This window comes from Oncorhynchus mykiss, chromosome 5 (assembly GCF_057628025.1).
Source record: "Oncorhynchus mykiss isolate SJ-2025 chromosome 5, ASM5762802v1, whole genome shotgun sequence".
Classification (NCBI taxonomy): domain Eukaryota; kingdom Metazoa; phylum Chordata; class Actinopteri; order Salmoniformes; family Salmonidae; genus Oncorhynchus; species Oncorhynchus mykiss.
The window spans coordinates 78669076-78741164 of record NC_143026.1 but is presented as its reverse complement, the minus strand read 5'-3'; the positions used below and the strand labels follow the sequence as shown (position 1 = coordinate 78741164).

Genomic DNA, 72089 nt, shown 5'->3' with positions numbered 1-72089 from the left:
ACCCAGATTCGTCCGTTGGATTGCCAGATGGTGAAGCGTGATTCATCACTCCAGAGAACGCGTTTCCACTGCTTCGGAGTCCAATTGCGGCAAGCTTTACACCACTCCAGCCGACGCTTGGCATCGAGCATGGTGATCTTAGGCTTGTGTGCGGCTGCTCGGCCATGGAAACTAATTTCATAAAGCTCCCGACAAACAGTTTCAGAGCTGACGTTGCTTCCAGAGGCAGTTTGGAACTCGGTAGGGAGTGTTGCAACTGAGGACAGACGATTTTGACGCACTACTCGCTTCAGCACTCGGCTGCCCTGTTTTGTGAGATTGTGTGGCCTACCACGTTGCGGCTGAGCCGTTGTTGCTCCTAGACATTTCCACTTCACAATACCAGCACTTACAGTTGACCGGGGAAGCTCTAGCAAGGCAGACATTTACGAACTGACTTGTTGGAAATGTGGAATTCTATGATGGTGCCACGTTGAATGTCAGTAAGGCCATTCTACTGTCAATGTTTGTCTATGGAGATTGCATGGGTGTGTGCTTGATGTTATACACCTGTCAGCAATGGTTGGGAATCCAGTAATTTGAAGGGATGTCCAGATACTTGTGTATATACCATATGTTGTATATTGTGTACACTTTGTTATTTAACGGGGTCACATCAGTATTGTGAGGAGGCATACCGTTGGAGACAGTTGTCTGACTTCTCATCGCCATTGCATCAGGCTTCACCCATGGTGATGTTCTACTGATTCCCCAATCCTTTTAAATTAAAACAATTCTCTTAACAGGCACAATAGCACAATCTGACTGCACTAAAGCTGACCAAACCTGTTCTATGATTATCAATCAATCATCCTTTTAGACAAATATTTTCAAGGATAATTTTTAAGATGCCCCAAAAACATACTGTATATCAAAACAAAAATACCAACGGTATAATTACTTCAACCCCCTCAGCTCCACCATCTACCAGAGGACTCAATTTATTTGGACTTAACCACACCATTTCATCAGGAATTGGGGCAATAGTCTTGTTTGCAATTCAGACTGACTTGGGACTGTGGGTCCCTGGTCCCACCGTAGCCTCAGTCCTATCTATCCACAGCCATCTAGTATTCTTTTGTAATGCTGCATTAACTGGAGAATATGGTGGGTCATCCACAATTCTCTTTATAGAAAGCAATGCATGAGACTGAGAGGCCCAAATGGGCTTATTGAAATAATGAGTGCATACATCCAACATCTGACACCCACTCTAAAAAACACAAAACAGAATCACAAGATGTTTCTCGCTTTTGAAGAGAACAAACACATCGGTGATATTTAAATTATTCTGTTTATTTCTCTTCCTCAGATATCCACTGAAGAAGAAAACAATATTATTGCAGACTTCCAAAGCGGCCCTTGTCTGAAGTGAGTGAAACTAATCAGGCTGCTGTGTTGCCGGCCCAAGGTCTTCCCAATGTGATTAACATTGTTCAGCCCCACCAAGTCAGGCAACATGAAAGGGAGAGAGCACAGCAGCTCTAAAGAGAGCTCCTTCGTCTTTGCAATTTACTTCAATCCTGCTTGCTTAAACTTGTTTACAGAAAGATAAATTCCCAAACTCCATGGGCCAACATCACTATCTTGTCCATGATGAATAATTTAATTGGGTGATAACCTTAAACTTTATGTTTTGCCTCTTTAATATATCTCCCCAAACAATGCAGGGAAGCTCCAAACTGAATCTGTGTGCTCTTGCTTGGGCAGGGCCAAAAGAAGTAGCAAAATATAATTAATTGCCAATTCTATATCTCTCAATGTTTGTAGAACTTTCTACATTTCAAATTGACTGTTAAATTCAAGACACATACCATAACCATGGAGACAAAAAAAGACAACAGCACTTTGTGTGTTGCTTTCGCAATTGAGAAAAACTGTAACATTTGAGAAATACTGTAACTGATATGACCTTTTCATTGTGAAACCAAAATGTACCCACATTTGAACTGGTTAATTGGCATTATACTGTGATACTGCAAACTATTTGTTAGTGGGTGTCATTAAATGTGAGAATGACTTGCCAAATGCGTTGTATATCAACTTTCAGTACGGCTCAGTCTGTACAGTATCTGCTCACCTCAACAAAGGCCTAGAACACGCTCAAGTTGTACAACTGATATACAACCCATTTGACACAGCTGTGATACAACAGATATTGTTTACGAGTTTATCTGCACACAAACGTTTACACAAACTGGAACGATCCCAGACATCCATACCTTAGAACTCTGAGACAGGAAGAAATAGGAGCAGAGATAGTGAGCAAAATAACAAATTGTTTTCTGATTTCTATAACTGAATTGTATTAATGACAGTTTTAAAGCATATAAAATACAGATGTGAGTCTATGGTTCTACACTACTCATCAATGAATCATGCCCCTTGGTCTACTTTCCAATGGATACCAGCACCAGACGCAGAGTTTTGCCTAGGCTGTGCGAAATTAAGCAACATCAAAGAAATCTTCTTAAAAGAGCAAGTTTAGAAGAATTAATATTTGATAAAGCTGAATCCCTGCATAAGCACACAGGCAACGAGTGGCTGGTGGTTAATCTCTGAAGAGTAGTAAAGACTCTAATATACCATATTTACTGATATTAGGAATTAAAACAGAATATAATATGTATTTAAAAAATCGTTTTACATATTAAAATATGATTTTCATATTGCTGATGTAATAGTGTTTAATAGGTCTAAATTGAGACGGCACAATTCAAAGTGCTACAGGAAGAGATTATATACCACCTTGTGCCGATATTCCTCCGCTGCACAGAGAGGAAAAGTTTCTATAAAATATCTGGAAATATTATCTGACTATTTCATGTATTGTAATTTCACACATGATGCCCTCACGATACAAACAATTGGCAATGAATCAAAAGGAGAGGAAGAGAATAGAGCTAGATATTCAAGTATATAATGAACAAAGGAGGGTCAGCTCAGCTGATTTGAGAATGAACTCTCTCCTAATAGTTTTTAGTGAGTGGCTGTGGATCCGAATTCTCTGGAACCCTCCTCCTAACAGCTAGAAGTCTGAAGCTTCTGCGCATGTGCCGGATTCTCTACTGTACGCGCAGTCTCTGCACAGTCTCTGTTCTACTTGTTCGGCTGTCCAGAGAACAGGCTACTCTGGCGAATTTCAGTGATGAATGGAGAATGGTGCAGTGCTCGTTTAATAAAATCAGATCAAAGCTGAATGAATGCAAGATCACATGATGATACAATTCTACATAACAAAACTGAATATAATATCATAGTATTACTTTACTGCAAGAGCGAAAACAGCACCTAATTTCTTATGAGATTTAAGGATGATTGCACAAATGGTCACATTTTTCTCTCATGCCAAAACACAACAGCACGCGCCACTTGGCAAAATATGTGCTTTGATTGAAACAGGTATGCTACTCTTAGAAAAAAGGTTCCTTATAAAAACAAAAAGGGTTCTATTGCTTGCTTCATATATGGTATCCCTAAACGTTCTATGTACTGTAGAACACTTTTCTAGGGTTCTTTGATCAGAACCCTAGAAGGTTCCTCACTGAACCTAAATGGTTCCATATAGAACCCTGCATGGTGCCATTTATTAATTATGGCTACTACTATTAAATAGTAATATTTCTTAGCTAAGAATATAATTTAATAAACAATTAAATAATCGGCTGACTTCTTTACAATACAATACAATACAACTTTGTCCGAACAACAAAAATATGTCTTCTCAACACCCACAAACATAGAGTTGAGATTAGCACAGGTTCAAGCTGCAGTGCGGCACCCCTAGATGAAGAACATGCTGTGGGGTTAAGGGTCTTACTCAAGGGCCCAACAGTAGGGGAATGTTTTGAGGATGTGAACCCAGCGGCCCTCTAGTTGTCAGAACAATTCCACCTGTTTTTTTTCCAGCGCCTGGCCCAGGATTCAAACCATCAACCTTTTGGCCACAGGTCCAACTCCCTAGCCACTGGGCTACCTAGCGCCAGAACAGTATGGGTTGTTGCCTGACTGGTTCCAGAGAAGAAGAAAAAAGGAGCAAAAACATGAGTTGATCTTCAGAAATAAACATGAGCTAATCTTCCAAAATGAGGACAAAATGTTATGCAGACATATAATTATTATGACGTAGAAGAACAACTATGAAACTTCATGAAACATAGTCCCCTCAATTGACACCACTGAAATAAAAGTAACAATTAGCTAATTGCCAATATCAGGCTGGGTCTGTAGCTCTATTTGGCACATACCATAGTAAATTATGTTTATTTGAAATAGTTAGCTGGCTAGTTTCTGAAGTGGTGAATTAAAGTAGCCTAGATGTTTCCTAGTAGCCTAGCTAGCTTACAAATGTGCTCAAATTCGAATAACATTTCAACTTTGTGGTTAGAGCGAAAGGTTGCTAGATCAAATCCCTGAGCTGAAAATCTATCGTTCTGCCCCTGAACAGGGCAGTTAACCCACTGTTCCTAGGCTGTCATTCTAAATAAAAATTTGTTCTTAACATATTTCAACCCTGCAGGCGCTACACAAAACGCTGAAATAAAATATAAAACATGCATTACCTTTGACGAGCTTCTTTTGTTGGCACTCCAATATGTCCCATAAACATCACAATTGGTCCTTTTGTTCAATTAATTCTGTCCGTATATATCCAAAATGTCCATTTATAAAGCGCATTTGATCAAGAAAAAAAACAGCTTACAAAAAACGCAACGTCACTACAAAATATTTCAAAAGTTGCCTATAAACTTTGCCAAAATATTTCAAACTACTTTTGTAATACAACTTTAGGTATTTTTAAACGTTAATAATCGATCAAATTGTAGACGGGGCAATCTGTGTTCAATAGGAATGAAAACAAACCAGCGCTACATTTCACGTCTTGCGCAACTCACAAAAATGTTACCCAGTTCGTGGTTGGCCTACTTCTTCATTGCACAAAAGAATAACCTCAACCAAATTCCAAAGACTGGTCCAGTGGAAGCGGTAGGAACTGAAAACAGGTTCCTAAGAAATATCCCTTGGCAATGAGAACTCAGGGAACAGAGAGAGGCAAAAAATAATAATTCTGAACATTAAGTCCTCGGGGTTTTGCCTGCTACATAAGTTCTGTTATACTCACAGACATGATTCAAACAGTTTTAGAAACTTCAGAGTGTTTTCTATCCAAATCTATGAATATATTATATTCTTGGCATGAGTAGCAGGAAGTTGAAACTGGGCATGCTAATTATCCAAAAGTGAAAATTCTGCCCCCTAGCCCCAAGAGGTTTTAAGTGACCTGCCTAGTTAAATAAAAACATCTAAAATCCTAGCTTATAGTTTATCATATGACTTTGGCTTCATACATTCAAATGAAATAATAAACTTTGCTAACCTTTATACATGGAAAAATAACGTGCATATTGGTAGGATACTTGCAAGTTGGTTCAACCACCATCCTCTGTCTGTCTTGCGTGGTCATGCTGGAATGTCAGTTGGGGTTTTAAATGGAATGGCAGTTACATTATGAATAGACCAAAAGGTTCTACATAGAACCCTTTTTTTGAGTGCATGCTTTTATTAAACAGATTATTTGCTCTTGCTTCGAGCTAGCATTTAGTTTCCAACAGCACAGGTTTATATGAACCTTGCCATTTGCCAGTCAGACCTTGGCAAAAATGTTGCAAAATATGAATTCGGTCTTCCCCCTGCCATAGAGAGCTAATGTGTTGGATGTCAGCTAGCCATTTTTCTGCCCTGGCGAAATCATGCAGTAGCATGATTGCAAAACAGTTTAAAGAAATTAAAAGGGAATGTTGTCATTTCAGAGTTTAATGTGACTGAGTAAGCTTTTGTTAGCTGTTGTTTTCTGAAATCCCCATTACACTGGGGTAGGGATAGAACCATCAAGGTTCTTTGCCTTCACTGGGTATACAGTGAGGGAAAAAAGTATTTGAACCCCTGCTAATTTTGTACGTTTGCACACTGACAAAGAAATGATCAGTCTATAATTTTAATGGTATGTTTATTTGAACAGTGAGAGACAGAATAACAATAAAAAAATCCAGAAAAACGCATGTCAAAAGTTTTATAAATTGATTTGCATTTTAATGAGGGAAATAAGTATTTGACCCCCTCTCAATCAGAAAGATTTATGGATCCCAGGTGGCTTTTATACAGGTAACGAGCTGAGATTAGGAGCACACTCTTAAAGGGAGTGCTCCTAATCTCAGTTTGTTACCTGTTTAAAAGACAGAAGCAATCAATCAATCAATCAGATTCCAAACTCTCCACCATGGCCAAGACCAAAGAGCTCTCCAAGGATGTCAGGGACAAGATTGTAGACCTATACAAGGCTGGAATGGGCTACAAGACCATCGCCAAGCAGCTTGGTGAGAAGGTGACAACAGTTGGTGCGATTATTCGCAAATGGAAGAAACACAAAAGAACTGTCAATCTCCCCCGGCCTGGGGCTCCATGCAAGATCTCACTTCGTGGAGTTGCAATGATCATGAGAATGGTGAGGAATCAGCCCAGAACTACACGGGAGGATCTTGTCAATGATCTCAAGACAGCTGGGACCATAGTCACCAAGAAAACAATTGGTAACACACTACGCCTTGAAGGACTGAAATCCTGCAGCGCCCGCAAGGTTCCCCTGCTCAGGAAAGAGCGTCTGAAGTTTGCCAATGAACATCTGAATGACTCAAAGGACAACTGGGTGAAAGTGTTGTGGTCAGATGAGACCAAAGTGGAGCTTTTTGGCATCAACTCAACTCGCTGTGTTTGGAGGAGGAGGAATGCTGCCTATGACCCCAAGAACACCATCCCCACCGTCAAACATGGAGGTGGAAACATTATGCTTTGGGGGTGTTTTTCTGCTAAGGGAACAGGCCAACTTCACCGCATCAAAGGGACGATGGACGGGGCCATGTACCGTCAAATCTTGGGTGAGAACCTCCTTCCCTCAACCAGGGCATTGAAAATGGGTCGTGGATGGGTATTCCAGCATGACAATGACCAAAAACCAAAAACGGCCAAGACAACAAAGGAGTGGATCAAGAATAAGCACATTAAGGTCCTGGAGTGCCCTAGCCAGTCTCCAGACCTTAATCCCAAAGGGATTAGGTTTGAGTTGAAGGTTTGAGTTGCCAAGGGAGCTGAAGGTTCGAGTTGCCAAACGTTAGCCTCGAAACCTTAATGACTTGGAGAAGATCTGCAAAGAGGAGTGGGACAAAATCCCTCCTGAGATGTGTGCAAACCTGGTGGCCAACAACAAGAAACGTCTGACCTCTGTGATTGCCAACAAGGGTTTTGCAACCAAGTACTAAGTCATGTTTTGCAGAGGGGTCAAATACTTATTTCCCTCATTAGAATGCAAATCAATTTATAACATTTTTGACATGCGTTTTTCTGGATTTTGTTGTTGTTATTCTGTCTCTCACTGTTCAAATAAACATACCATTACAATTATAGACTGATCATTTCTTTGTCAGTGGGCACACATACAAAATCAGCAGGGGATCAAATACTTTTTTCCCTCACTGTATATGTATATAGAACCTTTTTTAGTAGGGCTCTTTAATCTCGTCCAAAGAACCAAAAGGTTCTTTATAAACTGGGTGGTTTGAGCCCTCAATGCTGATTGGCTGAAAGCTGTGGTATATCAGACCGTATACCACGGTTATGATCCCAAAAATATTTTTACTGTTCTAATTACATTGGTAACCAGTTCATAATAGCAATAAGGCACCTCAGGGGTTTGTGGTGTACGGCCAATATACCACAGTTAACAGCTGTATCCAGGCACTCCTTGTTGTATCGTGTGGAAGAACAGCCCTTGGTCCTGATATATTGGCCATATACCACACCCCCTCATACCTTATTGCTTAAATATAGAACACCAAAGAACCCTTTTTTCTAAGAGCGTACAGCTTGTTAACACCATCTGCTCGAAAATTCTCTCACGGTATGTCAATTAAAACAACACTTCATAACTCAAGATATTCTCATGAAACTGATTGAGATAAAATTGTTGTCAAAAAGTTTCACCGGTAAACCTTGAGGAATTATCATTCACGATTGACAGTAAGAAATGTGAAGGGAGGGTGACCACAATATTTTTTTGTGTAAAGTAGAGGTAAAGAAACGCCTGTGCAGAAGGTGACCTGGATCTACAGCTCCGGAGAAGAGACTTCCAGGGGGGTGTGACGGGGGCAGAACGGGGTGGTTACCTTCGCATCCACAACCTTCTTTTTAATGTTAAAATGTCTATCATGACAATAAAAATCTACTGTTTCCCCCTTTGGCAGTGTCAGAGGGAAGTATAGAAATGCTAAAACGGGACAGTAAAGGTGATTTCATTAGGCCAGAGAGATTCAGGCTAACACCTCTATAACACACCAAGGTCACTGTCCAATTAACATGCTAAAACGGCTAGAGGACTCCAGCCTGACTGAAGCTGCTATAGCCAACCTTTCTGAATAAAACATGGACAAAAACACAGGAAAACATGGTGATACCAGAGGGATTCGTCAAATAGATTCTACATTTTGAGCAACAGTCTTTAAGACAGGTGGCTGAACACACAGGTGACCTTGAGTTTATGGTTGATGCGTGTGTTGAGGCCTGAAACAGCTTTCATTAGTGACTCAGAATCCCTGTGCAGCAGGAAAGATAGGGTGTGACCCATATGCCACCCATTTCCCTATTTAGTACACTACTATAGGCCCTAGTCAAAAGTAGTGCAGTATATAGGGAATATGGTGCCATTTGGGATGCAATCCTTCAGTACAGGGGATGAAACACAGGCAAGAGCCTCCTCTCCATGCTCCACGTTAGAGGCAAATCTCCTCCCTCTCGTTCTCCCACTCGTCCTCCCTCTCGTCCTCCCTCCCTCCCTCCCTCCCTCTCGTCCATCCTCACTCACTCTTGTCCTGCCTCCCTCCCTCTCGTTCTACCTCCCTCCAGTCCTGCATCCCTCCCTCTCGTCCTCCCTCCCGTCCTGCCTCTTGTCCTGCCTTCCTCCCTCTTGTCCTGCCTCCCTCCCTCTCGTCCTCCCTCCCTCCCTCTCATCCTGCCTCCCTCCCTGCTTCCCTCCCATCCTCCAGTGAAATGGTGAACTCTGTAATCTTATGTATTCTATCGCTTGCCCCATGTTTTAGACTGGTTCTCTGCCTCTCTCTTTGTTAACTGGCTTCAGTATAATGGTGCAGTTTTCTGTGATGTTCTGACACCATGGCTGGAGGCAGGAGTCTGCAGCACCCAGGATCACAAAATAAAGTGAGCCACTGAAAAAATGAGAAAATGGCTCACAGTACCCCAAGGTAGGGAATAAATTGCAGATGATAACTAGTAGCGTGAGGCACAAACAGCATAATAAATTGTCTGAGGTTTTTGAGCTGCTCGTTTTGCAGACCAAAATCAAACTTTGGGAATGTGCGTACACTTGGCAGGCCATTAAAATAATGATTTCATGTTCTGAAAACAGAGGCCTTGTGTCAATTCTGATATCTCTCACAAAGAGACAACACTCTTTGGGAGGGATTACTACAGTACCATTGTGCTATCGCTTCCATCTGAGTACATACAATGATACATTATGGGTGGCAGGTAGCCTAGCAGTTAGAGCGTTTGGCCCGTAACCGAAAGGTCCCTAGTTTAAATCCTCAAGGTGAAAAACCTGTTGAGCAAGGTACTTAACCCTAATTGCTACAGGGTCAGCATTGATCATTTCAGACCCTGGCCATGACCCCACTCTCTGAGGGTATCACAGTGGGAGTTGGGATATGCAAAACACACATTCCTAATACACACTTGTACATGTGTAAAATTTGACATGACCCACCTAATTATTATTGTATATGGGTTATAGAGAGACTGAGTAAAAAAAAACTCTCATCTTATGTGAATGTATCTTTAAATACATACGATATGATGAATCTCTGAACTCCATCCATCCCTTAAATAAAGAACTATGCCTAAAAAATATGCAAATATTCCTAATTTTCAGCATTAATGATTAATGATCCACACATTTAATAATTTAATCAAAATATTTTGCACTTCCTATTAATATTTAATATGCCAAATACTTCAGACATTTCAGAATCTGTGTCCACACACTGTTTCTTGTAGATAATGGCTGTTGCTCCCAATTTAATTATCTCCATACTTTACATACAGTACAAAGACTTTGCTCTAAACATTTGTTTCATTGAATGAATATTTCATAATGTAAGAAATGCGAGAGTTTTAGGGAGCTTGTTGTACCCACCTAAGGGTAAAGGGTGTACAGGGCTTGAGATATTTCCATATTTTGGTTGACAATATGATAGATGACAATTACATATTTTTGTGTCAAAGGTAACCTAGGTCATGTGATATACAGTAGTGTATTCTAAGATTTACCTTGCTTTCATCAGGTGGTGAAATTAGTTTTTCAATGGGGCATGCAAGATCCAGTATTAGATTCACATTGGTAGTGCGACAGGACAGACATGAAACCTTTAGGGATAAAAACATAATTACTACTGAAGAACAAGCCCCTGATTCATCGATACAAAATGTTCACTATTGTTACCATTGCACAGTTAGCCATTCCTTGATATACATTTAAATGACTAGTATTATTAGATTAGACTAGATTAGAAAGAAGGACAGGGATCAAGTCTGACCTGAGAGAAGGTGGAAAAGAAGAACAAGCAATTTCCCAGGTATTACTGCTATAATTGCTCATGGCAGAGGCTATTATCCAGAAGGTACTGTTTAACTGTAATTGAGGCTCTGTCAGCAATATCATTTGGAAAAAAAATTCAACAAAGGTCTTTAAAATGAAACCATTTATCGCCAGCTTGTCCCTGATAGTGGAATTTATCTTGTGATGAAATATAAATGAAGTCTCATGCTGGAGTAAACAAGACCCTAAAGATAAACAATTTAACAGGAAATTAAAACGATCAGATTGCAGGATAAGAAAAATAACCATATGGAGGACTGTACAGAGGTGCCAATTGGAAGATGTGGTATCCATGCTGTACAGTATGTAGTAAAATGGTATATTATGACTCTCATGTGTAGCTTGAAATGCCCAACTTGAACCATATAGTAGCAGTCTACACATTTACTCTGCAACTTTGTCCCTAAAATAATTTGAGCAGAGATACACCATAATGTTGCAGATGATCAACAGTAATAATATTGATATCAAAGAGCGTCCACCATTGGTTCAGTGTAAATCTAACTAGCCTGTTGAAAACACACTGCCTATCTGACACAAGAGGATTGAAACATATTGAAAAGCTTTATTGTGGAAGCATTTGATATGCTGTTTACTTATACATAACAGAACAACAGCAACGGTAACGGGATGGATGGTTGGGGTCATGTGCTCGGTCAAATAAATAATGCAATCACATCAATAATATACACTCAGTCTGTTATCATCATTATACAATATAAATGAGGGTTAAAGCTGACTGGTTTACTTGTGTGAGAGCAGCGAAGCATTAAAAATATAATAGTAGCACATTTTCACAAGTAAAATATTTAATATGGAATATTCTAGAATTCACTTATATTCTAGAATGATTATCTCATTAGGCAAATGTGCTGTATACCCCATTCTATCCAACAGCCCAGTGGTTCCCGAACTTTGGGGCACGCCCCCAGAGGGGTCGGCAGGGGGTGCTCGGGTTCCCACGTTTATATATATATATATATATATATATATATATATATATAATGGTGTGTGTATACAGTAATGTAATTTTCCCCACCCTTCCAATATATATATATATATATATATATATATATATATAAACGTGGGAACCCGAGCACTCCCTGCCGATATATATATATATATATATATATTTAAGGAACTCAGTCCGGCTATAAAATTACTATAATAGTAATAGTAGAATGCACAAGGTGCAATTTTGAAATTGGGCAGTGCATTATCAGTTCCTCTTGTCATCTAAGTCCTTGCATACCTTAAAGAGCTATTTACAACTTGTCAGAAATGTCCAGATCAACTAGCCAGAGTCAGCTAACGTTTTTTATTTATGTTTTTTACCCCATAGATATTACTGTACATTTTTTGTCACTCAAATGTCATATGAATACACATTAGACATGGCAAAATGTATAGAATTGCAAGAAATAAGCTTTAAACCTGAACAATTCTCTCCACCAACAAGAAGGGTGTGAACCGTTTGTATCATGAACAGTGCTTGTGCCCATAGAAATAGACATGGCACGTGCGAGCGCATGCAGTGGGGGCGCAGGATTTTCCCCAATGCTGGAAGGAGGACCCTGAGTGAAAAAGTTTGGGAACCCCTGCAACAGCCGGCTTCGACAGCATAGTCATAATCAGGGGATATAACGACATACATATCCAAGTCATCAGCCTTGTAGTCCCATACAAGATGATTTTATACACTATAATGCTGTGCTGGCTGGCAGCTAACTTTACTGTTACAGATCCCCTTGAACTTAATAGATAAGTCAAGATAGGCTAGAATAGGCCTACCTGTGCTTTGTCGAGGATTAGCCTGATAAATTGCAGACCCTGCTGAATCTTGTATGCCACTGCAATAAGGTTGTGGCAATTCACAAATACATTGGTTTGAAAATATATCTACACTAGCCTTGTTACTAATGACTCTATAAAGAGCTTCATGTATTTTCCTGATTTATATAGTCACTCAGGAATGGATACCTAGAATAGATTAGATTTCAGAACATTTTAGCAGACACTTATCCAGAGAGGCTTACAGGAGCAACTAGGGTTAAATGCCTTGCTCAAGGGCACATCAACAGATTTTTTCACCTAGTTGGCTCTGGGATTCAAAGAAGCAACCTTTCGGTTACTGGCCTAACACTCTTAATCACTAGGCTACCTGCCGCCCCAGTCACTTGTAAACTTGTGTTCAAAGTAAAAATATGCTACTACAATAAAACAATGTAGTATGATGTCACATTTCAATTTGAGAGGAGAAGGGGTACAATCAGGAAGCTAATGGTGTGTGTATATACTAATGTCATTTTCCCCACCCTTCCAATAAAATGTTGAGTGAAATCCATGTCCAGCACAATTAATTTAACATTTGATGGTGTCTGGCTACAATGTAACATTCCACTGTCTAACAAACATTTTCCCGTGTGTGTTAGACAACATTATCACTCTACCCCTACAGTTATTGCCATCTTCCAAGCTCCATTTAACCCAACGACTTTTCTACAGTGGGTCTGGGATGGTCCATATTTTGAATAGGGGACCGCTAGTTTTTGTCGTGAAGACCATTGCCATAAATCGAACATGAATGGAATAAAATACCGATTCTATTACATTATGTTCATTGCCTTTTGCAGTGTCGGCGAAAGAGAAGAAGTCCTATGCGCTGTGCTATTCAGCTAACGTTAACATTTATTTCCTCCGCTGCAAACATCCCTCTCAGAATTATAGTTTAACCTGCAGAATTTTAAGCAAAATGGCGACACTGTAATGGATGGAGGACGAAAAACGTACAGTGTCAAGTGTAATGACAAACTTGCTAATTGTTATTGTTTCCTGCATTGGGAAGGTAGGTCTCATGCTTCGATACACGCGTCTATAGACAATATATTATTATTTGGGGTATCTGGTGTTGACATGTTTAGAGGTTCGTGGTAGCCCTGGTTTTATTGAGCACGGAATACAGCGGACACACTGGCACCATACTGGCATAGAGATGAGATAACGCAAGACGTTGGCTCGACATGCATAATGGTCAGTATGGACTGATGGACTTGACTTCCATTCACCAATTTGTGCACTGTCAAGTTACCCGATCCTCACTAAGCACTCCATTGTCCTGTATGTTGTAGTTAAGCACCGTTCCAAAAGTTCTTAGCTTTCAGCTACTCAATAGACTCTTTGTTGTTTCTTTAGCTACGCAATGGGGCTGTAGCCTACCTGTACCCAATAACTTAACACAGAGGGCTATACCTTTTAATTAAAGGGGGTGTTGTCAAACTCCAGACAGAGCTATACGTGTCACATCTGCAGCCAGTCTGATATTTTAGTCATTTGACACTTCAAGTATTCAAACAAGCATGGAGCAATGCATTCCTCAACTAATTAGGTCAGATTTGTAGCCACTACCCTAGGCTACCTCCTCAACTTTTTAGAAGACTTACATGAATCATGCACTTGACCTATTTGAAACTTAGACTGATTGTTTCAAAGTATTAAATACTATTATAATCGATTCCCACATTTTTTTGGGGGGTTCTGCTGTCATGGAATGCCTTTCCCATACTGAAGATAGACTCATAGAATCAAGTGCTATTTACATGTATAAATATCTCTTTGCTCCACTGTGTCCATTCCATTCAAACATGAAAACAATATGTGAAATGCATTATATGGGTATCATGTCTCTGCATGCCCTAATGTTAACTGGAAACCATTGTTCTAGAAACAGATTCCTGCAGTAGCCTACTTTAAAGGCAATGGGATCTTTGCACTTTGAAGGTAATCTGCCACAACAACTGCTAATTTAGTATGCCCACATTAATATAACATTAATAACACCTTTCAGTTGTGGGAGTCACTCACCTCAGTTACACTGTACCTGGAATTCATGCAAATTCCGAAGCATTTATAACATGTTATGATAATCTATGATTATGACCTACCTCAAATAATATTGACTTTATGTGAAAGTTGATCTACAGTTGAAGTCAGAAGTTTACAGACACTTAGGTGGGAGTCATTAAAACTTGTTTTTCAACCACTCTACAAATTTCTTGTTAACAATCTATAGTTTTGGCAAGTCAGTTAGTGTATGACACAAGTAATTTTTTCCAACAATTGTTTACAGACTGATTACTTCACTTATAATTCACTGTATCACAATTCCAGTGGGTCAGAAGTTGACATACGCTAAATTGACTGTGCTTTTAAACAGCTTGGAAAATTCCAGAAAATTATGTAATGGCTTTAGAAGCTTCTGATAGGCTAATTGACATAATTTGAGTCAATTGGAGGTTTACCTGTGGATATATTTCAAGGCCTACCTTCAAACTCAGTGTCTCTTTGCTTGACATCATGGGAAAATCAAAATAAATCAGACAAGACCTCATTAAAAATGGTAGACCTTCACAAGTCTTATTCATCCTTGGGAGCAATTTCCAAACGCCTGAAGGTACCACGTTCATCTGTACAAACAATAGTATGCAAGTATAAACACCATGGGACCACGCGGCCGCCATACCGCTCAGGAAGGAGACGCATTCTGTCTCCTAGAGATGAATGTACTTTGGAGTGAAAAGTGCAAATCAATCCCAGAACAACAGCATAGGACCTTGTGAAGATGCTGGAGGAAACAGGTACAAAAGTATCTATATCCACAGTAAAAACGAGTCCTATATCGACATAACCTAAAAGGCCGCTCAGCAAGGAAGAAGCCACTGCTCCAAAACCGCCATAAAAAAGCCAGACTACGGTTTGCAACTGCAAAGGGACAAAGAACGTACTTTTTGGAGAAATGTCCTCTGGTCTGATGAAACAAAAATAGAACTGTTTGGCAATAATGACAATCGTTATGTTTGGAGGAGAAAGGGGAGGCCTGCAAGCCGAAGAACACCATCCCAACCGTGAAGCACGGGGGTGGCAGCATCATGTTGTGGGGGTGCTTTGCTGCAGGAGGGACTGGTGCACTTCACAAAATAGATGGCATAATGAGGAGGGGGAAATTATGTGGATATATTGAAGCAACATCTCAGACATCAGTCAGGACGTTAAAGCTTGGTCACAAATGGGTCTTCCAAATGGACAATGACCCCAAGCATACTTCCAAAGTTGTGACAAAATGACAGCAAAGTCAAGGTATTGGAGTGGCCATCACAAAGCCTTGACCTCATCCCATAGAAAATTTGTGGGCAGAACTAAAAACGCATGTGCAAGCAAGGAGGCCTACAAATCTGACTCCATTACTCCATCTCTGTCAGGAGGAATGGGCCAAAATACACCCCACTTATTGTGGGAAGCTTGTGGAAGGATACCCAAAACGTTTGACCCAAGTTAAACAATTTAAAGGCAATGCTACCAAATACTAATGTAGTGTATGTAAACTTCTGACCCACTGGGAATGTGATGAAAGAAATAGAAGTTTAAATAAATAATTCTCTCTACTATTATTCTGACATTTCACATTCTTAAAATAAAGTGGTGATCCTAACTGACCTAAAACAGAGACCTTTTACTAGGATTAAATGTCAGGAATTGTGAAAAACAGAGTTTAAATGTATTTGGCTAAGGTGCATGTTAACTTCTGACTTCAACTGTACACTCTGGCGTCACGCACACGCAAACACACACACACACACACACACACGCAAGCACACACACACACACACACACACGCAAGCACACACACACGCAAGCGCACACACACACACACACACACACACACACACACACACACATACACACACACGCAAGCACACACACACACGCAAGCACACACACACACACACACACACACACACACACACACACACAGTAAATTCCTCCTTGTAAACCGATTTCCCAGTTTGACTTAATAAATGAGATGGACTAGGCAAGTTATCCTCATTGATTATATGTAACTTGACAAGGTCAAATGTAAGACGCCAGAATACGCAGAATGCACGGCATAGCAAAACATCATGTGTACAGAATTACATCCCAAATGGCACCCTATTCCCTACATAGTGCACTACTATTGGCCAGGCCCCATAGGCCGCTCTGGTCAAAGGTAGTGCACTATGTAGGGAATAGGGTGACATTTGGAACACAACTTGAGTCTGCTGTCTTGACGCGCTCATACTGCTATAAATGAAGACGCCAGGGACTACTGTAACGGGAGTACACTGCCCTGAATTATCAACTCAGATGAGCAGCTGCAGTGAGAGATGAGATATTTTAGTAATCCTTAGGAAGGATATAGTACCAAGGACCACATATCTTTTAGTAGCAAAAGGAAATAAGGGCAGAATGATTGGATGATGTGGCATACATTGACAATATCCTCTTAGTATAAACGATTGAATCTATAGGAAATGTCCTATTGCAGCTACTTCAGTAGCCAACACTGCCATTGTACCATTGCCATTGAAGGGAACATTTGTGTATCACTTTTAAAACTCAAGTTTTGATACTGTATGCTACATTATATTAATGTGTGGATACATAAAGACCATTTTTATTTCTTTATTACAGGTGGGTTTTCAGAAGACCGTAGAGTGGAACCAATGGTTTGGAACAGATTGGTAAGGAATGACTGCTTTGGAATCATCTATTAGTAAACCACAAGCATTAGTAACATGTCTACAATTGTATTTTGTGCTGAACCATATTAACCATAACCTTTTACTGTAGTGTGCTAAATCAGGGTTTTGGTAGTCTTAAACAAATCTAATTTGAAACCAAAGTATACACTTCACACACATGGTTATGGGCTTAAGAATACACCTGTACCATGACATGTACCATGTCAGATATGTCAGCTATAGAGTTGAAATGTATTACATTTTTTGTTTTCTTCCCAATATTACACTTTATGATTAAAATATAACAAAACCATTTGACAAAGAAACACAATATTTTAAGCTGTTTAAAAATATATATGTTTATTAATTATGAAATTATAAAAATATTAACAACATTCCACCCATGAGGCTGCTAGTCATTTGACTGCAGGAAAGGGCTACTTATCTTTGTATACTTCAATGAATGTATATTAAATTCAAAATTTAAGAAGATGTCATGCATGACTGATCATTTTTTTCAGGTTATATTGAAGGAAAGGGATCTTAACGCACAATAATGTGACTGTATGTTGTTGAGGTGTGATGATTGTGAGACGCAGTTGTGTTTCTCCATACATACTGCCATAACACCTGAAACTGTAGCTCAGAGCTGTGAATTGCTCTGATACTATAGCTAGGTGTGATTAGATTAAGCAGAGTCAAATTAAATCTCAGATGTCACTTCCGTCTCTGCATCCCAAATTGCACCCTATTCCCTACAGTATATAGTGCACTAATTTTGACCAAGAGCCACAGGAAATAGGGTACCATTTGGAACACACACCATTTGTCACTGCCATCTCCAACACTACACTACACTACACCACACTTGGCAGGTCATAGGCAGTGTTAAGTCTATTTCCTGTTACTCTGATTATACCTCCAGTCATACACATAGACCAAGAAGAGATTGACACAAAACAATATGACTGTGATTTTAAGTGTTGTTATGTGATCTAGTAATATTGTAATATTGAAATTAATATTCTATTTTCTTGAATGACATACATTCATGGTACGTTTGCTCTATATCCCAGGTAACAGGGGACGTCCTCAGGACAATCACAACATTCACTGTTGGTCCCTTACTGGGACTATATAGTGCATCATGTGTAGAGAGAGGGTTCTAGCCCCTTGCAGGTCTCCTGGGGTTTTGACCCCTAAACTCACTGGGCACTCCAGTAACACAGGCTTGTTGAAGTATCTCTACAGTGTCAGCCAATCTGTCTGTTCTCCTCAAACATGTCTGTCTGGTTACAGAGCGTTCCCACCACTAAGGGGCACAATATGATCACTAATGCCTTAATTAACCCCCCCATTCAGACGAGTTGAGTTACAGGTCTAGATGAACAATGGCACATAACAATAGGCAAGCATTACAGTGATTAATTACTATTTTTGATTTGTCATTGCAGTCTATAATTTTTAGAGAAGTATTTGTAGAGTCTGACAACAGTGAAGGTCGACAATCACAAAAAAAAGCAATATTTCAGAGGAAAGAAGGATTGAAACATTTTCATTGTGTTCCATACTAAATTAAACTACATTTCTAAGATGCTAACTGTATACAAGATTTACTTATGACTGAATAGATACGTCTACACCAAGTCTACAGTATATTGAATGCACATATAAATACAGGTACGTTTAGTGATATTTAAAAGAAATAGAAAGTATTTGTATTTCCATTCTGTAGCTTTGTAGTAATAATATAATCTTCATATTGTGACCACATAATGTCATCCAGATTAACCACATGCTAGACCACAGACAAGAAGGCCCAATCAGAAAAGACGTTTGAAAATTCTTGTGCAGATTCCAGGATCAATACAACCAAGGCCGGAAGAATGTTCTATTGATGTGGAAGCTATTCACTCATTGAGCGCCAATTAACCAAAAATGTAAGCCCTGTGTTTGTATTGATTGAGAGGGTAACAGCAGAAGTTTGCCACTAAATTAGTAAAAAGACAGCTGGACCTTTCTGTGATATCTATCAAGGTTGTGGCCGTCCTAATTAAATTTCCCATTTATTCTCAGAGTTGGATGTGACATTTTTGAGATTTGAGCATAGGGCTACACAGGCTAGGCTTGGCGCTCCGGTACCGCTTGCCGTGTGGTAGCAGAGAGAACAGTCTATGACTAGGGTGGTTGGAGTCTTTGACAAATTTTAGGGCCTTCCTCTGACACTGCCTGGTGTAGAGGTCCTGGATGGCAGGAAGCTTGGCCCCAGTGATGTACTGGGCCGTTCACACTACCCTCTGTAGTGCCTTGCGGTCGGAGGCTGAGCAGTTGCCATACCAGGCAGTGATGGTGCAGCTGTAGAACCTTTTGAGAATCTGAGGACCCATGCCAAATCTTTTCAGTCTCCTGACGGGGAATAGGTTTTGTCGTGCCCTCTTCACGACTGTCTTGGTGTGGTTGGACATGTTCATTTGTTGGTGATGTGGACACCAAGGAACTTGAAACTCTCAACCTGCTTCACTGTAGCCCCGTCGATGAGAATGGGGGCGTGCTCGGTCCTCTTTTTCCTGTAGTCCACAATCATCTCCTTTGTCTGGATCGCGTTGATGGAGAGGTTGTTGTCCTGGCATCACATGGCCAGGTCTCTAACCTCCTCCCTAAAGACTGTCTCGTCGTTGTCGGTGATCAGGCCTACTACTGTTGTATCATTGGCAAACTTAATGATGGTGTTGGAGTCGTGCCTGGCCGTGCAGTCATGAGTGAACAGGGAGTACATGAGGGGACTGTGCACGCACCCCAGAGGGGCCCCTGTGTTGAGGATAACCATGGCGGATGTGTTGTTACCTTCCCTTACCACCTGGGGGCGGCCCGTCAGGAAGTCCAGGATCCAGTTGCAGAGGCAGGTGTTTAGTCCCAGCTTATTGATGAGCTTTTTGGGCACTATGGTGTTGAACGCTGAGCTGTAGTCAATGAATAGCATTCTCACATAGGTGTTCCTTTTGTCCAGGTGGGAAAGGGCAGTGTGGAGTGCAATAGAGATTGTACCATCTGTGGAGCTGTTGGGGTGGTATGCAAATTGGAGTGGGTCTAGGGTTTCTGTGATAATGGTGTTGTTGTGAGCCATGTCCAGCCTTTCAAAGCACTTCATGGCTACAGACGTGAGTGCTACGGGTTTGTAGTCATTTAGGCAGGTTGCCTTAGTGTTTTTGGGCACAGGGCACAGGCTATGGTGGCTCCTTGAAAACGGCAGCTCTAGCCTTTAGCTCAGTGAGGATGTTGCCTGTAATCCATGACTTCTGGTTGGGGCATGTACTGTTGGGTTGGGTCACTGTGGGGACGATGTCATCAATGCACTTATTGATGAAGCCAATGACTGATGTGGTGTACTCCTCAATGCCATTGGAGGAATCCCAGAACATATTCCAGTCTGTGCTAACAAAGCAGTCCTGTAGCTTAGCGTCTGTTTCATCTGACCACTTTTTAATTGATCAAGTCACTGGTGCTCCCTGCTTTCTGAGCCTACCGTTATACTTATGGTTAGTTGTTACATAGTGATGAACCTTCCTTTCTCTCCTCTCAACCATCTCAGGGAGACAAATCCTCATCTAATCAGCTCCTTCTAGACACATTCCTGCCAGCTTGATTTATAAATGACCTTCAAAAGGATAGATCAGGGACATTTTTTTATATTATATTTTTGAAGGATTTGTATGCCATTTTTAGGGCAGTGCAAATGCTCCCTTAAACTAAGTCCTGTTCTGATTTGAGTATTATTCACTTCTTAAGAGGGGTAAGATCGCTGCATGGTCAGCTGTTCATACTAAACTGCTGGGAATCTCATTATTCTGACTGCAGAGGTTATATTACAAATCTTTAAAACATTGCATTGAAGGACTGCTACCTGGTAAATTACAGTATCCTACTCAGACATTTGGAATACGTGTTTGATATTATGAAGATAGGAGTAAAAAAATATATGTTTATCATTGGTACAGTTATTCTTCTAATCACATCAATGTTTATTGTTCACGTACACAGATTAGCAGATGTTATCGCAGATGCAACAAAATGCTTGTTTCTAGCTCCAACAGTGCAGTAATAACTAGCAAAAAAACCAATACTCACATAATCTAAAAATAACGAAATTGAGAAATATCAGAACGAGCGATGTCAGAGTCCGGTATATAAATAAATATATATAGTGGTGTGTATAGACAGTATGAACAGTATGAATAGATAAGGTGTGTACAGCAGTAGTTATATAGGATGAGCCATGACTAGAATACAGTAAATCCATATAAAGTGGCTCATATATAACATCATGAAGTACACAGAATCTTGCCTTTCATAGTTCAGTCTTCTAGTGTTGTGTTGTGTGTTGAGTTTCTGCCTGTGAAGTGTTGTGTCCAGTCCACCTGTGTGTACAGGACAGGAAGGCTGCAGCAGGGCCATCTGTTGGTTACTGTTGGTATTGGAAGAGGTCCAGTTATACACATGATCAGGTTACAGTAATATACCTCTCATGATACAAATCTGACAAGTACTCCCATGTGACTATGACAATCATAGATTAATGTTAGCTCAAACCAGGACTCAGTTATCTGATAGATAACTTGTAGGGGTAATTGAGGATTTGGTCAATCTCTACTTTATTACTCATATCTTGCTCTATTTATGTAAAGATATAATATAATATATATAATATATAATATAATCGTTAGAGATTCAAATATTTTGAACGAGCTATAGTTTCAGACTCTCACTCTGCATGTTTGACTGATTGATAGTGACTAATAGTATTTAACTGTAATAAACTGAATCGTTAGAGATTAAAATATTTTTAAGGGCTTCCAAATCAGATTTTCAATGTGAGTAAATCTGATGAAAGCACTGCCTGGCGAACATTTGACTGAGAGTCTTTGAAGAGTCAACTTGAAATGAATCCCACAGCATCGGAAAGTTAGTGAGAAGAAAAGAACAAACTAACAAATTCAATAAAAGGAATGAAAGATTAAATCATCCTTCACGAAAACAGTATTCTGTGGATATTTTTTCTGAACGCTCACAAACTGATGCAATCACGCTCGCAGCAGCATAATAGATGAAGTTATATCATGTTATAGTCATATCATGCATTAGCAATAGATGCCATAAGCTCTGTCTATAATTCATGAATCTATATTTAAAATCACAGATAGCAGGTGGAAGAAGACTACTTCCAATGGTATTTATTACAGTTGTAATGTTGCTACATCCTTACAATAAAATAATATATCTCAGAACAATGGGGGGGTCAGTCAGTCGTCAAAAAAGGGACATTTGTGAACCTCTTTGATTTTTTAGATTTCTTTTGATCTGGAAATGAGAGGGAGGGAGGTTTTTAAAATCTCCTTAAACTCCCCCAGGCCTGACCAGCCTCCCATAGGGTTAATGACCGGGGCCTAGTGTCTGTTGATTAATACACATACTCATAGGATGGACGTGGGGTGTGTGTGTGTGTAGAGAGTGTGTGTGTGTGTAGAGAGTGTGTGTGTGTGTGTGTGTGTGTGTGTGTGTGTCAAACCCTCGCCTGTGATCAGTGGCTAAGGGTTAGACGGTAGACGCCAGCCCACCCCACCTCTCCACGGTGTACCTACATTGATAAGATTATATTAATTGGTATGAATAGAGAGCACTTTCTCCTCCTACTCCACCTCTCCTTGTATACGTTTACCATTATACTCATTAGATTCCCCAGTGCGGTGCCTCCCAGCCAGCTTCCCTTGTCCTCCACATCCCCCTGGGGTCTCCTGGGAGGCAATTTGCATCTCTCCATGGAGCCTCTCTGGGGTTATTGAGGAAATATTAGCCTCTTTTCTTCCCCGGCCGACCCTTTGATTTATTTGGAGGCTGGGCTGGTAGAGTGGCAGGCCCATGTTAATGACTGGTCCTGGTGCAGAACCCCTGGTGCAAGCCACTCTTTGATCCACGCTGGAAAGGTGCAATTGACAAGCACCACTGAATAATCATGTTATGTGTGTGTGTGTGTGTGTAGGGGGGGGGGGGGGGGGGGGGGGGAGGTCTGTGTGTATATCTCAATGTATATGTGTCTGTACTGTATGCACAGCTTAGATAGGTGGACCTTGAGAAATGACAAGAGGGAATCCCATTGCTGTCAGGGTCAGTGCGTTCAAGTTGCTCCGTGTCTCTGATCACCCAGAGTGCATTGTGGGTTAGATTATAAAGGTTAATACATACAATTATGTTTGATTGGAAAGGTTTGTGTTTACTTACTTGTATCCCTAGCTATATCTATGTGTTTTTTATTATTTTATTGTTTTCTTGGAAGGGGAAAGTTATTTTCCTTCCTTCGAACCAGGAACAGTTCATGGGCAGTTGTTATTATTATTGTTAGTCTTTGCAGATAATTTACTTCTTGTTTATGGGCCTAGGACTAAGGACCACATCCCCACTTCTGGCCAGCCATATAGTTCAGCTCAGCTGCCACACAGTAGGTGTAGCAATCTAACAACACTCTAACGGCCTGCTAGATTACACGTTCTTTACCTGCAGAATACACTAATTGCCGAAAGTATTTTAAAACGGAATAATATTATCGGAGAACACACAGATTTAAAGGTATAAAGTACTTTAAATGGGGGACAATGCTCTGTTCTACTGATGATGAATAATGCTGAATCAATTGAGTTTGGGTTGCTTTCTACTGTAGCTAGCTAGTGAGAGGTCCTTGTTATACCCCCTTCTGCCTGATCCATCCTTGCCATGTACTCTGTACGACTGACGGAGCCAGATATTCATGTTATGTTTTTAAAGAAAGGTAATGAGAGGTTTTTCATCCTGATATGTGCGATGCTTGACATTCCTCCAGATGTAAGCGTGCTGATGCCTGCTCATTCGGCAGAGAGAGGAGCCTGTCCTCCGTTTGGAGAGGAGTTTGACACTGACATCTCTTTCATGTGATTGGTCACGTGTGTGACTACAGAAAAGTGGCAGTGACAAAGTTTTATAGGCCTATATTTTATATAATTCCATCTCAACAAAAAGACAGGGTGCAATCTGAGCATGCCCGATCATGATCATAGCAATTGCTTGTATCATGCATATAGCCCCGAAGTATTTCTATATGGTGAGCTCTCACATTTATTAAAAGCCCAAATCCATACAACTAATAAATAAATTAAATAAATAAATAAAAATAGCAAAGCTACCAATGCATTCTACATCTAGGCCTACATCACACATTCAAAACAGATGAGACGATATGAATCAACAGCTCATGTCATGAAGGATGCAACAAACACAGTAGTACATGGAAATGTGCCATTTTCAACAGGCATGAACAGCACTGCACAGCTTGCCAGAACCAGCTGAGTAGATGAGTGTGGCGGCGATATGCTTTAGTTAGAGTGTGTCCCAAATGGCAACTTATTCCCCATTTAGAACCATAGGGCTCTGGTCAAAAGTAGTGCACTACTGTATATAGGGAATACAGTGCCATTTGGGACTTAGCCAGTGACTGTTTTCTTCTCAGTATTTGTGTGTATCTAAACAGAACAGATATGATGTTCATGAACCATCTGTCTGCTGTAGTATTCACAGTGACTGTGTCCCAAATGGCACCCTACTCCCTATATAGAACACTGCCTTTGACCAGAGCCCATAGGGAAAGTATCTGCTCCTCTGTGGCCACTGGCCCTGGTCTCCTCCTCATTGTGAGAGAGAGAGAGAACTCACTAAAACGGTCACATGAATGCTTGAAAAAAACCTCAGACCTAAGATTTTTTTCTTCTCCTTAAAAAGGAGAGAAGTTTAAAACTAACAAAGCCCAGGGAAATCCCCATCAGACATCCCTCCCTTAATCCATTTAATTTTGAAAGGTATTGTTTAAAGCTTCAAAGTTTATATAGTTTAATCCCCTCTCTAACACTACGGGCAGAAAATGAGGCCATGTCAGCAGTTTGAACAGATATAATCTACTCCACACAACAGAAAAGCCTTGTGCTAGACAAGGTTGCATAGGTTCCCTGTGAACTCAAACGTTTGATGTTGCTACCTGCTATTGAACATGACTTCTGTCTTAACCCAACTGTCACTCGCTCCCTGTCCTCTTTTATCACTCCCAATGTTCTCTCTACACCTTTTTTTCATCAGTAATTCTTCCATCACAGCCATTTCATTTATTCTCTTTCTGTTTTTTAGAGAAAAGGGCATGAAAAGGTTTGGGGGTTTGGTGCGAGGTGTAGTTTTTTACATGCTCTTTAGTCTTAACTCTGTGAAAGGAAACTAGCCCACTTGGTTTTTACTGACAGGATGTATTATTCTTTTGTTTAGTGAAATTCGGGGCTTGCTTTCAGAGCATGTTTCTGGCTAGTTGAATTTGAGTCCACTCAACATTGCCACAACTTTACATCACTAATGCCTTCATGGTGTGTAATCAGCGTTTTTTTCTCTCTGTTTTTGTTATTGTTCCATAGAATAGAAAGAAAGCTCAAGGCATGTTCTATTATTCTTACATTCTTCCGAACCTTTGTTTAGTCCAAATATACACACCACAACCTATTTTAGAACATAGGCTATTAATATATAATTTTAATCTATAACAGTTTCTGTGTCCCAAATAGTTCCCTATTCCCTATATAGTACACTACTTTTGACCATAGCCCTGTCAGCCCTGGTCAAAAGTAGTGCACTTGTGACTAATGCATTTCTTCTCATTAGAACTGTTTGAGTCAAATACATGTATTTTTACTCTAGCAGTGGATGACATTGTTTGGTTATCAAAGGCTTTGTGTAATTACATTACCATGATTCAGGCTGACAAGACTGAGTGCAGTGCGTCTGCTCAGGATACAGGCATACGTAATCACACCCCGAATCAGGATACAGGCATACATAATCAAACCCTGAATCAGGATATAGGCTAGAGGTTGACCGATTAATCAGAATGGCCGAACAATCAGAAATCGGTATTTTTGGGCGCCGATTTGACGATTAAAAAAATATATATATCTTTTTTACACCTTTATTTAACTAGGCAAGTCATTTAAGAACACATTCTTATTTTCATTGACGGCCTAGGAACGGTGGGTTAACTGCCTCGTTCAGGGGCAGAACGACAGATTTTTACCTTGTCAGCTCGGGGGAACCTTACAGTTAACTAGTCCAACACAATAACGACCTGCCTCTCTCTTGTTGCACTCCACAAGGAGACTGCCTGTTACGCAAATGCAGTAAGCCAAGGTAAGTTGCTAGCTAGCATTAAACTTATCTTATAAAAAACAATCAATCATAATTATAAGTTAACTACACATGGTTGATGATATTACTAGATATTATCTAGCATGTCCTGTGTTGCAAATAATCTGACTGAGCATACAAGCATACAAGTATCTAAGTATCTGACTGAGCGTTGGTAGGCAGAAGCAGGTGCGTAAACATTCATTCAAACAGCACGTTCGTGCGTTTTGCCAGCAGCTCTTCGTTGTGCGTCAAGCATTGCGCTGTTTATGACTTTAAGCCTATCAACTCCCGAGATGAGGCTGGTGTAACCGAAGTGAAATGGCTAGCTAGTTAGCGCGCGCTAATAGCGTTTCAAACGTCACTCGCTCTGAGCCTTCTAGTAGTTGTTCCCCTTGCTCTGCATGGGTAACGCTGCTTCGATGGTGGCTGTTGTCGTTGTGTTGCTGGTTTGAGCCCAGGGAGGAGCGAGGAGAGGGACGGAAGCTATACTGTTACACTGGCAAGACTAAAGTGCCTATAAGAACATCCAATAGTCAAAGGTTAATGAAATACAAATGGTATAGAGGGAAATAGTCCTATAATTCCTATAATAACTACAACCTAAAACTTATTACCTCGGAATATTGAAGACTCATGTTAAAAGGAACCACCAGCTTTCATATGTTCTCATGTACTGAGCAAGGAACTTAAACGTTAGCTTTCTTACATGGCACATATTGCACTTTTACTTTCTTCTCCAACACTTTGTTTTTGCATTATTTAAACCAACTTGAACATGTTTCATTATTTACCTGAGGCTAAATTGATTTTATTGATGTATTATATTAAGTTAAAATAAGTGTTAATTCAGTATTGTTGTAATTGTCATTATTACAAATAAATAAACCAAAAAATTGGCCGATTAATCGGTATCGCCTGTTTTGGTCCTCCAATAATCGGTATCGGCGTTGAAAAATCATAATCGGTCGACCTCTAATACAGGCATACATAATCACACCCCAAATCAGGATACAGACATAGATAATCATACCCCAGAATCCCTCTAGAGAGAGTGGATGCTATTATGATGTAGATTACCTTTTGTTGACAAGCTATCTGGATGATAAAAATGAACTTAATCAAGCCAAACGTCATGTCATGTACAAACGTCATGCAAGTCTGGGACCAACAGGGCCCTGCACAGCTTCTACCCTCAAGCCATAAGACTGATAAATAGCTAGTTAAATAGTTAACCAAATACCTACCTGGACTATCTGCGTTGACCCCCCTTTGCACTAACTCTTTTGACTCATCACACTGCTGCTACTGCTTATTATCTATCCTGTTGCTTAGTCACTTTACCCCTACCTACAGTATATGTACAGATCTACCTCAATTGCCTCGTGCCCCTGCACATCGACTCTGTACTGGTACCCCGTGTATACAGTATAGTCAAGTTAGCGTTACTCATTGTGTTTTTATTCCTTGTGTTATTATCTTTCTATTATTTTCTATTTTTCTCTCTGCATTGTTGGGAAGAGCCCTTAAGCAAGCATGTCACTGTTTGTCTATACCTGTTGTTTACCAAGCAGGTCACTGTTTGTCTATACCTGTTGTTTACCAAGCATGTGACACATAACATTTGATTTGATGTATGAAACTGCCCACTTTATTCTCTTTATTCTCTTTACAAGCACCATTGAATTTATTGTAAATGCATAATTGTGAGCTCTAAATTTACAGTAGTTGCTGAATAGCTGTGTTATTATTAATGTGTTGTTATTACTGTGTTATTATTACTGTGTTATTATGAGAGTTGTAGGCTACACTAATCTTTTTGGGCCTGTTTCTCTTGTGTCTCTGCATGGGTCTGTCTGGGTAAAGGTGCAGTCTGCGATATTAACTATCATTTGTTTAAGTATATAACTTGTTAATGCCTCAAAAGCTTACCCCATCCTAAGCAAAAATATCTGGTGTCGCTGGGTCTATGTGGTTATTGGTTAACTGTAGGCTTTAGACCACACTGCAGCATATGAACTGAACCAAGCCTTTCCCATTCACTGTGGCATTGAGGAGAACAGTGCTGTGCTCTCCTCTCATTGGGACTGCTGAAGAGTCAGACTGAATCTCTGCCTGTTTATTTTGATCCGTGGGTTTTGATACTCACACTTGAGAGGCAGCTTCATAAATTCACTATGTGTCAAATAAATCAATAGTTCCCATTAGCTGAGGAAGTTGTGGAGCTGCTGCAGTACTTGAGGGGCAGCGCCGCCCCCCCCTGTTGTTTAGATGTGTGTTTTCTCTCCCACTGAAGGCAGAGGCAGAGACATACTACATGGGGATGGGTGGCTGTCTGTTGATCCATCCAGACAGCTCCAGCGTTTGAACTGGTCTGGTTGACTGGTCCTGGTTGGGAAGAGGGAATTCCTTTGGACACTAGTCCCAAACTCAAAAGCCTTTAGCACTGATTCTCTACTGATGTTAAGACTGGCTAGCCTGGCACTCTTTGTTTTGTGATGTTTTCAGGCTGTTCACATTATATTTTAGCCATTTCCTGGACATTATGATAAATATGGTGATGAATGGAGCAACAGAGATGTTTTCGTTATTTTTCTAATTGTAACACAAAATTGCAATAAAAAATGTAATAAATTTGCAGGTTTTGGTGAGGGTCAAGAGTAAGACGTTTAAAGTTTTAAATGCTTTTCTACAATGCTTTTAAAGATAATGGGTCGTTGAGACAAGCTGGTTATTAAATATCTCAGAAAGGTTTATGTATCTTCAGGGAATCCAGAATAATAATGATAATATGCAATTATCGCCTCCCTTTTTCTTCTGTAGTAACCTCAAGATAAGGTGCTATACGAGTGTTCCTGAAAGTGCTGATAGACCCGTAAAAAAATACTCAAAGAAAGAAAGAAAAAGCCAAGTAACATATTATACATATCTGTGAGGTGTTTCAGTAAGAGCTCTTGTTATTCCTTCAGTAGAATTTGGCTGAACATAACCATTCCATTTCAGAGAATTCTAGAACATGATGATTACTGAACATTCTCTCATATAAGATGTCTTAGGGAATGATGCAGAGCTGGATTAATGGTAATACATCTCATTGATAAGATACAGATCGATCTATGCATATGGCTTAAATGTATTTAAGATTATAATCCTTGCAAATAGCTTCCAGAAAGGCAAAGTCAGCCTTTTAACATTGACTAATGAAGTAAATAGAAGCAAAAAATATGTTTTCAATCGCATCCCTGTTGAACCCTGAATGTTTGCTTTTGGTTGTTATATATGGAGCAGAGAGAGAGAGAGAGTCATATCGCATGCTAGTAGCCCCACTAATGAGCCTTTAAAGCTGAAATCATATTCTGATGGCTTTGCCACCCTGCTGTTCGGGGGGTAGCAGTGAAGTTAGCTTTAAATGCAGAGCGTCTGTTCTGCCTCTCCCTCCCTGCTAACCCAAGCCCCTACAGTAACACCACAGCAGACGGAGGGAATAGGGAGCTCGGAAGGTTTTACCTCAGAGGTGGTAACAGTGAAGCCACTCATTAACACTGAATTTACCACTTTGTTAGCGACGTAGCTTCCTGCAGAGAGCAGCCAACATTGGATCATGTCAAATCCACTGAGCATACATTGTAGACTACACAATAGTTCCATCCCAAATGGCACCCTTTTCCCTATAAAGTGCACTACTTTTGACCAGAGCCCTTATCGGCCTTGGTCAAAAGTATTGCAGTAAATAGGGAATAGGGTGCCATTTGGGATGCAGTCTATGTCTATCAGCTTGGGTTACAACAACCCTGCCTGGACACTTCACATTGTACCAAGCTGTAAAATACATCACCTCGCCTCAGTCTCACAGCTTGGCTATTACAAGGCTGGGAAGAGTGTTAAATATTAGAAGATTTTATTAATGTATTTTCACTCTCTTAAGTCGCTTGTTTAACATGTTCAACAGTTGAGTCTATATTACATTTAGCAATCTGTCAAATGTTGATTTCTGTTTATATGTTTGTTAGTGATGGGGGGAGGGGGAATCGAGACAGTAACATATTGTGATATTATTTTTCATTATATCGGTATTTGACTCAAAGTATTGATTTGTTGGCTGCACCTGTGGCAACACTTGCATCCTATAGCTTGGTGTCCGTCTTCCAAAATAGTTTGGCAACATGTTTTCAGCATTTTATTTTTCTGACTGATCAAAACTTGTTTTCTCATAAACCTATAGTGAGCAATATGTTTGGAGCATCAAATCGCAATACATATAGAGTCATGAGAATTGTGAGAATAGTAATACATACCTTATGAGCACCTAAGTATTGTGATAATATCGTATCGTGAGGTCCCTGGCAATCCCCAACCCTAATGTTTGTGTGTGTGTTTGTGTGTGTGTTCATGGGTGTGTGTGTGTTTATAGATGTATGTGTGTTTATATCTCTTTATGTATGTGTATATCTGTGTGTGTGTGTTTGTGTGTGTATGTGTGAGGGAGTGTTTCCATGCGTGTGTTTGTGTGAGTGTATGTGAGACAGACAGATTGTGTAGCCCGACGCATGCCAATTTGTCAGGTTTGGAGCAACAACAGTGTCGTGCTGGGACCCGTGTTAGCACCATCACAGAGTGCTAAGACTGAGTATGATCTCATTGGAAGTCTACTTTGTTCACATGGAAATTGGTCAATTTTAGCAGGCGTCTGGGAGCGTTCGGGGGAGGAACAGGAAGGTTGTATCCCAGAGGTGTGCTATGGTAATTAAGAGCCCTCACCGGGGTATCTGGGGCTAACAGCAGGGTTTGTTGTGAAGAGAAGTGGTGGACTAGGGTGTTAGGAAAATCATAATGCAGTACCAGAGAGCCGATCAGAAGAGTACTGTGGATGAAACTCTCATTGTGTGGAACAATTGGAGAGAAAGTAGGCAGAGCTGACACTGAACACTGACTGATTTTCTGTGTGTATAAGGAATAATAATTGTTTGTTATTCAACATAATATTAGCCTGCATTTTGACTTTGAACCAATACAAGTGTTATGGGTTGGGCTGTATATATTTCCTTTTGCCACATTTAGACTTGTTTTAATCATCCATTTTTCATCGCCTTTAGCCCTCAAAACACAATATAAATTATTGAGTATGTTTTAAGCTGATTTGGTGTTTTTTCTCTGTTTCTCTCTTCTCAGAACATACTGGGGAGATGGCTGATATAAAGCCAAATGCACAAGAGGACAAAGAAGGAGATGTGGTGGAACCATTGTGTAATAACTCCTTTGCCACTCAGGAGCCATTACAGCGTCACACATCCTCCCTTAAGAACAATGCTGCAAGGTTGTCAGAGCAGCTGTCCTCTGACAGACTCCCAAACCCTTTAAATGGAGCACAGCCCAGTCCAATTGTACCCAGCAGTGTCCCTGCTGTTCCCCACACAGCCCAAGCAGCCCATTCACTACCTTTCGTAGCACTTGTTAATGGACCTGCTTCACACCCTAACTCAGAGGAGAGCTGTGGCCTGAACAAAGACAGCACAACGCCCAACAATGTCCTGGTGGAGGCCCAGGACACCCAACTATGGCAAGTAGAGAGGGACACAAGTCCTCAGGTGTTACCGCCACCCAGTGAGTTTCAATCAGACGCCCTGAAGAACCCAGCAGGGCCAGGGCCTGTTCTGAAAACATTAGCCACCACGCAGCCAGAGGCCAACAACACGTCACCATCTGACTCTGGGGAGAGTGAGGCTGAACTTCCCTACCAGGCCCGTAACACCACCTTGTCAGACCACAGTCCACAGCCTCACCAAACGCCAATTAACCAAATATGGACGGCTGAGGGAGTCAAGGCTAGAGCTAGATCTATATGGGACTTACACACCACAGAGTCCTCTGAGAGCTCGTCGGACGGTTCTGATGGGGCTAACTCACTACACTGGGATTCTCAGAAAGAGCTCATACGGGTGTTGTGGAACAATCGTAACGTTGACAACAGCTTACAGGAAAACACTGCGGGAGTGGGAGTGATGCCTCAGCTTACCAGCCAAAGACAGAGGAAGCGTAAAATACACCTGGTGGGTACGACAGGCTCTCCTGAAAAAGTTTACAACAGCAGCTCGAATCACACCTACAAAAAGTGGCATATTGAAGAGGAGGAAGATGATGACGAGGATTTTGACATCGCCAACGTAAATGATGAGGATTTCCCTTGTAAAAAGGCTGATGTACAATCTTCTGTGAATTCATGTCAAGAGCATCCCAGTGACAGTCCTGTAATCATCAAGAAACTGATTATAAGAGCAGATTGCCACGAAGACAATCACTCCGACTCCCTCTTTAGTAGAAAACCCAAGCAGCTAAAGACAGAGCAATCCGAACAAGAACCATCGTTCTTCCCATGCACAAAGTGCAATGTTAATTTCAAGGAGAAAAGGCATTTGCATAGACATATGATGTATCATTTAGATGGGCATAATCATCAGATACGCCACCACGAGAACGTTCCAAGGCCTTTTATATGCAGGGAGTGTGGGCGTTCGTTCCGCGATCGCAACTCCCTCCTCAAGCACATGATTATCCACCAGGAGAGACGGGAGAAACTTATGGAGGAGATACAGGGACTCAACAAACTCCGAGACGAAGGCAGGAACGCCAAGCTGCAGTGCCCGCAGTGTGTGTTCGGGACCAACTGCCCCAAGACGTTCGTCCAGCACGCCAAGACACATGAGAAGGACAAACGTTATTACTGTTGCGAGGAGTGCAACCACATGGCCCTGACAGAACGGGAGCTTGAAGCACACCTGTACGCGGTGCACTGTGACACACTGCAGTACAAGTACAAGAACATGATCAAAGATGAGGAGTCAGAGTTTCCTACAAATAACAATGAAGATAATGAATCAAGATCTGTTGTGTTTCCCTGTAAAGTGTGCCCTTTCAGCACCCAGAATCAAAATGACCTGAAGAGCCATTGTGACCTAATACACCAGTTTTGTGAAGATGAATGTGAAAGTCCACCGTTTAACAAAGCATCTGACCATCAAGATCAATATAGGCTAGCTGGCCCGTCCAAAAAAGCAGATTTAAAACTCCTACAGCTGAAGCAAAAGTTCTGTATTAAAAAGCCTGCTTTCTGGAAAAGAGCAGATTTGCCCTTTTGGTCTAGTAGTGTAGCTGACTTTTACACGAGAAACAAAGCAGACGCACAGAAGTATTATAAAGATCTTACCGCCTCCCAGTTCAAATGTAGTCTTGGCAGCTCAACAAACAAGCTGTCACCATCTATGTGGAGGAGCGACAAGCCAAACAAATTATCTCCCAAACCAACAGAGAAAATAGACGTGACAACAGGTCTCCCTTATGTTGAGGAAGACAATAAACAATACGACCATGTCATTTCAGGAATCTCAGAAAGGACAAAATATCCCTCAAATGTTGATGTGTTGGTTACATCCAAGATGGCTAAAATAGGCCAGATGCTAAATCATAGCTGTGACTCTGACAAGAGTCAGGGAGATAGCAACGACTTGACCTGCAGGAAGTCAGAGCCCCAAGCTGTTACCCGAAAGTCTCCATCCAAACGAAAAATGTCCACACCATTCCGCAACACTGTGGACAAGGTGGTTGATAATGTTTTTCCAAAACTGAACCCAAAGTTAAGAGAGACTACCACTCCTGAAGACACAGAAGATGATGATTATGAGGACACGTATGACTTTAGTGCCTACACCAGCGAGGCTACAGCCAATTTCCTGGATAGTAGTGAGAATGAGAGGAATCCCTATGCCCGTAGCTACTTCATACGCAGACAGAGGGGTTCTTTTGTTAAAGAAGATCCTGCACCTGCTGCTGATGTCGGACATTTTGAAAAGAACGCTACTCAGGCTGACCACCATTTTGAAAAGACTGAAGTCAAGGAGGGGGAGTATGACAGCGATGACATACAGAAGCTTATCATCAAAGAGGAGTGTATAGAAAGCTCAGTGTGTGACGATTCTCCGGAGTCACCCACCACCACCAAAACACACAACCAAAGTCTCTCCTATGAGTATGACGTCTCCCCTCCATTTGGGTCAGAAAGAAAGTCCTGCCCCTATTGTCCTGCTGTGTTTGAGTCTGGGGTGGGCTTGTCCAATCACGTGCGAGGGCACCTGCACAGGGTGGGGCTGAGTTATGATGCTCGCCACGTGGTGTCACCTGAGCAGGTAGCTTCACAGGACCGACAGCCACGCATACGCAGGAAGATCCCCTCTGTGGCACGGAGGATCAAAAAAGGTGAGCAACTTATTATATTTTCCCTGTCTTTATTCAATTACTTATTGTTTCCTATTGTACTGTAATAGGGTAATTAATCTGTAATAAAAGTAATCTGTAATCACATCTAACAATATTTGTGACTGCTTCTTTCACAGTCAAGTGTGTCATGTTATTATTTTATAGATAGTGTGTAATATTCAAAGTTACCACAAAGTTACATAGTAATTTACCTAGATCGCTTTGGGTAAAAGCATCTGCTAAATTACTAAAATGTTCATGTAAATATAGATATTGTGTTAAAACCTTTTTTTAAATCTTCATGTTACAGCTGAGAAGCCGGAGTCTCAGGCGGAGCACACCTGTCCCTTGTGCTGTGGCTGGTTCGACACCAACACGGGCCTCTCCAATCATGTGAGGGGACATCTAAAGCGGATAGGGAAGACCAGCACCACCAGCACCAGTAAGAGTCCAGTGTGTATCCTTAATGAGCTGCTACAGGATGAGCAGGAACACCAGAACATCCTCCAGACCCTCAACAGGTACTATAAACAATTCCTCCACAAGTTACTGTTTACACCTTTTAGGGATGTAATAGAATATTCTATCTTATATCAGCTATATATTTATTTTGAATTTGTCTTCATTTTAATGTATTTTTCATTTTGTCTACTTTTATGTCATTGTACTTTTTCATGTACCTCCCTGGCTATATGTTGTGACTAGTGTATCCTATATCATTGTTGTGTTTCATTTGAAATCTGAACAGGAAGCAGTTCCTCTCTCGACCAATCATCTCCCAGAAGTTCATCGGGAGTGATGGGCTCTTCCTGACACCCACAGGGTTCCCAGTGAAGATCCAACATGGCTGCCAGCCAGGCCAGGATGGCAATTCCACATCATGGGGGCCCAGTGCAACTACACCCAGGCAGGAGGAAGTTAAGGGAGAGGAGTTATTTTCTGAAAGGAAGAGTATAGAGGTACAGTTGTTGTGTTGTATTTTGGTGCTATGTTATTTTGTGTGTTGTACTTTTACTCTTAGGTTATGTTGCGTATAATTAAATATTTTTTTATTCTGTAAGTGTCCTTGGGTATCTTGAAAGGAGCAAGTAAAATGTATTATTGTTATTAATATTATTATTATTATTACAGATACGAGGGGTCAGGGAACCTTCCCAGGGCACTTTAGTAGAGCTGCTGAGGAAGAGGAAGTTGGACAAGGAGCAGGGGCAGCTGAGGGATAACAGCAGATCGTATGATACAGATAGGAATCACTTTACTGTGACCAAAGAGAGGTTTGAGGAGGGACAGAACCAACAGGCCAGCAATCTGGAACCACACTGGGCCCAAGGTAAGCAGATTCACAACTAATTTGTACACAAATCAGAATATCATGTCTTTTTAGCGACCAGAAAAAATAATACTTTTTTTAATTGTGATTAGATTTTGAACAGTGGATAAAAGGACCTAGATAGCCAAAATATAATTTGTTTTCTGCGAAGTAACAGAGTGAAACACTATACAGTTAAAAACTACAGAGTTACTTTATCTGCCAAATATATTTTAGTAATGGTACTGATTATTGTAGTGCAACAAGGCCCCTCTGTGACAGCAAAACATGTATGACATATGATCAGTCTGTTTCAAGTGATGTAGAATCAAAGAAGACAAGAAAGCCAGTTAAGCCAGATAGATGATGGATAGAAGTGACAGACAGCTTTATTAGCTTAATTGGGTCGCCAGTCTGTTCTTTTCACAGTGTTCTATCATTATTCATAAGCTTGATCAGTTTAGTCCTTTGCAGATAGGTATGATTATTTTAGGTGATCTTTAGAACAGTTTCATTGAGTGCAATGATACAGAGTTAAGATAGTAGTTTACCCTCCAATTACAGTAGATCAGCTTGCTTGCCATAATGAAACACAAACTTGTCTTGTTTCGCAGCTGTTTTGTGTGTTTTATTACCTGTACAGATTTTCATTATTTACAGGCGCTCATGTTAAATCACAAAATGTAATTCAAATTGAGCTTCATTAAATATGTATGTGAGCATCATCATAATACCCCAGTACTCTGTCTGCTCTTCTGTCAGCAACCTTGAAGTCACCAGGAAACATTATTATTGTAACGCACACAAAAATAATAAATTGGCTTTGAAATTGAAATTAAAACCTGTCACGTCCTTTTGATGTGGTTCTGGGAGCACATCAGCTGTGTTTACACACCTTTGTTTAATCTCTGTCCAAATAACAGTTTCCGTCCGTTTCGCAAAAAGATTAATAAAGATGTCTAAATCAGATATCGGAGCCTCCCGAGTGGCGCAGCGGTCTAAGGCATCACTACAGACCCGGGTTCGGTCCCAGGCTGTGTCACAACTGGCTGTAACCGGGAGTCCCATAGGGCGCAGCACAATTGGCCCAGCGTCATCCAGGCTAGTGGAGGGTTTGGCCGGGGGGGCCGGCTCTGTAGTTGGCTCATTGCACTCTATCAACTCCTTGTGGCGGGCCGGGCACCTGCAGGCTGACTTCGGTCGTCAGTTGAACGGTGTTTCCTCCAACACATTGGTGTAGCTGGCTTCCGAGTTAAGCGGGCGGGTGTTAAGGAGCGCGGTTGGGTGGTCATGTTTCGGAGGATGCATAACTCGACCTTCGTGTCTCCCGAGCCTGTTGGGGAGTTGCAGCATTGAGACAAGATCGTAATTGAAATTGAGAGGGAAAAGGGGGTAAAATACAACAACAAAAAATACTAAAGAAATATGGATTTTTTTTAGATGTCCATCTCAATTCTAATGATTGGCCGTTCTGTGGCTGACATTGTTGAATGTCATAGTGACTTTTTACATTATAGCTGAAACCTTAAAAGGGAGAATAGACTGACTCTGACATTCAGATTTAATCACCTAACTAAGGCTTTTACACCATTTTGGTGTAATCAGTGTTATGTTAAATGGAGATTTAACACATACAGTGGGGAGAATACTGTATAATATATACTTAAGCTTTTTTATGGGCATTAGTTAATTAATCAAGAAGAGATTCATTTTGCACATGCAATTGTTGCAAACGATTTGCAGGTAATTTAAATAACCTTTAGTGGCTTGTCATGGTTAAAAAACACCTCCGTAGCAGATGTTTTCCCCCCTATTAGGTGTGAAATGAATGGGAAGCTGTCTCTATAATTTTCACACCACTGCCAGTAGCTTCAGGACAGCCTGCATAGAAACTTGGTGTGGGCTTGTCATCCAATCAAATCTGCTCTAAAGGGTGTACAGAGAGACCTTTCCTAATCAAACGCTTTTATGATTTAACATGCTCTAGATGTAGCCTGTAGTGACATGCCAAACTATTGTAATTCATGTGCAATATTGACACAATCAGCACAGTATGAATTTCTTATCATAGCCTAAATCAAATTCTAAACCCAGGTGAAAATAGGCACCCTGGAGTTCTTAGATTGTGATAAACATTACTCTCAACAATACAACTCCAACTGCAGAGTGCAAAACAGATCATTCCAACATGAAAACAGATGGAGGAAGAGGTGACGGCGCTCAGGGAATAGCAGTTTACTTCATGTTCATCTCTATGTGCTCTGTAGTCACTTTTAGCCATATTTCCTTACAGTCACCTCAACTCACCTCCAGATTATATTTGTCAAAGACGCTCATCAAAGACCCTGAAACCAAACAATTTATTTAGATGTAATGTGTGTAGAAGTTGAACAAACAAAATGTCTCTAATGGAAGATAACTGTTAATGAAGTAAAAAAACGAATGGAGCGAGGTAATCCGGAGGCTTAGTGGCATTTGAATAAAATGCTCTACTCTTGACACTATTTCAAAGGCATTCTCTTGCAAGAAAAGTGTTGTTAAGGAGTGTTTTGAACATATTTTACATTTTGAACTGAACTTGTGTGTGCTTTGCTTTCTTTTGAAATGTCTCTTTCCCTTTCACATGTCTCACTTTTCCAGAGAGAAATGAATCTAATAAGAAGATGTGCATTCACTGTAACACAACCTTCCCCAGTGCTGTTAGCTTGTCCAATCATCTTCGCGCTTACGCACGCAGGAAGAGGGTTGCCATGTTGGAAGGAACAAGTAAGTTCTCTAAGCCTGGTCAGAAAAATCAAGAAAATAAAGGCACATTTCTGAAATTACAGTATTGAATGTTCCTTGTAGAAAATGTACACAACATTGTGTCCCAAATGGCGCCCTATTTTCTATATAGTGGACTACTTTTGACCAGAGCCCCATAGTGCTCTTGTCAGAAGTAGTCCACTATATAGGTAGGGCTCTGGTCAGAAGTAGTCCATTATGTAGGTAGGGCTCTGGTCAGAAGTAGTCCACTATATAGGTAGTGTTCTGGTCAAAAGTAGTCCATTATGTAGGTAGGGCTCTGGTCAGAAGTAGTCCATTATGTAGGTAGTGTTCTGGTCAAAAGTAGTCCATTATGTAGGTAGGGCTCTGGTCAGAAGTAGTCCATTATGTAGGTAGTGTTCTGGTCAAAAGTAGTCCATTATGTAGGTAGGGCTCTGGTCAGAAGTAGTCCATTATGTAGGTAGGGCTCTGGTCAGAAGTAGTCCATTATGTAGGTAGTGTTCTGGTCAAAAGTAGTCCATTATGTAGGTAGGGCTCTGGTCAGAAGTAGTCCATTATGTAGGTAGGGCTCTGGTCAGAAGTAGTCCATTATGTAGGTAGTGTTCTGGTCAAAATTAGTCCATTATGTAGGTAGGGCTCTGGTCAGAAGTAGTCCATTATGTAGGTAGTGTTCTGGTCAAAAGTAGTCCATTATGTAGGTAGGGCTCTGGTCAGAAGTAGTCCATTATGTAGGTAGGGCTCTGGTCAGAAGTAGTCCATTATGTAGGTAGTGTTCTGGTCAAAAGTATTCCATTATGTAGGTAGGGCTCTGGTCAGAAGTAGTCCATTATGTAGGTAGTGTTCTGGTCAAAAGTAGTCCATTATGTAGGTAGGGCTCTGGTCAGAAGTAGTCCATTATGTAGGTAGGGCTCTGGTCAGAAGTCGTCCACTATATTCAGTTGAAGTCGTAAGTTTACATACACTTAGGTTGGAGTCATTAAAACTTGTTTTTCAACCACTCCACAAATTTCTTGATAACAAACTACAGTTTTGGCAAGTCTGTTAGGACATCTACTTTGTGCATGACATAAGTAATGTTTCCAACAATTGTTTCACTTATAATTCACTGCATCACAATTCCAGTGGCTCAGAAGTTTACATACACTAAGTTGATTGTGCCTTTAACGAGCTTGAACAATTCCAGAAAATGATGTCATGGCTTTAGAAGCTTCTGATAGGCTAATTAACATAATTTGAGTCAATTGGAGGTGGACCTGTGGATGTATTTCAAGGCCTACCTTCAAACTCATGGGAAAATAAAAATAAAAATCAGTCCTCAGAAAAACATTTGTAAACCTCCACAAGTCTGGTTCATCCTTGGGAGCAATTTCCAAATACCTGAAGGTACCACGTTCATCTGTACAAACAATAGTACGCAAGTATAAACACCATGGGACCACGCAGCCGTCATACCACTCAGGAAGGAGACGTGTTCTGTCTCCTAGAGATGAACGTACGTTGGTGCGAAAAGGGCAAATCAATCCAGCAAAGGACCTTGTGAAGATGTTGGAGGAAACAGGTACAAAAGTATCTATATCCACAGTAAAACAAGTCCTATATCGACATAACCTGAAAGGCCGCTCAGTAAGAAAGAAGACACTGCTCCAAAACTGCCATAAAAAAAGCCAGACTACGGTTTGCAACTGCACATGGGGAAAAAGATGGTACTTTTTGGAAAAATGTCCTCTGGTCTAATGAAACAAAAATAGAACTGTTTGGCCATAATGACCATCGTTATGTTTGGAGGAAAAAGGGGGAGGCTTGCAAGCCAAAGAACACCATCCCAACCATGACGCATGGGGGTGGCAGCATCATGTTGTGGGGGTGCTTTGCTGCAGGAGGGACTGGTGCACTTCACAAAATAGATGGCATCATGAGGAGGGGAAATGATGTGGATATATTGAAGCAACATCTCAGACATCAGTTAAAGCTTGGTCGCAAATGGGTCTACCAAATGGAAAATGACCCCAAGCATACTTCCTAAGTTGTGGCAAAATGGTTTAAGGACAACAAAGTCAAGGTATTGGAGTGGCCATCACAAAGCCCTGACCTCAAACCTATAGAAAATGTGTGGGCAGTACTGTAAAAGCATGTGCAAGCAAGGAGGCCTACAAACCTGACTCAGTTTCACCAGATCTGTCAGGAGGAATGGGCCAAAATTCACCCAACTTATTGTGGGAAGCTTGTGGAAGGCTACCTAAAACATTTGACCCAAGTTAAACAATTTAAATGGAATGCTACCAACTACTAATTGAGTGTATGTAAACTTTTGACCCACTGGGAATGTGATGAAAGAAATGAAAGCTGAAATAAATAATTCTCTCTATTATTATTCTGACATTTCACATTCTTAAAATAAAGTGGTGATCCTAACTGACCTAAGACAGGGACTTTTTACTAGGATTAAATGTCAGTAATTGTGGAAAAACTGAGTTGAAATGTTTTTGGCAAAAGTGTATGTAAACTTTCGACTTCAACTGTAGTGGTCAAAAGTAGTCCATTATGTAGGTAGGGCTCTGGTCAGAAGTCGTCCACTATATAGGAAATAGGGTGCCATTTGGAACACAACCTGTGACTCTCTTTGTCCTGGTGTCAATCAGTTGTACGGAGTAAGTCTGTAGTAAGTTGGTCTGTACTGACTTGGCCTGTACTGAGATGGTCTGTGTTTTCCAGCCTATTCCTGTATACAGAAGAAGCCTAGGTTGAGGGCTGGACCAAAGAAGAAACTATTCTCAGCTCTCCCACCTGCTGTTGAGGAGATGTACAGACTCACCTGCAGGTATGTAGGACCACAACAAGCTTCTGTCACTTGTCGGTTTTGTTGGCGTCTTGATCTGTTGTGCGTATCATCCTGTGGCCACAAGGCACAAATATATCCTGGATTACACTTTTAATACTGTGAAATGGTCATGTATTGGTTCTAAAATATACACTACATGGCCAAAGGTATGTGGACACCCCTTAAAATGAGTGGATTCAGCTATTTCGGCCACACCCGTTGCTGACAGGTGTATAAAATCGAGCACACAGCCATGCAATCTACAAACAGTAGCAGTAGAATGGCCTTACTGGAGAGCTCAGTGGCACGGTCATAGGATGCCACCTTTCCAACAAATCAAATCAAATATATTTATAAAGCCCTTACATCAGCTGATATCTCAAAGTGCTGTACATAAACCCAACCTAAAACCCCAAACAGCAAGCAATGCAGGTGTAGAAGCACGGTGGCTAGGAAAAACTCCCTAGAAAGGTCAGAACATAGGATGAAACCTAGAGAGGAACCAGGCTATGAGGGGTGGCCAGTCCACTTCTGGCTGTGCCGGGTGGAGATTATAACAGAACATGGCCAAGATGTTCAAACGTTCATAGATGACCAGCAGGGTCAAATAATAATAATCACAGTGGTTGTCGAGGGTGCAACAGATCAGCACCTCAGGAGTAAATGTCAGTTGGCTTTTCATAGCCGATCATTCAGAGTATCTCGACCGCTCCTGCTGTCTCTAGAGAGTTGAAAACAGCAGGTCTGGGACAGGTAGCACGTCCGGTGAACAGGTCAGGGTTCCCTTTGCCGCAGGCAGAACAGTTGAAACTGGAGTAGCAGCACGGCCAGGTGGACTGGGGACAGCAAGGAGTCATCAGGCCAGGTAGTCCTGAGGCATGGTCCTAGGGCTCAGGTCCTCCGAGAGAGGGAAAGAAAGAAAGAAAGAAAGAAAGAGAGAAAGAAAGAGAGAAAGAGAGAGAGAATTAGAGAGAGCATACTTAAATGCACACAGGACACTGGATAAGACAGGAGAAATACTCCAGGTATAACAGGCCCAAGACCCCAGACACATAAACTAAGGCATAAATACTGGAGGCTGAGACAGGAGGGGTTGGGAGACACTGTGGCCCCATCCGACGATACCCCCGGACAGGGCCAAACAGGCAGGAAATAATCCCATCCACTTTGCCAAAGCACAGCCCCCACACCACTAGAGGGATATCTTCAACCACCAACTTACCATCCTGAGACAAGGCCGAGTATAGCCCACAAAGATTACTGCCACGACACAACCCAAGGGTGGGCGCCAACCCAGACAGGAAGATCACGTCAGTGACGCACCCCACGTAGGGACGGCATGGAAGAGCTCCAGTTAGCCAGTGACTCAGCCCCTGTAATAGGGTTAGAGGCAGATAATCCCAGTGGAGAGGGGAACTGGCCAGGCAGAGGCAGCAAGGGCAGTTCGTTGCTCCAGTGCCTTTCCGTTCACCTTCACACTCCTGGGTCAGACTACACTCAATCATAGGACCTACTGAAGAGATGAGTCTTCAACAAAGACTTAAAGGTTGAGGCCGAGTCTGCCTCTCTCACATGGTTAGGCAGACCATTCCATAAAAATGGAGCTCTATAGGAGAAAGCCCTGCCTCCAGCTGTTTGCTTAGAAATTCTAGGGACAGTTAGGAGGCCTGCGTCTTGTGACCATAACGGACGTGTAGGTATGTACGGCAGGACCAAATTGGAAAGATAGGTAGGAGCAAGCCCATGTAATGCTTTGTAGGTTAGCAGTAAAACCTTGAAATCAGCCCTTGCCTTAACAGGAAGCCAGTGTAGAGAGGTTAGCACTGGAGTAATATGATCACATTTTTGGGTTCTAGTCAAGATTCTAGCAGCCGTGTTTAGTACTAACTGAAGTTTATTTAGTGCTTTATCCGGGTAGCCGGAAAGTAGAGCATTGCAGTAGTCTAACCTAGAAGTGACAGAAGCATGGATTAATTTTTCTGCATAATTTTTAGACAGAAAGTTTCTGTCAGTTTGTCAGTCAGTTTGTCAAATGTCTGTCCTGCTAGAGCTTCCTCAGTCACCTGTAAGTGCTGTTATTGTCAAGTGGAAACGTCTAGGAGCAACAATGGCTCAGCCGCGAAGTGGTAGGCCACACAAGCTCACAGAACGTGACCCCCCCAAGTGCTGAAGCACGTAGCACGTACAAATCGTCTGTCCACGGTTGCAACACTCACTACCGAGTTCCAAACTGCCTCTGGAAGCAACGTCAGCACAATAACTCTTCGCTTGGGAGCTTCATGAAATCGGTTTCCAAGGCCAAGCAGCCGCACACAAGCCTAAGATCACCATGCGCAATGCCAAGCGACGGCTGGTGTGGTGTAAAGCTCGCCACTCTTGAGGGATGAATCATGCTTCACCATCTGGCAGTCCGAGGAAGAATCTGGGTTTGGCCAGGATAACGCTACTTGTTTGGTGAAGGAGGATTAATGGTCTGGGGCTGTATTCATGGTTTGGGCTAGGCCCCTAAGTTCCAGTGAAGGGAAATCTTAACACTACAGCATACATTGACATTCTTGAAGATTCTGTACTTCCAACTTTGTGGCAACATTTTGGGCAACTGTTTCAGCATGACAATGCCCCATGCACAAAGCGATGTCCATACATAAATGGTTTGTCGAGATCAGTGTGGAAGAACTTGACTGGCCTGCACAGAAGCCAGCGGCACCAATGTGTCGGAGGAAACACCGTACAACTGGCAACCGTGTCAATGTGCATGCGCCTGGCCCACCACAGGAGTCGCTAGAGCGTGAAGGGACAAGGACATCTCGGCCGGCCAAACCCTCCCCTAACCTGGACGACGCTGGGCCAATTGTGCGACGCCTCATGGGTCTCCCAGTCGCAGCCGGCTGCGACACAACCCGGGATCGAACCCGGATCTGTAGTGACGCCTCAAGCACTGCAGTGCCTTAGTCCGCTGTGCCACTCGGGAGGCCCCAAAACTCCATATTAAAATGTCCATGATTCTGGATTGAGATGTTTAACGAGCTTGTGACCACATATTGTATTGTATGAATAGTGGTGCCTCCTCAGATACTAAGTTGTAGGGGTGTAACTGTACATACCAAACCGTTCGCTACCAGGACCTCGGTTCGGTCTGGGCCTGTGAACCATAATGAAAACATAAAAAAACTATATTTACGCAATAAAAACACTAGGCCTATTATAGGCCTCTGCCTCTTGAGTAAATCAAAAAACATTTCAGGCTATTCCGGTAAAACAACTAGAGCCTATGCACATGTTGTAATCAAAATGCGAATCTTAATTTGTGCATTTCATACTGTCCTTTTGTGAGGAATTAGTTCTGTACGATGGTGTGTGGTTGGGTCGATAAACCAGAATTGGAGTATCCTCCATCATCGTTTAAATCTCCAGTTTGGGAACACTTTGGCTTCCCAGTAGATTACAATGGCGATGGACAGAGAGTTGTGGATGCAACGTAAACAGTATGTTTCCACACTCAACGAGAATAGCCTATGCAGCTGCCAACACCTTAAATATGTTGACACATTTACACCGATATTACCCCAGTTTACCGGAGCAAGACGGAAACGCAAATATACAATAACTCAACATCGTCTCCCCTCTGCATTCAAGCTGATTCTGATTCTGACCGGACCAAAGCTGATTCTGACCGGGCTAAAGAAATTACAAGAGTGATAGGTAGGCTATGTTTATATATTTTTTTACAGCCATTGATTTATAGCTGCGCATATGCACCCATTCTCGGAGGTTGAGAATAGAGGGTTTCAGCACCTTGTGAAAGTGCTCGAACCACGTTATGAACTTCCCTCTTGCATTGCACCCATTTCAGAAAACATGTAGTACCCGCTCTATATAAGCAAACCAAAGCCTAAGTCTACAATGAATTGCACGCATTGACCACCTATCACATTACCCCGGAGTGGTAGATACCGTGCTACAGACACAGCCTCATTATAAGATTCACAAGTGCATATCTGGTACTGAAGGAGGCAGTTGCATGGTGCGTTCGAACCAAGTGGGAAGTGGGAATTTACCACATACGACTGGGGGGAAAAATTTACTCTAACGCCCCTCCAACTGGTATATACTAGTGGGAAACTTGTCTATCATCCTGAGCACCCACTTCTCCCACATGGTATCCTCTGATGTCACCTACTAAGGAAATGGCTTCTATAACAACATTTTCAGCAGTTATATGCAACAACAAAACATTTATAAAAAGCAATCTATTAATGTGGTTTTTGAACTCTATCATTTGTTTACAAGCATGATATCTGTACTTTTAGTGTATGGTTGACACAGCTTGTTGGCCATTAGCCAATCAGCATTTCTGAATGCATCCAACTGGTATTTATGACTTCACAACTGGTAGATTCCCACTTCCTACATGGTTACAAATGCAGCATCAGAGTGGAAACTTGAGAGGCCCAACATAACAATCCGGTCACAACAGACAATGCAAGTAACATTGTGAATGCTGAACAATGTGAATGGCATTTCATTTTACCACTGTACCAAAACCAAACCGCAATATGCACCGAACCGTGGGTTTGGTGAACTGTTACACCCCTACTAAATAGTATCCATGTCTGCAAACCAAACCTAACCTAGTGTAGCCTAGCCTAGCCTAGCCTATCCTTCCTTAACCAAACCTAACCTAGCACTCTCTCCCATGCAGATTCTGTGACCTGGTCTTCCAGGGTCCTCTGTCCGTCCAGGAGGATTGGATCAAGCACTTACAAAGACACCTCATGCACGCCAGTGTCCCTCATACAGGGGCTGGCATGGTAGAGGTCCTGGGACTACACAAAGAGATGTCCTCCTTTCCCCCCCAGCAGCACCCCTGTCTGGAGCACCCAATGTCCAAATTGCACCCCACAGCCCACGAGCCACTGGAGCACCATGGGCACCCCTGCTTGGAACACGCCGAAACCCACGAGCACCCTGAGCCACATGATGAGCACCCCTTGCATTATGCATATCCCTCATCCAATGAGCACCCCAGCCTGGAGCAGCACATGGCCACGCCCCCTCCGGAGCTTCTTCCAGTGGCTTCCTGAGCTAAAGGGTTGTTTACAACATTTTCACTTTAGATCTTTATCCTGCACATGTAAATATGGATAGATACATAGAAATATATAGAGATAAATACAAATATTCTAAAGCTATACATATGTTTTTCTTAATATGCACATGGACCTACTAGCCCTTCTCTCTATTTTTTAAGACTGGTATCTATACTATACTGTAGATGATAAATCTTGTTACTTAGACGTATAGAAACGTTACAGAATTTACAGTTACAGAGAACTCTACTTGAGATGCAAAAAGGCCAACAACATTCGCTGAAGCTAGAACAGCTGTCAGTTCAGAACCTTGTATCTCAATTTTTTTTTACCTAATGTATGCAGTGCAGTTACCTCTTCTACGTTTAAGTGAAGTTTTACTTACAGATAATCTTGCCATATTGCAACATGGACGCATGTTAAATGTGTCTTCTTGTTTCCTTCTTTACACTGTTTAGCAGTCAGTCAGAACTTTGAACCCAATACCAATGGGGCGGCAGGTAGTGGTTGGACCGTTGGGCCAGTAACCGAAAGGTTGCTAGATTGAATCCCTGAGCTGACAAGGTAAAAATCTGTCGTTCTGCCCCTGAACAAGGCAGTTAACCCAATGTTCCTAGTCAGTCATTGTAAATAAGAATTTGTTCTTAATTGACTTGCCTAGTTAAATAAAAATAAACCAAAAGAGACAACTCACACCTCAACATTCTGATAATAGTAAATGCTTTGCCCATTACTTTGAGGCTTTTCTCATTGACAAACATTTATGGAGACAGCGTGATAAGATTTAAATTTACACAATATGTACAGTACCAGTCAAAAGTTTGGACACACCTACTCCTTCAAGGGTTTTTCTTTATTTGTACTCTTTTCTACATTGTAGAATAATAGTGAAGACATCAAAACTATGAAATAACACATATGAAATCACATAGTAACCAAAAAAGTGTTAAACAAATCAAAATATATTTTATATTTGAGATTCTTCAAAGTGGCCACCCTTTGCCTTGATGACAGCTTACACACTCTTGGCATTCTCTCGACCAGCTCCCACCAGGAATTATTTTCCAACAGTCTTGAAGGAGTTCCCACATATGCTGAGCACTCGTTGGCTGATTTTCCTTCACTCTGCGGTCCAACTTATCCTAAACCATCTCAATTGGGTTGAGGTCGGGTGATTGTGGAGGCCAGGTCATATGATGCAGCACTCCACCACTCTCCTTCTTGGTCAAATAGCCATCACACAGCCTGGAGGTGTGTTGGGTCATTGTCCTGTTGAAAAACAAATGATAGTCCCACTAAGCGCAAACCAGATGGGATGGCGTATCGCTGCAGAATGCTGTGGTAGCCATGCTGGTTAAGTGTGCCTTGAATTCTAAATTAATCACTGACAGTGTGACCAGCAAAGCACCCCCACACCATCAAACCTCCTCCATGCTTCACAGTGGGAACCACTCAAATCAAATTGTATTGGGCACATACAGGTGCAGGTGTAGCGAAATGCTTGTTCTTCTAGCTCCAACAGTGCAGTAATATCTAACAAGTAATATCTAACAAATTACACAACATATACCCAATACACAAAGTAGGAATGAATTAAGACTATATACATATGGACTAGCGATGTCAGAGTGGAATGGACTAAGATACAGTAGAATAGTATAGAAAACAGTATATACATGAGATAAGTAATGCAAGATATGTAAACATTACTTGTTTGAATGAGATACAGTAGAATAGTATAGAAAACAGTACATACACTTGAAGTTGGAAGTTTACATACACTAAGGTTGGAGTCATAAAAACTTGTTTTTCAACCACTCCGGGTTGAAGTCGGAAGTTTACATACACCTTAGTCGGATGTTTACATACACGTTTACATACACCTTATTTTAAGAATGTGAAATGTCAGAATAATAGTAGAGAGTGATTTATTTCAGCTTTTATTTCTTTCATCACATTCCCAGTGGTTCAGAAGTTTACATACAGTCAATTAGTATTTGGTAGCATTTCCTTTAAATGGTTTAACTTGGGTCAAACATTTCAGTAGCCTTCCACAAGCTTCCCACAATAAGTTGGGTGAATTTTGGCCCATTCCTACTGACAGAGATGGTGTAACTGAGTCAGGTTTGTAGGCCTCCTTCCTCACACACGCTTTTCAAGTTCTGCCCACACATTTTCTAAGTAGGAATGCATTAAGATAGGATTGAGGTCAGGGCTTCATGATGGCCACTCCAATACCTTGACTTTGTTGTTCTTAAGCCATTTTGCCACAACTTAGGAAGTATGCTTGGGGTCATTGTCCATTTGGAACACCCATTTGCGACCAGTCCCTCCTGCAGCAAAGCACCCCCACAACATGATGCTGCCACCCCCGTGCATCATGGTTGGGTTGGTGTTCTTTGGCTTGCAAGCCTCCCCCTTTTTGCTCCAAACATAATGATAGTCATTATGGCCAAACAGTTCTATTTGTGTTTCATTAGACCAGAGAACATTTCTCCAAAAAGTACCATCTTTGTCCCCATGTGCCCATTTTTTAGGTCTTGGCTGACTTCTTTTGATTTTCCCATGATGTCAAACAATGAGGCACTGCATTTGAAGGTAGGCCTTGAAATACATCCACATGTACACCTCCAATTGACTCAAATTATGTCAATTAGCTTATCAGAAGCTTCTATAGCCTTGACAATTGATAATTTTCGGGAATTTTCCAAGATGTTTAAAGGCACAGTCAACTTAGTGTATGTAAACTTCTGACCCACTGGAATTGTGATACAGTGAATTATAAGTGAAAATATCTGTCAACAATTGTTGGAAAAATTACTTGTGTCATGCACAAAGTAGATGTCCTAACCGACTTGCCAAAACTATAGTTTGTTAACAAGACATTTGTGGAGTGGGTGAAAAATGAGTTTGAATGACTCCAACCTAAGTGTATGCAAACTTCTGACTTCAACTGTACATATGAGATGAGTAATTCCAGATATGTAAACATTATTAAAGTGACTGGTGTTCCATTCCTTAAAGTGGCCAGTGATTCCTATTCTATGCCTATAGGCAGCAGCCTCTAATGCTCTAGTGATAGCTGTTTAACAGTCGGATGGCCTTGAGATAAAAGCTGTTTTTCAGTCTCTCTGTCCCAGCTTTGAAACACCTGTACTGACCTTGCCTTCTGGATGATAGCGGGGTGAACAGGCAGTGGCTTGGGTGGTTGACGTCCTTGATTATCTTTTTGACCTTCCTGTGACATAGGTGTCCTGGAGGGTGGGTAGTTGGCACCCGTGTGGAGATCATCCGTTCACCTACTTTGCGTCTCACAACGACACGGTGGTTGGAACCAAAAATCTCAAATTTGGACTCATCAGACCAAAGGACAGATTTCCACCGGTCTAATGTCCACTGCTCATGTTTCTCAGGCCAAGCAAGTCTCTTCTTATTATTGGTGTCCTTTAGTAGTGGTTTCTTTGCAGCAATTCAACCATTAAGGCCTGATTCACGCAGTCTCCTCTGAACAGTTGATGATGAGATGTGTCTGTTACTTGAACTCTGTGAAGGATTTATTTGGGCTGCTATCTGAGGTGCAGTTAACTCTAATGAACTTATCCTCTGCAGCAGAGGTACCTCTGGGTCTTCCTTTCCTGTGGCAGTCCTCATGAGAGCCAGTTTCAGCATAGCGCTTGATGGGTTTTGCAAAACCTTTGAAGCTCTTGAAATTTTCCACATTGACTGACCATGTCTTAAAGTAACAATGGACTGTCATTTCTCTTTGCTTATTTGAGCTGTTCTTGCCATAATATGGACTTGGTCTTTTTTTTATTTTTCTGTATACCACCCCTAACTTGTCACAACACAACTGAAGGAAAGATATTCCACAAATGTACTTTAAGGCACACCTGTTAATTGAAATGCATTCCACGTGACTACATCATGAAGCTGGTTGAGAGAATGCCATGAACGTGCAAAGGTGACATCAAGGCAAAGGGTGGCTACTTTGAAGAATCTCAAATATTATATTTTGATTCCATATGTGGTATTTCATAATTTTGACATCTTCACTATTATTCTACAACGTAGAAAATAGTATGTTTTAAAAACAAATTAAACCTTTGAATGAGTAGGTATGTCCAAACCTTGACTGGTACTGTATATACACTTTCTGGCTCTGCAGCTCCAAATTTACCGTAAAAATCAGTATCACAGTTATCACTGACCTTGTAACCTTGCGTACTGTTCGACAATGCAAACAACTTTCCTCTAAAACATATTAGTTACACTTGAATAATGCAACGATTCACAAGTATATAGACAATTTTAGGGGTTTATTTATGTTCGTACACGCATTAAATGTAGCTTGCAAGACAATGACACAGATAGCATGTTAGCATATCAAACATGAATAATTCCCCCTCTCATTCGAATATAAAAGTACAGTTTCAGCACATAAAAGTTACCTTAGAACAAACCAGGCTTCATCTTATCAGTATCATGGAAGTTATTATATGAGGTAAATGCAAAATTGCGAATGAAAACGGTTTTCCTGGTGAGTTGATCAGCATCTTGATGCATGCTTCTTGACTGGATTGTGACTGAGCAGCCAAAGCAGGAAAACGCAGTTGAGCTTCCCTTTCTTAAAGCTACGGTGACAATTTCAGAACGTAACCGGCTGTTACTGCAATTTCAGGTGAAAGCTCAATCAAACAAGTCTCAAATATAATGAAAATGTCTTTACATTTCAGCTGTTTCAAAAACATTGTTATGCTATTGGTATTTTTAATGTTGGGCTCAGCGATACAATTCTGTTTACACTGCCCTGCTCAGAGGGAGGAAACTGTCGGGCGAGTGTCATGTGCGAGCTCCGGAGGTAGCATTCGAGATGTGAGAAATAAGCAAGTTTACATTACAGTTATGTCTCAAGAATCGATACCTCTCAAGAATCTCTCGAGATGATCCTTAAAGGGATATTTCGGGATTTTGGCAATGGCCCCTTATCTATTTCCCCAGAGTCAGATGAAATATTGGATACCTTGTGTGACCAGTATGAACGAAGTTAGAGGTAGTTTCGCAATTCAATGCTAACTAGCATTAGTGCAATGGCTGGAAGTATATGGGTATCTGCTAGCAATGACTGTAGTCTATGGGTATCTATCTTGCGTTAACTCTAAGTACTGTAGCAATTGCTCTAGCGTAAGTTAGCAACTTCCTTCATACTACATACAAATGGTATCCACAAGCTCTGGGGAAGTAGATCAAATCACGAATTATCCCTTTAATTCTCATCAATGAGAATATACCCTTTAACTGTAGCCATAGGAGTCACAATCAGAATACAGGGTCAATCATTCATATCACAAATTATATGCATTGCTAAAACTGTCCTTATTGTATGTATGGACACAATATCTGCTTTCTCTCCAATGTTTATGCTGATTATTTACTATTTGGCTTGTTCTGACTTAAACAGTAGGCTAACTGTAATTACGATATGTTCTAATTTTATGTTAATCAAGCAAAGATCTCAAATATCAATATTAGATTTTATTTACTGAAATATTCTAAACAAGTTTGAATGTTGGGTTACTGGATTTGTGTAGAGTGTAAACTGAGTAGCCCATCAATATCATGCAATGCAATCTTACCTCTGAAGTGTTTCATGGGAAGGGACTTGCTTCAAACCAATGCTTCATTAGTTTAACTAGCAACCTTTGCTAATTTGCTAACGTTGTCAAATAAAGATACAGAAGCAGTGGATTGAAGCTACCTACTGCCGCACACTGGTTGAATCAACGTTGTTTCAACGTAATTCGTCAACGTATTGTGACGTGGACTCAACGTGGAAAATACATTGGATTTGAAAGAAGTCACAAACCAGTAGTATTTTCATCTAATTTCAACCAGTGTTGTAAACATTGAAATTAGGGTAAAACTTCAATTTAAATACATTCACTTAACCTGATTAATAGGTTGTTACACCAATTAAATTTCTACATAATCATAAAAGCTATGTATACGTTGAAATTGTGTTGAAAATGTAATAGAAATGTATATAAAAAAAAAAACATCCTATATTCAATATGCACTGAGTATACCAAACATTAGGAACACCTTCCTAATATTGACTTGCACTCCCCCATTTACCCTCAGAACAGCCTCAATTCGTCGGGGGATGGACTCAACAAGGTGTCGAAAACGTTCCACATGGATGCTGGCCCATGTTGATTCCAATGCATCCCACAGTTGTGTCAAATTGGCTGGATGTTCTTTGGGTGGTTGACCATTCTTGATACACACAGGAAACTGTTGAGTGTGAAAAATGCAGCAGTGTTGCAGTTCTTGACATAAACTGGTACTCCTGGCACCTTCAAAGGCACTTAAATATTTTATCTTGCCCATTCACCCTCTGAATGGCACGCATACACAATCCATGTCTCAATTGTCTCAAGGCTTAGAGATCCTTCTTTAACCTATATCCTTCCCTTCATCTACACAGATTGAAGTGCATTTAACAAGTGACATCAATAAGGGATCATAGCCTACTGGTATATGAGTAATGCATTTCAGTGAGAAATAATCTACATTGCCAGATGCATACCTCTTTGTACCCCGCTTAGTTTTGGAAACAAGCTGTGTTTGTTTCAGCTGAGCTACCATGTCAACACATTTAGTTAGACATTGATCAGCTTCCAAACTAATTTGCGTAGACTACCTAAATAACATTGAATATTTGAAAGTAACTCCTCTTCACAAGCAGTATGTGAAAGTAAATTCACAGTGAGGTGGGTTTATGTAGGCTACATCTGATTTGCCAAAAGGACACCATAATTTCAATGTGAAGCTAGGTATACTATCATTCATCCATGGTTGATTGGATCTTTGGAAGTTTAGAAGTAGTTACCATTACCATTACCATTACCATACCGTTCAGGGTGTGCAAGTGCTCCTTCCAATGTTGATAATTGATATTGGCTTGTGTTCACAATTCAATATCCAGTTTATCTTCAAATTACTTATTAATATGTTGGATTCACATCTCCATGTAAACCAAAAATCGGAGTAAAATGATAGCACTAAATCAAATCAAACTTTAAATGCACTTCAAATAAAGTTTAGTATTTTTCAACTTAGATTTTTGGTTGACATGGAGACGTGAATCAAACATATTAATAACTTCTAGATTACATTTGAAATCAACCAATCATCCTTCATATTCAAAACAATATCCATCATACACTAAAAGTGTATTATTAATATCATAAATTTGGCATCCTATTTATAGGGCTAATGGTAACTACTTCTAAACTTCCAAAGATGCAATCAACCTTGGACGAATGATAGAATACCTAGCTTCAAGTTGAAATTATGGTGTCCTTTGGGCAAATCAAATGTTAATGTAGCCTACGTAAACCCTACCTCACTCCAAATTTACTTTCACAATCAGCTTGTGTGAGAAAAGTTAAAGGAGTTATTTAGTTATTTGGGCCTAGGTTGTCTACACAAATGAGTATGGAATCAATGTGTAACTGTCTTGACATAATAGCTCAGCTGAATCGAACACATCTTGTTTCTGAAGCTAAGCAGTACATAGTGTTAGGTATCTGGCTGGTAGACTTGTTCTCACTGAATTGCATTACCCTTTATATAACAGTAGGAGTCAATGTTCAGGCAGGACTTGTTGGACGGTAGCTTCACATTTTATTTCAATATACCTCTTTATTTATGTCGATAGCATGACGTTGAAACAATGACGTTGATTCCAACATACCATTTTACCATTCAGTTCAAATAAAATGTCTAATCAAATAGGAAATTCAACAAAATATGTTTTATGTTTTCAACATAATTTTAACATTTACATAGGTCTGATGATTATGTTGAAATTAGATTGATGTAACAACCTGTTAGTCAGGTTAAGTCAATGAATTTAAGTTGAAGTTTTACCCTAATTTCAATGTTTAAGTTAAGACGCTGGTTGAAATTAGATGAAAACAGTACAGGATGATGACATTCTTCAAATGAATTTTCAACGTTGATTCCACGTCACAATACGTATTACATTGATTCAACCAGTTTGTGCCCAGTGGGTAGTCTCTCTTCCATAAAAACATTAAGATGTAAGACAAAAGATTAAGCAAGGCTGAGATAGTGGTGAAATATTGCTTTAAGGCATTTATTAGGCCTAGTTAATGAAGCACATTCTTCTGTACCGTTCTTTGATGATTCAACACCACCAAGCACTACTTTCTAATATTATGGAGAACTTAACTTTCCCTTCCGAAATTGATTTTACAGCCCAATAAAAGGACTAGGAGCATTTTAATCTAAGTCAAGTTACAATGTAAATCACATTTTCATGGCGCTTAAACTTCCAGATATATATTATATTATGCTAAGTAAAATACATAAGCTTAATGTTTTATTCATCTGGACAGCACTAGATGATGTCTGAGAGATGTGAATGTACTGTAATAAGGTCTGGTTGGTTTAACATCCATACTTCATTTTGGATGTATTAAGAAAGAAGGCTCTATATACCATGTATTCATTCAGCTTTCTGTAGTAAATATAGCAAAAACTTGCTGAAATAAGATACTGAAATAAAATACTTGAATTGGCCTTTTTACTTGTTAATTTGTTTCATATATTTTAACTTGTTGAAGTACATCAAGTACATTTTTCCGCCAATTTTTGTTTTGTGTTTTTTTTAATTATTGTTCTCTCACCCCCTAACAAATCCTGCTGACTTGGTCTATACAGTTGTGGCTCTACAGAATAAATATACACTGATTTTATATAACCTGCCATTCACCTTTTGTTTTTAGCTTTTGTGAGTAGAATGTTTGGTTGGTGTGACTGCTGTTTTATCATAACCATTTCTGGGTTGCTCGTAGGGCCCTGGTCAAAAGTATTGCATTATATATGGAATAGCAGGCCATTTGGGATGCACGCACATCTGCTAGAAACCCAACCCATGGCACAGGGGGCCAACCCTGCAGTTTATCCTGGACGATCAAAGCTGTACAAACCAATTGTCATCATGTTCCTCCGGAGGGGATTCTCAAGTACATTAATGCTCCTTCTCAGGGAAATAATTGTGCCACTCTGCGACTTCATTAGGTCTCCTGGCTGTTTCAAAAGATGATCTCTGCGGAGGTTGGGAGCCACGTCGCGGGCAGACAGCGTCCCAAGGGGCTCCATGAATAAAAAACAGAGAGAGATTATAATGAGATTGTGCCAGCCATGACCAGGAGTGTAGTTTTTATTATTTCACTGGCAACCAGGAGAGAGAGAGAAAGAGAGAGTGGGAGAGAGAGGAGGAGAGGAACATAAATGTGTTATGGTGGAAGGAGCCACAATGGCCATCTGCCATAGTGGTGCGGTGATAGCTAGTAGCAGACCATGCTTCTGCCATAGTGGTGCGGTGATAGCTAGTAGCAGACCATGCTTCTGCCATAGTGGTGCGGTGATAGCTAGTAGCAGACCATGCTTCTGCCATAGTGGTGCGGTGATAGCTAGTAGCAGACCATGCTTCTGCCATAGTGGTGCGGTGATAGCTAGTAGCGGACCATGCCTCTGCCATAGTGGTCTGGTGGTAGCTAGTAGCAAACCAGAGCATTAGGGCCCGAGAATCAACATCATCCCCTGATTCCGCTGATTGAATAAAGAGAAAACATGTAACGTATATGCAGCGAGTCAGGAAGCAGGTGAGTTTAATAATAATAAACATGAAGACAACACAAAACAGGAGAAGCTTACTAAACATAACCAAAACCAATACTGCCTGATGACTGAGGCTACTGAGGGCTATATGAAAAGAGAGTAATCAGGGTGGTGATGAAGTTCAGGGGAGCAGGTGTGCACAATGTCGGTTTCCAGGACCGGTGGTTAGTGGACCGGAGACGATGAGCGCTGGAGGGAGGGAACAGGATTAGGCGTGACAGTACCCCCCGGTGCACGGCTCCAGCCGCAGGATGACGATAGCCAAGAGAACAGCCTCGAGGGCGAGGAGCGGACTGGTCCGGACGGCGGAAATGGAAATCCCGGATGATGTTAGGGTCCAGGATATCCGCCACCAGGACCCAAGTGCGCTCCTCAGGACCGTACCCTTCCCAGTCCACCAGGTACTGGAGCCAACCCCCACAACATTGGGATTCCAGGAGGGACCTAACAGCATAGGTGGGGGGTCCCCTCAATGTCCAGGGGAGGCGAAGGGATGTCGCGGGGGACGGCATCATCCAGGGGACCAGGAACCACCAGCCTGAGGGAAACTTGAAAGGGGGGTTAGATTCAGTAGTTAGTGGGGAGTTGTAATCTTTAGGTTACCTCATTGACCCTCCGGAGGACTTTGAACGGCCCCACAAACCGGGTCAGCCCGGTGGAGGAGTGATGCAGTGAATTCTGGGTGTACTCTGCCTAGGGAAGGAACCGGGCCCATTCCCCCTGACGGTCCTGGCAGTGACTCCCAAGGAACCTCCCCAGGTCTTGGTTCATTCTCTCCACCTGCCTGTTGGACTGAGGCCGGTACCCAGAAGTGAGGCTAACCGTCAGCTTCTCCATTAGGGCTCTCCATACCCATGATGTGAATTAGGGGCCACGGTCAGAGACAATGTCCTCCGAAAGGCACAGAGCCCGGAAGACCTGCTAGAGCAGTGCCTCAGCGACCTGGAGAGTGGTAGTGAGACCAGAGAGAGGGATACAATTGGTTCCCTCTCCAAAGCCTGGCGGATTTCCACGTCTACATCCCAAAGCATGGGGACAACGATTCGGGAAGGCGGTATGATGGGCGCACTCAGGAAAGGAACCTCTCGCTGTCCGTATGTACTCCAGGTTCTAATGGTCGGTGAGGATGAGAAACGGGTCCTTGTTGCCCTCCAACCAGTGTCTCCACTCTTCTAGTGCCAACTTCACCGCTAGGAGCTCCCGGTTTCCGACATCATAGTTCAGAGTAGTAGGAGTTTTCAGAGTAGTAAAAACATGGATAAAAAATGTTGTGGATTACCTTGATGTTGTGACAGAACGGCCCCCACGCCCACTTCTGAGGTGTTCACTTCCACCACGAAGGGCAGCGTAGGATCTGGGTGTTTCAGCAATGGGGCGGAGGTGAAACGCTCCTTCAGTAGGCGGAAGGCCTCATCGTCTGCAGGACTCCACACCACCTTTGAGGAGAGAGGTGAGAGGAGAGGCGATGGTGCTGAAGTTGGGACTGGCCATGACCTGACTGTGTTGACCAATGATGGTTGCCAGGTGTGCGCAATGTGGGTTGCCAGGACCGGTGGTTAGTAGACTGAAGATGTTGAGCACTGGAGGGAGGGAACATGAGTAGGCGTGATAAAACAATGCATAAAGAAATCCATAAATGTAGCCTATAATTCCTGTGCAATTCATATCTATAGGTGACACTGAGGTTTTACTTTAATTATTTGTATCTGGCATTAGTGTGTAAGCTTAAGCTTTAGGGCCTAACTGTATGCTTGCCAAATACATGCCAATCCCTAAATGCTTTTGGGAACTTGGGCAGAAAAAGTTAAAGTCGATCCATTGAGGGAAAAAGGACAATGTGGGAGTTTAATTCAATAAGAGAAAAGCTGTGAAATGGAGAGTTGAAAATAAATAGAAGGGAGGGCCAGAACAGTAGTCTAACTCATTTTTGGGAAAGATTTGGTGAAGTGTTAAAAGAGGATGATAGCAGTATGTTATGTGTGATGATTGTGAGGTGCTACACACATTTGACAGTCACAAGATGGGGACTTTAAATATGGCACATAAAGGGAACTGTAGTGTTCAGATGGGTTAAATGGAATAGGAACTGAAATATTGACCCTGCAGGTCTATAACCGTTCACATAGCTATAACCTTTCACATTATTCTCTGTCCCCAACGCACTAGACGGCCAGTTCTTATAGCCTTTAGCCATACTCTTATCCTACTCCTCCTCTGTTTCTCTGGTGATGTGGAGGTTAACCCAGGCCCTGTAGCCCCCAGTTCCACTCCTTTTCTCCAGGCGCTATCATTTGTTGAATTCTGTAACCGTAAAAGCCTTGGTTTCATGCATGTTAACATCAGAAGCCTCCTCCCTAAGTTTGTTTTATTCACTGCTTTAGCACACTCCGCCAACCCTGAAGTCCTAGCCATGTCTGAATCCTGGCTTAGGTAGGCCACCAAAAATTCTGAAATTTCCATCCAAATTTCCACCAACATTTTCAGACAAGATAGAACGGCCAAAGTGGGTGAAGTTGCAATCTACACCAGAGATAACCTGCAGAGTTCTGTCATGCTATCCAGGTCCGTGCCCAAACAGTTCGAGCTTCTACTTTTAAAAATCCACCTTTCCAGAAAAAAAGTCTCTCACTGTTGCCGCTTGTTATAGACCCCCTTCAGCCCCCAGCTGTGCCCTGGACATCATATGTGAATTAATTGCTCCCCCATCTATCTTCAGAGTTTATACTGTTAGGTGACCTAAACTGGGATATGCTTAACTTGTTGAGGATAGGGGGCAGTATTTTCACTTTGGATGAATTGCGTGCCCATAGTGAACTGCATCCTACTCTGTCCTAGATTGCTAATATATGCATATTATTATTACTATTGGATAGAAAACACTCTGAAGTTTCTAAAACTGTTTGAATTATGTCTGTGAGTATAACAGAACTCATAGGGCAGGCAATCTTCCAAACAAGAGGTGAAATTCTGAATGTGGGGCAACTTTGACGTCATCGCCCCCTCCTTTCCCAACAAGATATGGATCTGGTAGCACTTCCTACGCCTTCCACTAGATGTCATCATTCAGTAGAAAGTGGAATGGAGCATTTTCTGTGAACTTTGACCGAATGGGAGGGGAAATAGTCAGTGTCCCGACAGAATGCCATTTTCCTGTGGCGCATTTCTCTGTGGGTGCTACCGCCGTTCCATTTGGCTGCAGCTGAAAACGTATGATCCGGTTGGAACGTTATTGGATATATATGATAATAACATCCTAAAGATGTATTCTCTACTTAGTTTGACCAGTTTATTCGACCTGGAATATATTTTTTTGAAGTTTTCGTGCAGGTTGTCCTGGACCAGCAATCAGTTTTTGGGCACGTGAGCTGAAAGTGATAGCAAATGCAGCTAATTGGACACTGGTATTGGACATTATGGAACAAAACAACGATTTATTGTGGAACTAGGACTCCTTGCACTGCATTCTGATGAAAGATCATCAAAGGTAAGGGAATATTTATGTTGTAATTTCGTATTTCTGTTGACTCCAACATAGCGGAGGAATACTTTTACGTCTGAGCGCTGTCTCAGATTATTGCAATGTTAGACTTTTTCCGTAACGTTTTTAAAAAATCTGGCACAGCGGTTGCATTAAGAACCAGTGTATCTTTAATTATATGTAGAACATGTATCTTTAGTCAAAGTTTATGATGAGTATTTCTGTTATCTGGCGTAGCTTTCTATAATTCCTCCGGATATTTTGTAGGCAGTTCTGAACATGGCGTCAATGTAAACCGAGATTTGTGGATATAAATATGCATATTATCGAACAAAACATAAATGTATTGTCTAACATGTCCCTGAGCGTTGGACTAGTAACCGAAAGGTTGCAAGTTCAAATCCCCGAGCTGACAAGGTACAAATCTGTCGTTCTGCCCCTGAACCGGCAGTTAACCCACTGTTCCTAGGCCGTCATTGAAAATAAGAATTTGTTCTTAACTGACTTGCCTAGTTAAATAAAGGGAAATAACAAAAATAAAAAAATAAAAACAGCACTATCGTGCGTTTGCCAGCAGCTATCAACTCCCGAGATTGAAATACAAATGGTATAGGGAGAAATTGTCCTATAATTCCTATAATAACTACAACCTAAAACTTCTTACCTGGGAATATTGAAGACTCATGTTAAAAGGAACCACCAGCTTTCATATGTTCTCATGTACGGAGCAAGGAACTTAAACGTTAGCTTTCTTACATGGCACATATTGCACTTTTACTTTCTTCTCCAACACTTTGTTTTTGCATTATTTAAACCAAATTTAACGTTTCAATATTTATTTGAGGCTAAATTGATTTTATTGATGTATTATATTAAGTTAGAATAAGTGTTCATTCAGTATTGTTGTAATTGTCATTATTACAAATAAATGTTAAAAAACGGCCGATTAATCGGTATCTGCTTTTTTTGGTCCTCCAATAATCGGTATCGGCGTTGAAAAATCATAATCGGTCGACCTCTAGTGTAGATTGATGAGGGAAAAAATGAAGGCTGTAATGTAATAAAATGTGGGAAAAGGGAAGGGGTCGGAATACTTTCCGAATACACTGTATTTGGATACCTCCATAACAATGCTCTAAGAGATGCTATTTTTCCTGGCATAAAAAATGTGCTCTCTCGTCAGGACACAGAGGAGCTAGCCAACAAAACAACAAACACAATCACATCAAACTGAAGCTGCAAAGACTGCAAACTAGCTGCACTTCGTTTCGTTTACCATTTCCTTGTATATATCCATAAAAATGATACCAGCCGATTCATGATTTCGACTGGCAGAGAATCGCTGCCTGCCTGTCTGTCTTGTCCCGACTTCAATCCCTACACGTTCATTACTATGGGACAGCTGGAGATTGAATTTGAATTTTGAAACAATGTTGCAAATGTTGGAGAGACAGACAGCAAGGTTTATACAAATCTCTGCTGTTGAAAACGAAATGTTACTCTAAATGAAATGTGAGATAACGTCTAAATGATTTTTCTAGTGGAGATCAGGTTCATAACTTGCCTGGCTGGGCTGATGAGACAGTGGGATTCAGATGGAACAGAGTAAATAGTCATTTTAACGTCATAGATTTATCCGGTGGTAATTTGTGGAATAGACACCGGCTGGAATGCTGTTTTATACAATCAGCAATCAGGGTTAGACCCACCAGTTGTATAACATTAGCTAAAGCAGACACAAGCCAAACAAGCTACTGCCACCTCGTGGTCTGGAGTGTTTAAACGAAGCAAATTGGTTCTATGTGAACATCAAAAAGTTAACTGCCGACACTGTGGGCAGAGGTACTAAGTAAGCATACCTATCGGCAGTCAGATTTCTCGGTGTGTCTGACCCTTTAGGGTCAGTTTCAGGTGGACTAGTAGACTATGGATACGTCTTAAATGGCACCTTATTCCCTATATAGTGCACTTCTTTTGATCAAAGCCGGAACCCTATGGGTGTAGGGAATAGGGTGTATTTTGAAATGCAGCTGCACCATGAGAAACTGGATTGACTGATAGCCCTTCCCTGTCTGTTGGCCTGGCTTTTTTCACCCACCTTTCCGTCTGTGGCAGTGGAGCTCCAGAGTTCAAGTCCATTGATCACGTCCTTCTCTCTCTTTCTTTTCTGTCTGGTTATTCTGACGTGGCAACCTAGCCACCGCTGTCCGCCGGCTTCCTGTACAAAAAAAGAAGAGAAAATCAATAGTTTTCCATTATCCATTTGGGCAGTGTCACTGGCCTGTCAATGATCCCGTTACAGGAGAGGTACAGGGGTGAGATGGCATGTGTGGCACCCTATTCCCTACATATGGCACTACTTTTGTCCAGAGCCCTATGGGTCATATGGGTCAAAAGTAGTCCATTATATTGGGAATAGGGTGCCATTTGGGACCACATCCATTGCCCCACTCCGCTGACAAGAGAAAAACATGCTGACAGACACCAGGAACAAGTTGGAACACAGATTTGCACTTCAAGCGGTCGTCAGAAGAGGCCGGGTGTGAGAGGCCACCACATGACAAGGGGGCAAGTTCAGAGAGGGTGGGGATGGAGGGGTGATAGGGGGTGATAGGGGGATAGTCAGGGAGGGAAGAGGGTGGGGGTGAGGATGGAGGGGGGATGGGGAGCAGTCAGGGAGGGAGAAGGGAAAGGATGGGCAGAGAGGGATGGAAGGGTGTGCGTGTGTGTGTGTGGGGATGGGGGGGGGGGGGGGGGGGGGCACTGTTTCTTGCCTGTCTGTCTGACTGTCTCGATCCCCCAACACTCACACTTTTATCCTCCCATTAATAATTTACTTCTGGATGCACCAAATGAAAGGAAACCCAGGTGCCCTGATTGTGGCTGAATGAAATTAATAAAATACATTGCCCTTTGGTCTCCTCTCTATACTTATACCCCTAGCCTGTCCTGACACTTAACTACAGCCACAGCATACACTAGTGGGTTAAATAGTACATTAATTGGATGTTTTCATATGTTTGAATGGTTCTTATTATTTATGAAAACATACAAATTATGGAAAGTTTTGCTATTGAGGACAGGCCTGGTTGTAATGAGCTCTCAAAAAGTGTTCCAAAATGCATTATTAGTAGCCTATATTATTAATTATTTCATAGACTAAGTGCTGTTATACATTTTAATAATAATGTTTTAATAATAAAGAGTGAGGAGTAGAATTGTATATGTTTTATTTAGACTATGGCTGAACATGTGCACAGTGTATTATTGACCTGGAACAAATCTAAAACACTTCGAAAATAGGTTACAATGTATTCAATGTTGGACCTATGGGACCAATCTATGGTGTATAATGGGTGAATTTCATAATTTCCCCATAACATTTGTTCCAAGAATGGTCAACTCCTCCCACTGACCAGCTAAGGTAAGTAAGGAAGACATCAACCACCATACAAAAGCACGGAAATCAATACATTTAGACAAGAATAAAAACCGCTTGCAATGCACCATTTTGGTCCTCCAAAAATATGCTTAATCTCTTGTCAAATGCCATTACGTTTTTTTCCCTGCCTGACCAAGATTAAAAGAAGACATATATTCAATGGACAGTGCTCCTTTGCCATTCCCTGTAATGTACACACAAAATACAACCAAGCTTCAATAGGCTACACTCCAAGTCAGTTGTATAGTAACAGCAAATGTGTTTCCAATTCCCTTGTAATTTTATGCGGGGAAAATAACGATCGTTTTAAATAAAGAAACCATTATTTGAATCTATGACACATCAGTGAAGGTTAACAAGGAATACCCTTGTTATTTCACTGTAAATTACTTTAATCTGGACAGTTTAAATCCTGACGCGATCATCCGCCATCCGGTAAAATGCTCCTCCATCACTAACACTCTCTTCGATAATAAAATGCCAACTGTTTTTCAATTAGAACATCACTTTTCTCATCCTTTTTTCATTTTTTCCACCCCTCCATTAAAACAATCTAACGTACCAATTCAGTTCATGATGACTGTAGGGAATAGTCAGGTTAATATGTTGACAAGCTTTAACAATAGCGGGTCATGTTGCTCAACACGCTCGACTGGTTCCGTTCAGCTCAGTGGCTGACAGGTCCTAATCACGCGCTGCCCTAAAGGCACGGGGCACAGAACATTTTAATTACTGAATTATAGACTAGCTTGAGCTCGCCGGCGTTAAACTGAGACATAATTAGGGCCAGAGTTATAATAATTGTTTCTGCTAATTGGGCGGACAAGTGCGTTATGGTGCAATTATAGGACTATCTATGCAATAATTATAAATGTGTTCTTAATAATATAAATGTGATATAATTGCTACCGGATTTTGTTTGAATTCGTTTTCGTCATTTAAATGTAGGGTTTTCAAACATAGGCAAATCAGTGAGCTTGTCATGTTTAATAGGTCTATAAAATAGGCCTGCACTGCCTTATACATTATTTTAGGAGGATACGTCAATACAATATAGCCAATCTTTTTTGGGCTACTATCCAGAGATAAACACAAAATATATATTGCATGAACAGTTTGAATAAGGCTGCACTATTTTTTGTTGCATTATAAGTAAGGGAAATTTACACGCCAGCTATACTGTGTTGTTGACAGATTCGTCCTCTTTCCTCAGTGAAATATGTTGTGCATACTGACTGCTATATGAACCAGCCAAGCGTAGCGGATGTCAATTCCAATAGCACGTTTCAGCAGCTAATGTGTCATTTACAATAACAAAAATAATAATGTAGTGAAGAGAGAGATAGAGTCCTCCTTCCTTAGACCGTGACATTCTGGAAAGTGATGTGGCACCTCTGGCAACGCCATTATTTCCTATTAATTACTCGCTAAAGAATGCCTTTAGAAATAGCGCGAGGTGTGACGGGGAGCTGGTCAGCGAGAGAGCAGCTGCCCCTTCAGCCCTCCAGGCGCGCGCTGACCTCCTTTTTCACTTCCATAAATTGGCGGTTTGACAAGCCATAAAACGGAAGAGATTTGATTTGGATATGGGAAGAAATGCAGAATATGAGCCAGAAATGACGAGTCAGAATAGATCTCGTTGTCAAGAAGACATGTCGCGCATGAAAAATGAATCCATGATGTCCTCTTTTACAAGCGTAAATCTGTTTTGGAAACAGAATGTCTATGTTTATAGTCCATCCGGTTTAAGCTTATAGCAAGCAGCCTATTCATTGGAATAGCTTAGTTCAGTTAATTGTTATTTTTACTTTGTAGACATAACAAACTAGAGCTGTTTGGATATGTAACCTATTTATTTAATCCATATTTACGACAGAAAAGTTAGGTTCTTCGAAATCACCGTCGAATAGAAAAGCAAACAACACTCTTATAAACTTAACACAATTTGGCAACAGTGGGAGTTCCCAATATTTGCTGGTGTTAATTGATTGTTTCAAATTAATAGAACATTTGTATATGAGCCAATCAAACTGAAATAACGTGGGCTGTATTTGGCTTTGTTCCTCCTCTTGTCAGCCTTACAAGTCATGATCCTTATTACTGTAGAAAAACTGTATGTAGACTTTGGATTATAACAGGTATGCAGTTCTACCATCTGACGCCAGGAGACACTGCGGTTCGCGTTCTGAAAGTCCCACGACCTAATAGGCGATACACTATATCCTTGCACTAATGTCTGCTATTTGAAATGAACAAAACAAGAATACAGGATCTAATGAGATGTTTAAATGTGACACTTGGTTATTATGACAGGTGCTGTTTCCATTTAGTTTCCCACTATAATTCCCAGTAAAAATGTGTTTTGGAAATGAATGTGGCAAAAAATAAGACCATTAACAAAAGCTCAGTCCAGATAGGCCTTATTGGCTGCTAAAGTGCAACATGCAAATATACATTTCTATTGCTGAAGCATTTCATACTATATTGAATTGATAGGCCTAATTATAGGAGCATATGAAAGCAAACTGGCAGCAGGCTGAAAAAATACATGTTATGGACTTCTCTAATTTACAAAATATAAACAATAGGTAGACTGTACTATTATGGTATAGTTGTATTTTTAGTCGTTATAAATGTAAATTTGTCGACTCTTCCTTCATGTTGACAAACATAGAATTAGGGCTTTTATTCCAGCTATGTGTAAATGACCTTGTCCTATTTAGGCCTACTGTGGCTTGCAATACTGAAAGGGATATTTTAGACTGACAACAATATAATTCAGTAAAAGCTTTAACGTTTCTTAAATGTATTATTTTGTACAGTACTTGTCTATTCAATCTAAACAATTTTGTATTTGTTCCCTTCATTTTCCTCATCCTTTTATATTTGCTTAGCACACTTTCTCAAATGTCATAATTCCCAACATTACCGCAGGCATCACTCGCTTTTTCATGCTGTTTTGTTTGCTATTGTGCCAAACACGCCGCTATTGTAAAGATGACATTAGAGTGTCTCATGGTTTAAATCCCTTGAGCTGCTCCGTCTCCCTGGGCACTGAGGTCATAGGTCGAATCTTGAGATCAGTAGTAAACGTCTGCTGTCTGAGTGAGCTTGCATGGTGAAATTAAGTAAGACCCATTGGCAATAGCCCTCTGGGAGTTCCCGTTGTGTACGTTTTAGTAAAAACTATTTAAAATTGGGTCTCTTTGAGCATATAATCTTCACCTTTGATGTGTGTAGGTCTATAGGAAGTGGTCGTTGGTGTCTCTCGGGTAGACTAAACATGCTAAAAGTCTAAATGTCCTGGCCTGAATATGAGGAGTGAGGAGGTCTATTTTTACACAATAAAATGCATACTAATTTAATTTTTGGGACCTGTTGGTGTGCAGGGCTAAGACTACAACTCATCACTATTTCATGCAATTATGATATATGCATGCCTTGGAAAAGTGTGCATGGGAATCAGAGTGATACCCCCCACTGACATGGATGTTATCATGATGCTGTCCTATTAACCTTGAAATAATACATCGATATTATATTCTTCAATCTATCTGTCAGAGAAAATCAGAATGGCACATTTGGAAACAATGACATGTCTGTTGTTTGTTTTAACACCAGACATAAACAAACAAACACAAATCTGCAGCAAACATGTCATATGGTTTTCTGGTGTCTGTTTACTCTGCTACAATTTAAGCATGGAATAACTCTCTACAATGTGTACTTTCTTTGTTGCTTTGTTGATATAGGCCTATTTAATTGCAACCCAACTGTATACCGCTGTCGAAAAAAGTTCCAGGCGACAAGTGAAAATATAGAGCAAATGACAAAACAGAGAGTGAATAAGTGACAGTTAAAAAGACAAGAGGATGTGCAGCTAACAGGGAAACGCAGCAGCTACAAAGTCACACATACCTTTGAGAGCGCAGTTTGTTTTATAGCACATCTCCCGGGTTGTATCTCCTGTCGATTTGCTAGGGAAAAAAGCCGAAGCGAACATGCCCTGTTTAAGAAACAAACATGCAGATTTAGATGGGATTGTGACAGCAGCATACCTTACTTAGAGACTTCATGTCCCACAAGACTCATATTATAACAACAGTGGAGAAAAGGCTATAATGCAGAAAGAAGAGACTCAGCACGGTTGACAACATTTATCGTCACTCTGAAAGAAGTAAATGCAAATAATGGGATGCCAACTAAGAGCTAATAATATGTTTGAACCTTTAGATACAGAATAGAATAAACAGTTGCGATAGTCACAGGAGTTGCTTCTCAGATCAACCTGCTCTAGGCTATAGGGTAATTATTATATAAGGTAACATTTAAATCAAGATATGTACTCTATTCTACAGTGGCTATGATGTGTTAGCACATTGAAATCTGACAATTAGCGGCAATACATTGTTTTCATAATCAGGTGTAAAGGTAGTCACATGTAAAGGGACAACTCGTCATCATAGCCTAACCTTTCAGTTTAATAATTCATTTTCTGTCCGGATCTTTCTAGCTTCTTCAAAAGACTCAAACCTGACAAGGCGTGTGTTAAATCTCTGCTCGTCCAGGGAGTTGTCACCTGTTATGTGTGGTACTTACTGGCTGTCACCGCGGGCTTACCGCTTCTCCTCTCGTCACGCTTCGCTCCTCTTCCAAACCGATGCCGTAGTCATGCACTTGGCGCGGTCGCTCTTGATTCACTGGCTGCCATAATGGTTCCAAAATGTATCTTCCAGGAGTTTAGAAATTGTATTGCCAAAAAAGTTATTGCCTACCTACGGTGAGGTTACAAATGCAAATAATGTAAATCGGTTTGATGTTTTCAAGTACACTCCCCTTTCCCACCCTCAGGACAAGGATATCAATATACACTGAACAAAAATAAAAACACAACATGCAAAAATGTCAATGATTTTACTGAGTTACAGTTCATATCAAGGAAATCAGTCAATTTAAATACATTTATTAGGTCCTAATCTATAGATTTCACATGACTGGGAATACAGATATGCATCTGTTGGTCACAGAAACCTTCCAAAAAACGTAGAGGCATGGATCATAAAACCAGTCAGGTTTGGTTTGACCACCATTTGCAGCACAACACATCTCCTTCACATAGAGTGATCCAGATGTTGATTGTGGCCTGTGAAATGTTGTCCCACTCCTCTTCAATGCTGGATTTTGGCGGGAACTGTAACACATTGTTGTACACATCGATGCAGATCATCCCAAAAATGCTCAATGGGTAACATGTCTGATGAGTATGCAGGCCATGGAAGAGTTGGGACATTTTGAGAGTCCATGAATTGTGTAGATGTCCTTGCGACATGGGGCCGTACATTATCATGCTGAAACATGAGGTGATGGCGGCGGATGAATGGCGCGACAATGGGCCTCACAGCATCTCTGTGCACTCAAATTGCCATCGATAAAATGCAATTGTGTTCATTGTCCATAGCTTATGCTTGCACATACCATAACAACACCACCACCATGGTGCACTCTGTTCACAACATTGACATCAGCAAATCGCTAGCCAGCATGATGTCATACACGCTGTCTGCCAGCTTCCTTGTACAGTTGAAACCGAGATGAATTGGTGAAGAGCACACTTCTCCAGCGTGCCAGTGACCATTGAAGGTGAGCATTTGACACTGAAGTCAGTAACAATGCCGAACTGCAGTCAGGTCAAGACCCTGGTGAGAATGAGCAGCACGCAGATGAGCTTCCATGAGATGGTTTCTGACAGTTTGTGCAGAAATTATTTGGTTGTGCAAATCCACAGTTTCATCAGCTGTCCAGGTGGCTGGTCTCAGACAATCCCCCAGGTGAAGTAGCCGGATGTGGATGTCCTGACATGGTTACATGTGGTCTGTGGTTGTGAGGCCGGTTGGATATACTGCCAAATTCTCTAAAATGATGTTGGAGGTGGCTTATGGTGGATAAGTTAACATTAGATTCTCTGGCAACAGATCTGGTGGACATTCCTGCAGCCAGCATGCTAATTGCACACTCCCTTAAAACTTGAGATGTTTGTGGCATTGTGTTTGTGTGACAAAACTGCACATTTTAGAGTGACCTTTTCTTGTCCCCCAGCACAAGGTGCACCTGTGTGATAATCATGCTGTGTAATCGGCTTCTTGAAATGCCACACCTGTCAGGTGAATGGATTATTTTGGCAAAGGAGAAATGGTCACTAACAGAGATGCAAACACGTTTGTGCACAACATTTGAGAGAAATACGTTTTTTATACATATGGCCATTTCTGGGATCTTTTATTTCGGCTCATTAATTATGTGAACAACACTTTACATGTTGCGTTTATATTTTTGTTCACTATAGATAGCATCAATATTATAATTCTGTTGTTATTCCACACTTCATTTTACACTACATCTTACAAATGATTATTTCTTTATTATAGGCCTATTCCACAATGTATATATATATATATATATATTATGTAATCTAATCAAATCAGTAAAACCTGAACTATAACATTACATCTCAATGTTATAGGTCTGTAACCTTAAACTGCGTTTACGACTACAGATAGTACTATCTCAAGAGTCTCTCATCTGTGCTACTTGGGCTTCCGAGTGGCGCAGTGGTCTAAGGCACTGCATCTCAGTGCTAGAGACATCACTACAGATGTCCTGTTTCGAATCCAGGTTGCATCACACCTGGCCGTGATTGGGAGACCCATAGGTTTGGCTGGTGTAGGCGAGTGTAGGCTGTGTGTAGGCTGTCATTATATATAAGAATTTGTTCTTAACTGACTTGCCTAGTTAAATAATAAACTTTTTTGTATTTTTTAAATCAACACCAGGCATACACTGGGCTTACTCAGTGTATATCATATTGGTCTAGGGAAACACTGTATGCTATGCTGGATTGTCTTCCAGCTGTGTGTCAATTAGACTGTAATTAGTAACCTCTCTGCCTGGTTAAGAGCAGCCGCATAATGTAAAGACACTTCGAATGATCAATTTTAGAATTATTGTCAGAAATGTACACAGACACATGCCATCATTTGGAATAGGCCGAGTTACAGTATTTAGAATAGCTATAATAGTCTTGGTATAGGCCTAAGAAAGAATAGACCAACGCAGTGAACTGGAGTTGATCTAAAATATATTATGCCATCATCTTTCTGGATATAAAAACCCATTAAAAAATAAATAAAAACAAGAGTTAGAAGCTATTAAAAAACATTTAGGGGTTGGTTGACTTACAACCTGACGTCAATGATGATGATGAATCTATGTTGAAGACTTCAGCCGTGCAGGACAATGTTGAGCCCATCGAGTCTGCCCAATGTGCAATGAGTGTGTGGCTATTGTGAGCAAAATGTGAGCCAAACTCTGTGAATTACTGACCTCCACACCACACCACCACCACACCAGTCTGTTAAGTATTCTATTCTACCCTCCTCTGTCTGCTATTCAAGGTTGATCTAATCTAATTCACCAGATCAACAACTGAAATCTATGAGAGAACAAATAATGGAGATGAAATGAACAAATGATTAGCATGCTGTGAAAAGTACAATTTGTTTCTTATTTAGCATTTAGATAACTGTCTATCCTGAGGAGCAAGCTTCAAAGTTGAACCCACTTTTGGCGAGGGGGATTAATTCTCTCTGCTGCATGCTTCATTGAATCTCTCATTACCAAACTTTGTCTGTATTGATGTTAGATTTGATTGAAGATTAGAGCATTTAGCAAATCTTGCTTTTCCGCGTGTATCATGCTTTTTCAAGCACAGCAGCAGAGCGCCCGCTGGTCAATACCCTCACTTTTATCCAGTGTCTGCTTCATTTAAACTTAATCAACTCCATCAATGAACTGGAACAGAGAAATGTCCCTGTGGAACAATGCTGTTCTTTTGTTAGATAATTCTCTGCTCTCCTTCCCAACCCGGTGGCTTTAAACCTAAAATTACACTATGATGAACGATTTCAATCAATATGATAATGAAAATTGGTTTGGGCAACTGTTTGCAGCGGGTTTGCAGGGCTTAAGAAGAAGCTATCCTATGTGACATTACTAATACATCCTCTCCTCCATGTGCAACTAGAGAGATCTCCTCTCTCTCTCCACCCCCCGCTGTTGTTGCAACCCCTACCTCTCTTTTTTTATCGCCCCATCTTCTCTGACATTGACTATTGCTCACAGGACTGAAAATGATGTATCTTCGCCGAGGTAATGCTCGTGCCATATTGGAAACTGAGCCCATCGGTGTTGTATCATGCATACATGCATTGTTTTCTCTTTTTTCTGCAATAAATTATGTTCACAGCAGCATATCCTGTATGCCAACAAACTTCCCTATGCTGAGGCCAGGCATATATCAATCATTGGTGGAACCTTGGTAGTCAGTGGAGGTAGGCTGGGATGTGATTTCTGTTTTAGAATAGGTGACGTGCTATATATCATACTAAGTATCACAGATTTACGTTTACAATGTTACGTCTAGCCTTTGAGGCCAGGCTGGGACGTTTTGCCCTTGCGAGTCACTGCAATCTTATGCCTTGTACTGTAGCCTAGGCTGCTGCCTTGTTCATCATTTTTATACTGCCACCAAAGAGCAACTTCAGAAATTATTTGCAAGGTAAACGCAGCCCTCCATCTGTTGCCATAATATTACACGTATAACCTTTTCAAAGATAATC

General features: G+C 41.1%; 1 protein-coding gene across 2 annotated transcripts; it reads left to right on the top strand.

Moving 5' to 3' along the window:
- The first annotated feature begins 13239 nt into the window (after nucleotides 1-13239).
- On the top strand, nucleotides 13240-47465 carry LOC110524597 (zinc finger protein 644). 2 transcript variants are annotated; one of them, XM_021604410.3, is made up of 9 exons: nucleotides 13240-13604; nucleotides 17267-17316; nucleotides 31723-34800; nucleotides 35111-35321; nucleotides 35549-35759; nucleotides 35932-36130; nucleotides 38750-38875; nucleotides 41588-41693; nucleotides 46396-47465. In XM_021604410.3, the coding sequence occupies exons 3-9, from the start codon at nucleotides 31737-31739 to the stop codon at nucleotides 46775-46777; spliced, it is 4299 nt and encodes a 1432-aa protein (XP_021460085.3). In that variant the 5' UTR covers nucleotides 13240-13604; nucleotides 17267-17316; nucleotides 31723-31736; the 3' UTR covers nucleotides 46778-47465. The 2 variants fall into 2 exon arrangements, with proteins under 2 accessions (XP_021460085.3, XP_021460086.3); XM_021604411.3 differs by having other exon boundaries at nucleotides 13490-13789.
- The last annotated feature ends 24624 nt before the right edge of the window (nucleotides 47466-72089 follow it).

Bases quoted from the DNA above. Each gene is read 5' to 3' on its own strand.
- LOC110524597 (XM_021604410.3), top strand. From the start codon at position 31,737: ATGGCTGATATAAAGCCAAATGCACAAGAGGACAAAGAAGGAGATGTG. The intron at 34,801-35,110 runs GTGAGCAACTTA...TTCATGTTACAG, and splicing joins GGCACGGAGGATCAAAAAAG to CTGAGAAGCCGGAGTCTCAG. The intron at 36,131-38,749 runs GTAAGCAGATTC...TCACTTTTCCAG, and splicing joins GGAACCACACTGGGCCCAAG to AGAGAAATGAATCTAATAAG.